This window comes from Coptis chinensis, chromosome 2 (assembly GCF_015680905.1).
Source record: "Coptis chinensis isolate HL-2020 chromosome 2, ASM1568090v1, whole genome shotgun sequence".
In the NCBI taxonomy this organism is placed as follows: Eukaryota; Viridiplantae; Streptophyta; class Magnoliopsida; order Ranunculales; family Ranunculaceae; genus Coptis; species Coptis chinensis.
Window position 1 is genome coordinate 64,025,060 of NC_141457.1, and position 60,948 is coordinate 64,086,007.

Sequence of the window (60,948 nt, forward strand, 5' to 3'; positions counted from 1 at the left end):
TCGGGCCGTCATTCGGGGAGATATCATTTTCCGCGAGGGCCGACCTCAACAAGGTCTGCCTTCCTCACAATGATGCACTCGTCGTCCACGTCAAGATCAGCGACTGGACAGTGAAGCGTGTCTTGATCGACCCGGGGAGCTCCTGCGACATTTTGTTTTACCACACTCTTCAAGAAATGAATTTACCCAAGTCAGTTCTGATAGACCCGATTGCCCCCCTTTATGGTTTCAATGGTTCCAGAGCCGACCCAGTCAGTGATATCATTCTTCCAGTCTCAGTGGGTTCTAAAGAGGACAAAGCAACTGCAATACGCACTTCAGCATCCTGGACATCCAGTCGTCCTATAATGCCATATTAGGACAACGATGGATCCACCAAATGCAAGCTGTACTTTCGACGTTGCATCAAGTTCTCCATTTTCCGGGACCCAGAGGATTGATGGAGCTGAGAAGCAATCAACTGGAAGCATATCATTGTAACCAAATCTTGTCAGCAGGAAAGACCGACAGTACACCATTCCACACAAGTAGCGAACCCATCAGTTATACCATGGCCAAAGACCTGGTTGCGGAGGTCAGAGTCAACACATCCAAGCAGCACGCTGGGGGCTCCAATAAGAAGAGGAAGTCGTCCACCTACACTCTAGACTCCAATCCAGCCGTTGCCGTTCCAATGGATTCGCAGACACGTGTTACACCTCCAGTCTTCCTGCCGACAGTTACTCCAGCTCCTCTGGGTATGCCCACAGAAGCCATTCCAGTTCCTGTCCTCGTCACCACAGTTGCCGATCCAGTCCAGATGAATAGATGCTCTCTCCCTCAGGACGTTGCAGTGCCTCCACGTGAAGCAGCGTCGCCACCCAGGACCGCACCCCAACAGGTCGACAGAGAGCGGGTCAACTTAGGAACTGATAATGACCCTAAGTTTGTATATGTAGGTGCTAACCTTGACCCTACACTCAAGGCCCAACTTTTAAACTTTCTGGCTATGAATAAAGATGTTTTGCACAATCGTATATCGATGTCCCTGGTATAGACCCTAGTATAGCCTGTCATCGGTTAAATGTCAATCCTAATGCTAAGCCAGTTCGCCAGCGACCTCGCCGGTTATCTCTGCGCTTTCAGAAAGCCATTAATGATGAAGTCGACAAACTCAAGCAAGTCGGTTTCATCAAAAAAGTGGAATACCCCGAATGGGTCGCTAACATCGTCGCGGTTCCCAAAAAGAATGGCACAGTTCGCCTCTGCGTCGATTTCACGAATGTCAATCAAGAAACACCGAAAGACAGTTTTCCCCTGCCACACATTGACCGACTTGTCGACCAAACTTGCGGACATGAACTTCTTTCCTTTATGGATGCGTACAGCGGATACAATCAAATCCCACTCACTGAGAAAGATCAAGAGAAGACTTCATTCATTACCGAACAAGGAATTTATTGTTATAATGTCCTCCCGTTCGGCCTTAAGAACGCCGGAGCGACATATCAGCGTCTGGTAACTGACATGTTTCAGGACATGTTAGGAGAGACCATGGAGGTTTACATTTACGACATGGTCATCAAGAGCAAAAAAGCAGTCGACCATATTACTCACCTTGAGCAAGCGTTCTCCAGATTGCGCCACACTCGAATGAAGTTGAACCCAGAGAAATGCCTCTTTGGAGCATCCTCTGGTAAATTCCTCGGATATCAGGTGTCACAGCGAGGGATCGAAGCGAATCCAGACCAAATCAGAGCGTTCTTAGATATGCCTGACCCACAGACAAAGAAGCAGATACAGAAGTTGTTCGGTATGGTCGCTGCACTTAATCGGTTCATATCCCGGGCGTCAGACAAGTGTCGTCCGTTCTTACAACTCTTCAAGAAAGGTGAGCAGTTCTCATGGAACGATCAATGCCATCACGCATTCGCCACTCTCAAAGAGTACCTCACCACGCCTCCCGTTTTAGCCACACCGGTAGATGGAGAGACACTGGGGCTCTACCTGGTAGTATCAGATTTCGCAATCAGCTCAGTTCTCTTCAAAGAGGAGAACCACTCAGAAAAGCCGATCTACTTCACAAGTAAGACGCTCACGCCAACTGAGAAGAATTATTCTTTCCTTGAACGGGCCGTACTTGCTTTGGTGTATTCGGCACGGAAATTCAGGCCTTACTTTCAAGCACATCCGGTCAACATACTGACCGACCTGCCACTGAAGAAACTCCTCCACAAGGAAAACAAAACTACTCGTATGGCCGTCTAGGCCGAGGAGCTCGGTGAACACCACATGGAGTTTGTACCTCGCACCTATCAGAAAGGTCAAGTTGTTGCCGATTTCCTCGCCGATTTCCCTGTTAGCGACCCACACTGGCAGTCAGAAATGGAGCTCGCTGTTGTCAAAGAGCGTGTCAAGTCAGTCTGGTCTCTCTTTGTAGATGGCTCTAGCAATCCCGGCGGGAGTGGCATCGGGGTCGTTTTAGTGTCTCCCGAAGGAGTTATGGTAGAAAAATCAGTTCGACTCGACTTCGCATCTTCCAATAACGAGGCGAATATGAAGCGGCGATCATGGGCCTTCATTGTATGGCTTCATTTCGGTGTGCAAGAGCTCCAAGTCTTTAGTGACTTCGCGAACCGGTTGTTCGCCCGGTTGCTAAGGAGTACACTACTTCGGGAAGGTAACCTTTCGAAGTATCTTCAGGTCGTTCATCATTTATTGCCTTCTTTTAAGAATTCTACCATACACCATTTTTGCGTGATGAGAACCATCACGCGGACGATAACTTACCTAGCCACTCAAACACCGAGTTGTGCTCCACGACAACTCCTCATTGAGGTACTCGATCGACCTGCATACCAGGTCGAACATGCCCTAGTGATAGCCGATCTGTTCCCTCTCTCCGACGATCAGTTGCGCCAGACCTGGATGCAACCCATCATGGATTACATCCAATAGGACACGCTCCCTGTCGAGCGTGCCAAAAGCGAACAAATCCAATATCAAGCACGCGTCGTTATTGCGTGTTGCATGATAAGTTGTTTAGAAAATCTGGTTGGTGGACCGCGACTTGCGATGTATTACTCCGGAGTAGGGACAAATGATATTTGCCGAAATCCATGAGGGAGAATGTGGAAATCATGCCGGGAGGTCGTTCTTTAGCCCACAAGGCAATTTCCCAAGGCTATACGGCCCGATATGCGGACCCGATGCCAAAGCATCGTTCTCAAGTGCTTAAAATGTCAAACATTCGCCCACAACATCATTCAGCCCATACCGGTAACCCGATCAATATAGCAAGCCCATGGCCATTTCACATGTGGGGCATGGATATTATGGGACCATTCGTCCCCGGAAAAGCACCGGTTTTCGGTTAGTCTTAAGCGACTCTTGACTATTTAAGCCAAATTAGTCGAGGCCATTCCTTTAGCACATGTCAAAGAATCGCATGTCCGCAATTTCATCTGGACTCATATCATCACCAGATTTGGGCTGCCACATACACTGGTAATGGACAATGGACCCCAATTCAAAGGCCGAACCGTTAAAGAATTTATAGCTAAGTGGAAGATAGTTCATGCATTTTCTACTCCACAGTACGCTCAGAGTAATGGTCAAGCGGAAACCAGCAACAAAGCCATCTTAGAAAATTTGAAGAAAAAGATTGAAAAGAACAAAAGTCAATGGCCGAACCAGTTGGAGAACATCCTATGGGCCCATCGCACCACAGCTCGGTCTAGTACCGGCGAATCTCCATTCTCTTTGTGTTATGGCACAGAAGCTGTCATTCCCACCGAGCTCACAGTCACTACAACTCAGTCCGAGCTCGTTGAAACCCGGACCTGATTTACGTCTAGCACGAGAGATTGATTTGCTCGAAGAACGGCGTGATCTAGCTACCATCAGAGTCGCATCTTATCAACAAACTCTGAAGAACTCCTACAATAAACGAGTCCATCCTCGATCATTCCAGCCTGGCGATCTGGTACTCAAGAAGACGCAAGATGATTCCAAACTAGCCCTTAATTGGGAAGGTCCCTACATAGTCGAACGTGTTGTGGGCAACGGAGCGTACTGGATAAAAACTCAAGAAGGGAAATTGTTACCTCGCCCATGGAATACTTATCTGCTGAAATGATTTTATCAATAAAACCTTTGTTGTTGTATTATTTTTTTTAAAGCACGATAAGTTTCAGCTTCATTTTTTTTCTGTCTCCTAGTATAAGCTATTCCATTTACTGGCATCCAAACGATTCTCCAGCTCGCATCCGGCGTATAACCAGTCTACTTCCCAGCTCTCACACGCTTAACTCGCCATATGCTCTCATACACAAGAACGCTATCCTCAAGCAAACGCTCTCCGGAGCTCACAGGCTACATAGCCTCTCCAATTCTTGTCACGTCGAGGACCTATATTTCTAGGATCGACTACACGAGAACGCTCTCTGCGAGCAAACTCTCTCCGGAGCTCACATGCTACATAGCCTCTCCAATTCTTGTCACGTCGAGGACCTATATTTCTAGGATCGACTACACGACAACGCTCTCCGCGAGCAAACGCTCTCCGGAGCTCACATGCTACATAGCCTCTCCAATTCTTGTCACGTCGAGGACCTATATTTCTAGGATCGACTACACGAGAACGCTCTCCGGAGCTCACAGGCTACATAGCCTCTCCAATTCTTGTCATGTCGAGGACCTATATTTCTAGGATCAACTACATGAGAACGCTCTCCGCGAGCAGGCAGCTCTCCGGAGCTCATAGGCTACATAGCCTCTCTAATGCTTGTCACGTCGAAGACCTATATTCCTAGGATCGACTACATGAGAACGCTCTCCGCGAGCAGGCAGCTCTCCGGAGCTCATAGGCTACATAGCCTCTCCAATGCTTGTCACGTCGAAGACCTATATTCTTAGGATCGACTAAACGAGAACGCTCTCCGCGAGCCGACAGCTCTCCGGAGCTCACAGGCAACATAGCCTCTCCAATTCCTGTCACGTCCATGACCTATATTTCTAGGGTTGACTACATGGCAGGACGCATATTTCTCGAATCCTAAGCAGAACGCTAGCTACACACAAATTACCGCAACAACATGCATCTGAAACATCACCAATAAAATTATATGACCATTCGCCACAACAACTACACCCACCGATCTGCTGGGATTACCCAGAAAATCTAGATCGGTGCTCATTACAAAAATTAAACAAGTATCGAACTGCCACTTTCGTGGAAACCAGTTCTCTGCAAGAAAAAGGCGAACTGCTCAGGCAAGCCTGAAAACACAGCTCTATTGTTAACTCTCATATAAGAGAGGGAAATGTAAACAGAACTTACAATTCATGGCTGACAGAGCCAAATCAAGATCACCTTATCAAATCTCACTTATGACATGCTTATCTTCTGGTGCTGCGCTAGTCGAAGCAGTATGCCGAGCCGACCTCAGCATCACACGCATCTCATGCCCTCGTTCATCGCTCGCAATCGCTTTCTTCAGCGCATCATACTTCTCATCCAGAGCGGCGTAGGCGATACAGGCTTCGGTATACGCCTTCTTCGCTTTACGTGTCACCTTCTGGCACTTCTTAGCATAAGCAGTCACCACAGCTAATTCCCTTTCTAACTCCGTCACGTCAGTCACTAACGCAGCATTCTCGGCCATCATATTCTGGTACTTGGTAGTCATCACCTCCAGCTTTCTCTTGTCTGCCCCCCACGCAGCTCGCATACACCCTAGCTCGACGTGAGGGTTGTCATCCACCTCAGTGTTTTGGACAACTTCTTTCAATTTATCATACCCTGCAAGAAACTACACGAACAAAGTTAACGAATCAGTTTGCTTTGGTCACCGACATAACAACCTAGCGTGTCGTGCACTTACCAAACAGGCAGCCATATCCATCGTCCCCAGCAACGTCTCCATGTCCTCATCTTTCACCTCTGCCTTATCACCATCGATCACGATCCCTTCCCGAACGGTCGTCGCTATGGGGCGAAAGTGGAAGCTTCTGATCTGAGCGTTTCACCATACGCTTCTTCCCGTCTTCCCCATATAGTAGAATTAAACCCCACATCACCACACGTGGAGGCGAACTCTCACCGGTGGTAGCCGACCTTTGCCTCAGTCGCTACACTCATGGCGGTGGCGATCGATTAATGTCGCCTATCCATTTGCGGCGACCTAAACACAATGCCGCCAGTTGGACGTCCAGCCCTCCTGGAACGCTTATGACCCTTCGCCTCTACAGTCTCAGCTTTTCTCTTTCCGCGATCACCATGCACGTGTGGTTCAAACTCCATCCTCTCCATTATCAGAGGCGACGTTTCTCTCACGCTTTTTTCTCCCCTCATGAATGGACGACACCTTGCCATGATAAATCACTACACCATAACAGGCTATTTGCAACGGCAAAAAAGCGTTGCTAATAATTTTTGCAACGCTTTTTAAGCGTTGCAAATATAGCGTCGGTAAAGTGTTGGAAATATTTGCAACGCTTAAAAAGCGTTGCAAATAGAAATTTCCAACGCTTAAAAAGCGTTGCAAACAGAAATTCAAAGCGTTGCAAACAGAAATTTCCAACGCTTAAAAAGCGTTGCAAACAGAAATTTCCAACGCTTAAAAAGCGTTGCAAACAGAAATTTCACAAACGCTTTTTAAGCGTTGGTAATTTGTTAAAATTTTTACCAACGGTTTTTAACCGTTGCAAATTTAACCGTTGCAAAGTTGTTAGTTAATTTAAAAAAAATAATTTAAAATTCATTTGTAACGGTTATAAACCGTTGCTGATGGGTTGCTAATAAAAAAATAATAATTTCTCATATTTTGTAGCGAGACCAACTAAACCTACAATAACCAATGAATACAAGAATGGTTTAGACAAATATATATATAGCTACAAACTCACTCCAAACTAAAGCAAACAAAATTAAGGACAAAAAGCAAACTTCCCACGAAACAAACCGCCCTTGCTTTCAAAATCTTCCTTTTACTCTAGGAAGTCCTTGGCATCTTCAAACCCAAAAAGCTCAACGCCTTCGCATTCCCCTTCCACGGCCACAGAAACCTGCCCCCCACCCTCAACCCATCGCTTTTAGCAGATAGCATCTCCTTGTGCACTCTCCGATTTGGATTATCAATACAATGAATAACCATTAGAAAATAACAATACAAAGAAAAATTAATTTGGCGTATTATAGATGTATAATTAGCCCACTTAAAAATAACAACCACATCGTTGGTTTGCTTCGGAATAATTTAATGCACTTGACTTGAGGGAAAAATACAATGTTTTGGAGCAAACTTCTAACATTTAATACAAAATTTTCTCTACTAGTAGTTTTAGCATTTTCCAAAGTCTAAACTAATAAACAAACAATTTTTCATATGCATAGCTCGATCAACTAATTAAGGTCGGGGATACCCTACTACTCTCTCTATTTCTTTACCCTAATTGCAACTAATAATAGGGGGTATCCCTTACCAACATGCATTATCAAACATAGAATAATTGCCCGAAAAACGGATGCAATAAGTCCCATATATAAACATTTATCCAAACATTCTAAGTACATCCGCAAATTCAACTCAAGTTCATCAAAATTCTAAAATTCAAAATTTAAAGCAACTTGCTTTCAACATTTAAACTCAAGTAAAAATTGCATCGCCTTATTCTATGAAATTCTACACATGAGACAAACATATAGCAAAGAAATGTAAAATTCGAGATTCAAATACACGAACCGATAAAGTAGTAGAAATTTAATTTGAAAAGCTCTCCACCGACTTGCCATTACAACACCAAAACAATGAGGAATCTCCACTTCAAATTAAATGAATTTTTAGAAGGAAAAAAAGACAATGAACCTGTTTTTTTTTTTTTTTTTATTCAGTCAACATGCTAAAAATAGTTGTTTCAATTTCTGAATAGCCATTAACGAGAACATATAACCGAAAACAACGACATCATTTCACTTGGATAGGAAAAGGAAAGAAGTCTAAATGGGCCGACCTGTTTTTCAGAGACTGTACAAGATACAAATTAGGGAACAAGATCGCTGCCGGTTTGTCACTCCATGCAACATAAAAAGGTGACCAAAAGATCCACTATCACGGTACTCCGGGGATCATTGATGACACCCAAGAAATCATCCTTTATGGTACCAATGCAGAACTGCAAGGGCATAACAAAATGTCGGATGATAATCAAAAGGATTCAATTATAAAAATTGTAAATATATGATATATAGAACAAACCAAAGGAGAAAGTAACTCCTCGAGGGAGCACTTTTCGCCAACAACCATGTTCATGACCACGGATCTTTGAAGGTAACCGGAAGATCAATGTTTGGTTGGATGGAGTCTAAACATTACCAACACTTAAGCTCCATCCTACCGCAATAATTGCCTCCTCGAGTAATTAAATATATGATATATAGTTGGCCTATCGAGCTTAAAGGAAAACCTCCACGGTTTGCAATTTGCGGTTAGATCAAAGGAATTCATATCATGGAGCGTAGGTTTTGCATAATGTTTTAAACTAGTAATAACCCGTGGGGTTCGCCACTCTCACTTTTATGTGATTATATTGAGACGAATATACCTATGGGTAAGGGATATCTAAGCGTGTGTTCTTTATTCACTTATCACAAAAGTTCACTGAAACTTGAACATTCGGTGACCATTATAATATAAAGAGCATATTGGGTGTCGATTACAAGGAACTCACTAAGCGGATAAGTGCCTGCGGCGTGCAAGATTATTCCACCATAAGATTAAAAGGAACTCACTAAGCCGAATCAATTCAAGGCACATAGAATATGTATTAAGGAACTCAACCCACAATCAACATAATTATTATATTATGATTTATGAAACTAATTTTCAAGCTGTAATCTAGCCGACTTAATTACAAATGGATGGATATCTTAGTTTCACTTCTAAATCGTTGATTTCCATTGTGTACACCAAAGTTTGAACTCTGCAAATATTAGAATCGGGCATGTCCATTGCGGGTAGCCAAGTCCGATCGGTATCTATTTTTATAAGGTTACACCATTAGTGAAAAATGACTAACAACAAGATCTGACACAATCAAGACAATTCCCAAGCAACACAATGCAATACATTAAACAAAAACAATACTATATGAAAATATTGAAGAAGGATATGAAAAGTTGGAGAAGTCATCCAACTCTTATGTCACAAAAGATCTTTGAGTGAAAGTTTAATGGTGAGAAGTCCTTTCTACACAATCAAGAAAATTCCCATCTCGGCTAATGTGCTTTAAATAGTCTTATAGTCCTTACGGTGAAAACAGTTTCGGACTTCTAGTTCCATAACTAGCCTCTTAATGTCTTGGGACATACTACTACTCACATAAAACAAGTAAACACAGCTGAGATCTACATAGATTCAAGCAAAAATAATCATGAAATCATAATGTATATGGATAACAACCTTCACTTAATTTATTTTATTGGAACTTTTTTACTGTATCACCAATCCAATACCTAAATGACATGAATAATAGACATAATGAACGTCTAAATAATTAATCTAGTTTCTAAATGGCATGTCAAAAAACAAGTTATAATGATCTAGAGTATTTTCAATAAATTTCTATCATAGGGATCATGTAGAGGCGAGTACAAAAGCAATCAAAAATGTAGAGCAGAGGCCATAGGTTCAGCATGCATTGTATAACTCTAAGTAGGTTTGGACTCATCAGTTGCAATTTCATGCTAAAAGAAAAAGTGTTTGAAGGCATACAATTTCTGTGGCATCGACTCGAGTTCCAATTATCTTCAAACGCACCTCGCTCTCTTTCTGTATCTTAACCTGCAATCAGCCCAAAAGATAAACTCGGTGGCACGATGTACACTACAACGTATTAAAGCGTGTAATGATATCAAAAGTAAGACTTACCGATCCATCGATGTTGTGTAATTAGGAATATCACCGTTTGGAACTCCATATCGTCGGTATCAACTAAAAATGAAAACGTACAAATGGAAACAAAATAAGTATTACACCCACATATATGGTACACATCATCATGCATACAATCTTTGGTATTTATGTATATCCCAGTCCTTATATTAAATAGATTCAAGTTTTCATCACGTTCTTGGGGGTAGCCAAGGATGCGATAAGACTATCTATGCTTGTAGTTGTTTGGAGACTTGAAAATAATGTTGATAGTCAAGGTGAGTAGCGATGATGATTGGAGAGCGAATATCCTCGATAGATAGTCTAACTGTTTCTTCTTCTTTTTTGGTTGCGGACATAACTCATTCTAAACCGCTAAGCTCATCCGTTCTGAGGGAAACTAGCAAGCTAGACATCTACCTCCAATCTTGGTTGTCATCTAATACCAAACTTTATAAAATTATACTTCATGATATTATCTTTCCTTAACATCTTGGACATTTTAACTATAAACATGTTAAACTATTAAAAATGATGATCTTTGTTAAATCACTCACGTGATTAGATACAAATATCTGGATCGTATGACTTAAAAAAACCCATCTGCAAGTATTCAAGATATACATCATCATGCTTATTTTTTCTCGATACATGGAATTCTTTTCATTCACTAGTACCACTAGATCTCATATCTCAATCGAATCATTAAGATCCAAAGAAAACCCACTTAGAAAATCAAAAAGAAAAGAAATCTCGAGAATAAAGCGGAACATACATTAAAATCCCATGCAAGGCCCTTTGTCTCAATTGACTATCTTATTTGTCCCTCATAGTTCTTGACTTCTTAATTTCTGATGTGGGTTATTCACTTGGAGCTTGAGTTTCTGTCTTTGTGAGAAGATAAGATGGCATCAAAGGCTTCCTTAACTTGAGAAACTTCAGTAGCTTTTCCACCTTGCGGCGGGCGGGAACTCATCGATGGCCAAAACCTGCATTAAGAAAAAAAAAAAACTTGTTGGACTAAGATTGATATATAACTTGAAAATGAGATTGTATGTAGCTTAATTGCATGATTTCTTACTTTTACTTGGCGAAGAAACTTTACATAGCTGATGGCTTTCTCTAACATGGTTACCGGATCAACCATGTGCAATTACAAATAATGTCATCAATGAAAATTTGCTAATGGTATGGCTTTCGAGCAAATTATCAAATTTTGTTGTTTTCGGTGGTTTCTTAAAAGTGGCTCAAAATTGAAAACTAACAAATAAGAAAGGGAAGAAACTAACAAATAAGAAAGGGAAGCGAGTCCATGGCGGCGATGTCACCGATGGCGGCCCGAACACCCAAAGACGAGGGGCACCCACAGCAGAACACCGGCACACACCCACCCACCCAAAGAAGCACCGGCCACACACTCCACCTAACAATAAAGAATAAAGCCACCACACTCACACACCACCATCGCAACCGCGATCTTTGCATCACCGATCCACTTCATTACCAGTCCACACCACCACACCACCAAATCCACCACCACACACTTTGCACCACCCGGTCCACCACCACACACTGCACCAACAAATCCACACACTGCAAACCACCAGTCCACCACCATACACTGCAAACCACCCGGTTCACACCTTTGCACCACCGGTCCACATAATTTTGTGGCATACGGCAAAGGGCAAATCGTATCACGAGCCTACCGAGTCTAACCGGCCAATAGATTCTCAAAGTACATACTTCAATGTCGTGTTTTGAGGGTCGGTCATTACAACTTCAATTGATTGCGATCAATGGAATGAATATCCTTACCTTATACCATGCCCGGGACCATAGTTAATATTTGAGATAACTATTGGGCGAGAATATGAACTTGATAGCCTAACAACAAAATTCAGGCGATTTTATCGAATTTATTAACAAATATTACTAGATCGCGAACATATACCAATCAACATATAAATACTTCTTGTTGGTGCCATTTTAGTGCAATCCACGCAAATTAAAGCAAAGGCGAGGCGATTAGCTTTAAAATTGCCGAGCGTACTATTCCAAAACATGTTAATGGGGCGAAACTGTCGGTTACCTTCTTTGTGGTTTATTGCGGCATGAATTAGACCACTAATTTGTACCCCATCCATCAATAGTGCCATAACCATCAACTATGAGACCCGATAACTGCGTCTAAATGAAAGCCATTAGCTTGAATCAATCCCATCCCCACTTTTTCGGTGCCAGAGGAGATAATCTGGTTCAAGTATCTACAAATGCACGCACCGCGAGAATGACATCGGGGGTTTATTTAGCCAAGAAAGTGAGATGTGACATTTCAAATGCAAATTGCCACGGCCGCGACAAGGAGAAACTAGCTCTTGGTAAGGATCAAATTGTTGTCTGTTCAACTTGAAACTATTTATCCATCCAATATTGAGTCATAATGTTAGGCTATGTATCGTTTACATTTGAGTCCGCGGTTTACCACAATTCTAAAATAGTAAAATGGGAACTTTTCAATAAGGCAAACTATGTATCGTTTACATTTACACGAGGTTCCAACATCGGGTAAGAAGGTCCACGGTATTGAAGAGTTTTAGTATCAAACGTTTCACATTTAAGCCATCTGCAATTCCCATGTCTTCTTCTTAGCAAACGCATCCTCAACTGCCTTGAGATTAGTATCCGAAGGAAGACCCACAATGACAAAGTGTTCAAATATGGGCGTGGGTTCTTTATAGTTCAAAAATCCTGCAACAATATTCATACATTTTCAATCATATGCCATTGCAATGCGAATGAAAAATTGAATAACATCAATAATACAACAAAACATTACGTACCAATTGTTTTGAATGATCTTTGATACCATTGCCTTTTCCGATTAACTAAAACTTCGGATTAAAACTTCGACTTTCTATATTGTTCCTCCTTATGACCACCTCTTTGTAATGCTCTTTGCATTTGAGCTTTCCATTTCTGAAAAACTATTACTTCTAAAATTCCCGGATGATGATACACTCTCACTCGAGCGGCGTCGATGATGCCCCAATTTCCCAACCAACTGCTTCACTTGCTACTCTAACTGCTTCACGATATGTGTTGTAATACTTCATATGGTGATGATGGTCTTTCATCTTCCAATGAGAAGCTCGAAACAGTGAATTGCAAAACCCAAACTCAACTAATAAAAAATAACCAAATGGAGCGACCATTGTTTTCAATTTCGAGAAATTGAGAGAGAGAACCAATATTTTAGGGATTGAGGAGTCGCGAAAATTAGGGATCGACCATTCTTCTTCTTCTTCTTCTTCTTTCTTTGATTGAGGAGTCGCGAAAATTAGGGATCTTGAGAATCTTGGTGAGAGAGAGAGAGGAGAAAAAAAAAATATATTTTTATATTTCGATATTTTTGGTTCGATATTTTTGGTTTCTCTCTGTTAGCGAAATTTTTAAGTTTGTAACACTTCTCCAACGTTTTTTAAAGCGTTAGCAATTAATTCGGAAATTCACCCAAATAAAGCGGCTTTACAACATTACCAACGCTTATTTAACGTTGGAAACTTACTAACGCTAAATAAGCGTTGCAAATCAAAAAAGGTGCGTGTTGCAAATATCCTATTATGGTGTAGTGAAAACCTAGCATACAAAAGTACTGTCACATGAGATGCAGTTTTATTCCAAACTCTTCTCAACGAAATAACACTCTCAGAGGAGAAGGAACGTACCTGAACGAGCAGCAACGATGGTGATGCACAGCAAAGGAGCAAAGCGAGAAGAAAGACTTAAGTTTGGGCAAGAAGACGAGCAAATACTTTGTTGGTATTCGATGAGCAGTTTTATGCAATAGGAAATGTCTTTTCCTAAAGCCTCATAATTACCTTGAGGCGCCAAACGCCATCTGCCCGCCATCATTATGTTCCTTGAACCGCTTCGCCTCCCTCCGCACGACGCGCATACGAGGGAACATTGCCGTTAAGCGGCACTAAACCTAACACGATTCGACTTCTTTCCGCGAACCGGGATCCAAATGACACGGTGGCCTGGTTCGTGCACCACCTTAACAACTGCAAACGAATTTAACAACCGGGCGCTCATGCAACTTTACGGTCATGGGCGGGAAGTGGTCACTGCAATGCACCTGCCATGCTTTGTTATACGCAGACACAACTGTGGTCAAGCAAGTGATTCACACATAATACAGCAACAAACAACAAACATGGCATACACGCAAACAACGACCTGTCTTAGCAAGTTGGAACCATAGTAAGTTAGCCGGGTTGCTGAGACTACTCAGGAAATCCAACCCGATTAAGCAATATTCGTCCTCCGCGGGGGTACCCCAAAGCGAGCGGGTACGGATCACTCCACGTCGCGGGCACATACAAATAAAAAGACGAACTGCCCAGGTTACCCCAAGATACCAGTTCTATTGTATCACAGCTTGTAAGCTGACAGCATTACATAACGAATTTACAACTCACTATCTCTTGGCTCGACAATTAGTTCTCCAGGCATGAGCGACTCATCAATCTCAAATCTCTCCCGGTCACCATCACGAAACTCCATCCAAGTCTAAACTTCATCAAAGACATCGGAAAAGGCGGCATCGGTTCAGCGGTAGCACAATATCCGGCATGACCTCTGAAGCAGCAGGAGCGCCACTAATCACTCCCGGTACCTATTCTACCCCGGTGTGAGACGTACAACGTGCATGATCTATCTTCAAAGCGTTGTAATCCGCCTCCAGTTCAACGAAATCTGCATCCAGAACATCATAGGCTTTGGTAGCGTCCTGAGCAACCTTCTTGCGGTTATAAGGTATACTTTCGTTGACCTACCAATTTCCACGATCGCTGCTAGGGCGTTCTCTTCCGCTCCACGTAGTTTTTGCCTCGGATCTTCACCCGGTATCTTTCGGCATCTTGGCGGACTTCGGTAGCGATGAGCTTTCTTGAGATCTTCCGGTTCCTCGCGTTCCATCTTCGAGGCTTCACGGACATTTTCAGCTTCGTCGGGCAAACTTCACCACCGCTTCTCTATCGCCTCCAGCGGCCCGGCAATCTCTTTCAATTTAAAACCCACTTACCAGCTGCAAAAACACCGCGCATGGTTAATCGCCCGCGAATAGCGAGTGTATCACAAAACAGTTACATTAAACAAAGATAGACCGCATACCAAGCATTGCGCAATCTCCATTCGTCTCAAGTTATCGAGCCAACCTTTTATCATCCAAATCCTTACGGTTGCCATCCGGTATCTGTTCTAACAAACAACCCGATATCTTACTTTCGATCACGAAACTTCTGATCCGCCCGGCTTCCGCGGTTAGTTCGCTCCATGCTTTCGTCCGAAACACAAATCGTCGTCCTTCTAGCTCGTCAACCACAACCGCCTTCCCGCTCGCGCCTTGCGCGGAGCTTTTTGTTTTGCCACGGACTGGATTCACGCCCGTCGAGTAGCTAGACCCGCCCCAAAGTGGCCAAGTCCATGACCTACTCAGTCGTGCTCCACTCTGGCGAAAACCATAGCCCGGCCGTTACCACCATCGGAACCGCCCCTGTCTTTGGAGCTTTCCCCAAGCGTGCGGCTTACTTTAGTCACTTTCGAGCAGCGTCTTCCCTCGGAGACATAAGCGGCCTCTTCTCCGACCTGCTCCTAGCTTCGAGGATTGAAAACCATCGTTTCCAACTCCACAGCGCATCGATCGAACCCGCCGGGGCCGGGCTTCGATCCTCCGATACGGTACCACCTCCTCGCGAATTAAGCCTCGTGCGCCATCGCCCGTTGCCTCTCTTCTCGTGTTACCAAATCAAACCGTTAAGCCCTCCATCACCTCTTCCCTTTGTCCGGCCTCGAGCTCGATCTTTTTCGCCTTCCTTTTTTCCGATCGCGGGCCCACCCTTCTCCACAAAGAAATGAATGAGCCGCCGGGCAACCCGGCTTGTTTTTTTCTTCCGCGAATTCAGCCCGGCGAACCTCTCTATCTCCCCGCGATCGGTTAAACTTCTTCACGCGAGAAAACTCTGCGTGTGCGCCAAGACAAAGAGCACATTAGAACAACTATCGATCGTTAAATAAAATAACAAATGAAAAAATTTTCCTACCCACCGGATATGTTACAAATCCTAGTTCGCAATCTACACCCGTTCACCGCGGTAGTTGCCAACTAGCAATAAGCGACCTCTTTGTCGGGCCTCATTGCTTACACCATCGATCCGCGCCGAGCGGCGTCGTCATGGTTTGCAAGCTAAAGTTCATATTCCCTCGATCGCCGTTACCACATAGTGCTCCACTATGTCGGATACCCCTATGTCGTATTCCCCACTCGCGTTCAACAGGTCAAACATCTTAAACAATCGCCAGGTGTTACCCACGAACTGACAAGGAGACTTCTAACAATGGGCCAAGAAGTCACATACCGGTTTGAGCGGTATTTGCATATGCGCTCTTAACCGGCCCTCCGCAGTTATTATTCCACCATTCGGCGGGTTGTACTCCTCACTCCGAACATTTTCACTCAACCGTGGTTCATATATCTCCAGGTCGGGGACATTAATCCCATACGCTACCCTCAATTCGGGGAACGAGTTTGCAGCACGACGGTTTACACTTCTAAGGGGCACATCACTTGATGACGACATCTCCCCTCGACCTGACGTACTAGCCACGCCACCTTCTGACCTAGATCGGGTATTTCCCTCATCTACCCTAGCTTCTTCATCCAACTTCGACCTCAAAGCCCGGCCGCTACTTGCTTCGCCGTCTTCATACTCTCCGCAACTTAATGATATCTCCCGAACTTCCTCTGATCGAGTGTCATCAGAATCAGACATTCTAACAAGTGTTTTTATCAAATACTCAACCTGAAACCCTACAACCTTACAGCGACCTCGTATTTACGAATCGCTTTTCGAAGAGAGGAATGCAAAGCGAAAATGGAAAGATAAAGCGGCCAGGCACTCACGAGGAACCACCGCTTGCGTTTTGCGGAAGAAGCAAACCTGAGAATACCTTTTGGTTGTCCCAAATTTGATTTTGTATAAACCGCTGTTCATTTACCAAGAAGTTATGATTACAGCCTATGCTCTAGCCCGCTGCGTGTTTCAAAGTAATTGTCTTTTCAGCGGTTCCATTATAGCAGCGCCGACGCGTTCTTCATCAACTGCTACGATTCTATCACGTGCACATCACGCCATCACTTCCCTTTCCCGCCAAATTGTCAAACCACATGATTCAAAAGTTGTGCCATACCCGTCGCAACCTCCACCGCAGGTCGATCATGTTCCACACGTTCTTACATTTTTCTCTCATCAGAACATTTCTCCTGGCATAAACACTCTACTGAGAGGGGCCTGTGTAGGGGAGTGATATCTTTATAAAGTTATCAGGCATGCGTGGAGCATAAGCGAACTCACGACATCGACCTCCAAGACCGACCTGTGAGCAATTCCCTTATGAACACACATGTGCGCAGCATAAGCGAACTCAGGACATCGACCTCCAAGACCGATCTGTGAGTAGCTCCTTTCATGTAGGTGGTATGCGAACAAAGATGTCCGCGATCTGAGCGCATGGCCGAGGACGAGCGCCTCAAATAGGATCACCACCGGAGGTAATCATTACCAAAATCTTCTTGGTATTTCCCACCACCGGAAATAAGGGCAACAGCCAACTCCCAATCAGCACATGACTAATAATATAACCAGCCTAACAACTCATTCCACGATCTCCACCTTACGTGTGTAAAAGAGACACCGCGTGTCTCCGGATTGACCTTTCCTTTAGCCTATAAATACCACCTATTTGAACTCGTCAAGCCCGTTCCTCTCCCGAGAAAAAGAGAAAAGAAAGAGGATCGTGGGCGGTTAAGCTCCTGGCGAACTTCGGTCCTTCCAGAGAATCTCAACCTTCTTCCCCCTTTCTTCACAAACCTCACAGAAAACCAAAACGGTAATTTACAATCTCCTCGAAAAGTCGAAAGCATATTGTGCACCTTTCATCAAGTCAGCTAGGAGCTTCCATGGACTTAAAAAACGCGCTAAATTATATTAGTACTTAGCTAAATGCACTCCTGTCTCCAAATTAAAACTAGACAACTTTTAACAGTCACCTCTCTTGTGAAAACAATATCCATGTATTATTAGTACGTCAAGAAAAAATAAGTCGTGTACAAGAAGTCAACAAGGTTCTAGTATACTGTGTACGTATTTGCAAGTGAGGTGAACGTGCTGTTGGAATCTTCATGTGTATTTCAAATACTTGTGTGTTGTTTAGTCCCACATTGATGAACCACCACTAGCTAGTGAGGTATTTGAGGTGAACCTCTAGCATAAGGGCGTGCCCTTAGGGTACAAAGGCTTTTGTGTTAGGAGGGAGGACTCACCCAAAGCCACCACGCCTTGTAGCGCCCAGCCCCGCACCCGAACCGAGGCGAGTCGTAATGGGTAATCGTGGGCTTGGGCTGTTAGTCTAGTGGGTAGTGGATTATCAATAGCCTAAACTTTTTTTTTTTTGAACTAGTTTGGGCCGGAGTTCCACTTTCTGATTGGATTCGTATCGGCTTGAGAGTTCTACTTTGATTTGGTTTTGTGAAACCCGAATTAGAGGTGGTGTCCTTCTCCATCTATGATTCGATCATACCTCTATATAAACACAGGTTGTGTTCATTAGAGGGAATCAATCACGTAACAGAGAGAGAGAGAGACACAAAGAGAGAACTTCGTGTATCTGATCTTCTTCTTTGCTTCTATATTGAGAGAAGACGAAGTCGTCTTTCCTCCATACCAGTGAAAAGAGAAGTTGAAGTCGTGATACACCCTTCTCTTACCTACACGAAACAGATAAGTCTTTGATTGCTTCAATCTTCTTCTCTTCTTTCTTCTGTCGGTAGCCAGAGAGAGTTATATTGTTGTTCTAGAGGGTAGTCTATTCTAGTGCAAAGTTAGGCTGCTTTGTTAACCATTGAATCCTCGGTGAGGAAGACGCATGCTTGTTGCCTTTACGCACCATTGGAAGGGCGAAATCTTTCCTTAAGGACAACCTAATCCGCGCCTTGGTTATTACATTATTCTGTCCTTGTCTTCTATTGTTTTCTTTTATCGCATACAACAATCTTAAGGAAAGATCAAGATGTCTACACTGTTGACACCACGCCCGATCAAAGAAACTAATTGCGAGTCATGGAAGTAACCGTCTATGAGAGATCTTTGCACCTCTACTTGAATGCTCGCAATTTACCTAATGTGTCAAAGATTGAATCCTTCAACGGTTCACACTTCAAGAGATGGAGAGAAAGGGTGTACCACGGCCCTAGATGTACTCAACTATGCAAAGTATCTCACTAATCTGACACAGTGGAGGTTCTAATGATTTGAAAGAAATCAAGGCTGCTTTAGCTCAATGGGAATAAGGTATGTCGTCATGCTATTTTGAGTACCTTGTCGAATGAGATTTTTGATATTTATTGTTCAAATAAGAATGCACATGATATATGGGAGAGTTTGAACAAAAATACATAATAGAGGATCTTTGGTACTTTCGAAAATATGCTATTGGGAATTTTCTAAAGTTCCATATGAGAGAGGATAGAGATGTAACGTCTCAAATCCATGATTTTCATGTCTTTGATTAATGATTTGAAAACCGAGGGTATTAATTTACCCGAATCCTTTGTTCTTTGGATGTTTGATTGAGAAACTCCCCGAGTCTTGGAAACACTATAAAAATAGTATGAAGCATAAAGCGCAAGCGATGACTCTTGAGGATGTGATCATTCACATTCACATAGAGGAAAAAGAACAAGACTTCGGGATGAGGTGTTGTCTAAGGAATTTCATTCTAAAGCCAATATCGTTGAAGGTAATCCCAGCAAATCTAACAAAACCTCTAAGAAGCAGAAGTCCAACAAAAATAAGAATTTCAAGGTCAAAGGCACTTCTTTTAAAAGGAGTGGTACTGGCAATGGAAATTGTTATGTTTGTGGTAAACCTGGACATAGGGCTTTTCAGTGCCGACACAAGAAAGACACTGATGATCCTCCCAATGCTAATCTAGTTGAGGGAGATGATATTGTTGCTGCTGTCGTGTCACAAGTGTTCATAGCCACTGGGAAGAGGAACTGGGTACTAGATTCAAGTGCCACCATACGTCTGTGGTGATGTTGAAGCCTTCTCAGATTACATACTAGTGAAAGATGAAAAGGTCTATATGGGTGACTCGAGGTCTTTCTGTTGAGGGGCAGGGCAAGGTTCTTCGAAGTTAACCGGGGAAAACCCTTTCACTTAGTAATGTTCTTCATGTTCACGAGATTAAATTCGAATCTGATTTCTGTCCCTCTTGGGAAAAGCTGGCGTCAAGGTGACTTTTGAGAGTGACAAGTTTGTTCTGACAAAGAATGAGGGTTTTGTTGGTAAAGGTTATTGTAATAACAGTGGTCTTTTCATGTTGAATGTACTTGACAACATTATTATTAATAAGAATGAATCATACGCTTATTTGCTTGACTCTTTTAATATATGGCATGGTAGACTAGGACATGTGAATGTTCAGTATATGAAAAGGATGAAAGCATGTGGTTTATTGTCTAATATTTCTGATTTTTCTAATGATAAATGTGAGATATGTGCTGAGACTAAAGCCACGAAGAAACCCTGCAGAACTGTGTCTAGAGATAAAACTGGATTACTAACTCTTATTCATACAGATTTGGGTGAATTCAGAAGTACCATGTCTAGAGGGGGGAAGTTTTATTATATTACATTCATAGATGACTTCTCTAGGTACACCATGGTATATTTACTTAGACACAAGCATGAGGCAGGTGAGATGTTTCTCAAGTACAAAGCTGAAGTTGAAAACCAGCTTAACTGTAAGATTAAGAGACTTCGATCTGATAGGGGTGGAGAATATGAGTCTAACCCCTTCGGGACTTTTGTGACAAGAATGGCATTATTCATGAGACTACTCCACCATACTCTCCCCGAGTCTAATGGAGTAGCCGAACGGAAAAAAAACAGAACACTAAAAGAGATGATGAATGCTATGCTTGTAAGTTAAGAGCTTCCACTGAACTTGTGGGGAAGCAATCCTATCTGCTTACCATATCTGAGAATAGGATACCCAACAAGAAAACAGGGAATAAGACACCATATGAGTTATGGAAAGGTCATATACCTACCCGACATACTTAAAAATGTGGGGGTGTCTTGCTAAGGTTCTTGTGAACGAACCTAAAAAAGAAAAAATGGGACCTAGAATTTGTTGATTGTATGTTCATTGGTTATGCTCATAATAGTCTTTGCATATAGATTTTTAGTAGTAAAATCGATAATAACCTTGTCGATGCTAACACTATTATAGAGAGTAAAAATGCTGATTTCTTTGAGAATTTGTTTCCTTTGAAAATTGGCATTGAGAGGTTGGTAGCTCCTAGTAAACAACAATCAACGAGATCCCCGAATTTTCTGAACAAGAAATTCGGAAGAGTAAAAGAGACAGGAAATCCACCAATTTTGGTGATGACTTTTACACATTTCTTCTTGATGATGATCCTATGACGTATAATGAGGCAATCAGTTCTCGAGATGCACCTTTCTGGAAGGATGCTATACACTCAGAGCTAGATTCGATTATAGCTAATCACACATGGGAGATAGTTGATCTACCTCCTGGGGCGAAACCTATACGTTACAAGTGGATCTTCAAAAAGAAATTGAAACTAGATGGTTCCATTGAGAAATACAAGGCTAGACTTGTAGTCAAGGGATTCTCCCAGAAAAAAGGCATTGACTATTTTGATACTTATGCTCCTGTAACTAGGATTTCTTCTATAAGAGTTCTAATGGCTCTAGCTGCTATTCATAATTTATTTATTCATCAAATGGATGTAAAAACTGCATTTTTGAATGGTGATCTTGATGAAGAAATATATATGATGCATGCCCTGAGAGGTCTGATAGTACCGGGGAATGAGCATAAGGTATGCAAGTTAGTTAAGTCTTTATATGGGTTGAAACAAAGCCAAAACAATGGCATGAAAAGTTTGACGTTGTCATGATGTCTAATGGATATCACATAAATGATCTTTGATAAATGTATTTACTTTAAATCTTTTGATGTGAATACATATGTGATTATCTGTCTATATGTGGATGACATGTTAATCATGAGTCCTAGCCTTGATGTTGTGAGAAACACCAAGATGTTTTATCCTCCCAATTTGAAATGAAGGATTTGGGAGAAGGCGATGTGATTCTTGGAATCAAAATCATCGAAAACGTTGATGATGGCTATCACGCTTTCACAAAGAGCATTATGTTGAGAAGTTTTTGAAGAAGTTTAACTTTTATGATAGTAAGCACATTAATCGACACCTTATGAGGCAAATAGTGAATTTCAGAAAAATGCTCAACATGGTGTACTTCGATCTAGATATGCCCAAATTATTGGTAGTCTCATGTACTTGATGAATTGCACTAGACGACATTGCTTATGCAGTTAGCGAGGCTAAGCGGATACACTCATTGTCCTAGTCGGGAACATTGGAGTCGTTAGAGATTAGCCAAGTACTTGAGAGGAATAATGAATTACGGCATAAGGTTTAGACAAACTCCACCCGTGATAGAGGGTTATTGTGATGCAAACCGGATATCGATTCTCATGATATCAAGTCCACTAGTGGTTATATTTTCACCCTAGGTGGAGGTGCGATCGCTTGGAAATCTTCTAAGCGGACCTTGATAGCTCGTTCAACCATGGAGTCAGAGCTTATTGCTTTAGATAAAGCAAGTCTTGGTGAGTGGCTTAGAAACCTCTTGGCGGATCTTCCTATTGGTACAAAACCGCCTCAATTTGTACCTATGCATTGTTGTATTTGTCGGTCGCAATAGCAAAGGCAAAGAGCAAATTGTATAATGGGAAAAGCGGGCATATTAAATGCGAGACTACAGTCTATAAAGCATTTCTTTGGAATCTGGAGTTGTGGCTCTAGATTATGTGAGGTCGAGTTAAATTTGGCCGATCCTCGACAAAACCACTTAACGGGGAGACAAGTGGTTGATACGTCGAGGGGATGGGACTTTTGCCTTAGATAGAGGGGCGACAGGCGGCAACCCCACCTATGTGATTGGAGATCCCATGAATTAGGTTCAAAGGGAAAAACAAGTCACCTCGTCGCTCGGTATGCTATTGTCTTTCTTTGAGGCGCCCCACCCTATGACTAGATAGCATTTTTGTATACTTTGTATAACTTGAATAGCAATGAGAAAAGGGATGAGTTATTTTACTCTTAATGGAATCCATAGTCCTTATTTTTATGAGATAGTGTATTTTAAGCTGCTATGTACACTTGATGGATATCCACCTACGTGAATGTAGAACTGGGTTCGGTTCTTATGGGTATTGAGGCAAATACTCTAGAGCATTCACTTAACACGAGGTAGCCTTGAGGGCCAAAAAAGCAACACCCTTGAGCGAGGCATATAATGAAAGAGCAATGTGGGTGCATGTCCTCTATTTTACTACAAGGGAATGTTGGTTCAAAGATTTTTTAATCCACCACTTTCCGCGTATTATAAGACATGTTACCCTATGGTAGTTCAAGCCGAAAAGCACCGATTATCTTATGCATTGTTTTTTCGATTCTCTCTGGCATTTCGTTAACCCATTTCTTTTGTAATATCCTATTCCAAAATAGTGGGGGACTATAAGTATTTTGAAATAGTGGGGGATTGTTGGAATCTTCATGTGTATTTCAAATACTTGTGTGTTGTTTAGTCCCACATTGATGAACCACCACTAGCTAGTGAGGTATTTGAGGTGAACCTCTAGCATAAGGGCGTGCCCTTAGGGTACAAAGGCTTTTGTGTTAGGAGGGAGGACTCACCCAAAGCCACACCTTGCAGCGCCCGCCCCGCCTTGAGTGGGTAATGGGTCGTGGTCGTGGGCTTGGGCTGTTAGTCTAGTGGGTAGTGGATTATCAATAGCCTAAACTTTTTTTTTTGAACTAGTTTGGTGGAGTTCCACTTCTGACAGGTTGGATTCTCATCGCTTGAGAGTTCTACTTTGATTTGGTTTTGTGAAACCCGAATTAGAGAGGTGTCCTTCTCCATCTATGATTCGATCATACCTCTATATAAACACACTGTGTTCATTAGAGAATCAATCCGAACGTAGAGAGAGAGAGAGACACGTAAGAGAGAACTTCGTGTATCTGATCTTCTTCTGCTGCTTCTATATTGAGAGAGAAGACGAGTCGTCTTTGCCTCCATACACACCAACTGAAAAGAAGTTGAAGTCGTGATACACCCTTCTCTTACCTACACCTAAACGGATAAGTCTTTGATTGCTTCAATCTTCTTCTCTTCTCTTCTTCTGTCGGCCCTTGAGAGAGTTATATTCTTTGTTCTAGAGGGTAGTCTATTCTAGTGCAAAGTTAGGCTGGCTGTTAACCATTGAATCCTGTGAGGAAGGCGCCATTGTTGCCTTTACGCACCATTGGAAGGGCGAAATCTTTCCTTAAGGACAGCCTAATCCGCGCCTTGGTTATTACCTGTTATTCTGTCCTTGTCTTCTATTGTTTTCTTTTATCTGCATACAACACGTGCCACTCTTAATAGAGCGATTATGAAGCCCGTCACCACTCACCAATCAGAAAGTCCTGGTTATTCTTGTGCAGGTTCAAGTGGTTCAACCGAACTTATGAAGAAGGATGAGTGAGATTCATATCCAAAAAATGAACTAAATTTGATACATGGGCAGTGTGGCAGTGATAAAATGACATATATGAGCTTATTAATTAGTTCAATTCCTATGGATACAAGAACTTGAAAGTTTTAAAAGATACTTTTTTTCTTGTATAATTAAGCTCATCCCATGACGATTGCTTATTATTAGCTCAACTTGGCTGTTATAAGTCCTTGAATTGATCCGATCAGCGCAAGCAATGACACCATCAGGCATACAATGCTAAATGTACGAAGAATAATCCACTTTCTTGTCCAAGCACCAACTTTCCCTTGCACAAAGTACATCTCTACTGGAAAATATATAGCCAAGGGCCAAAAGTTCAAAGCACCCAGTACTCCCAAGACTTGGTTGAAATAAGGGAACAGCATTGCAATTCCTGTTGTTGATACAACATAAGCCGTTCTTAAGCACAGGCTTAAAAGATTCACTCTAAAAGCTCGCAAAACAGGGATTGGGATGCTGTAGGATTTATTGATGAAGAAATTGTTGGGGTACTTCTTTGCTAACCATCCTTCAAGAAATGCGAAAACTGGCTGACTGTATACCTACATAACGAAAAACAGAGACATTATATTGAATATTTTAGGACATGGAATGATCCAATTATAAGTACTACAAGGCCAACATATTGGTGAATTTGTATTCGATTCTTTGGAACTTCGAAACTGAAAATGCGCAATCTCTTTTGATTCAGGGAAGTCAGAACTTTTAATCATGGAACAATTGCAACTTATTTAGATATTAGAGTATCTTTAGGAGAGCAACCAAAAAAACACCAAGCAACTACGCGGTTTTGCCAAAACCACGCCATATAGTCTACGCGGTTTTGGCAAAACCGCGCCACTAAAGCCCAACTAACAGGCTCAAGACCACGCGGTTTTGAGAAAACCGCGCCATGTATCGCACATAAACTTTTTTCTTTTTTTTCTTTTCCAATCTCTAGCGCGGTTTTCACCGCGCCATATAAGCCCAAGCCTACGCGGTGTTGGCAAAACCGCGCGGATTTGGCAAAACCGCGTGAGTGATTTGATACAGCACCAAACCTGGAACCAAATATTAGTCGATTTGGTGTTTGGTTTGGTGTTTTTTTGGTGTTTTCATCAACATGTAGTTCTCCTAAAGTTGAGAATTTGGTGTTTGATGCTAGGTTGATATCACTGCTAAAGATGCTCTTACCTGATATCCACCAACAAGATGGAGAACAATGCATGCATTCGCAAAGTCAACAAGCCAGTATGGTTCAAAGAATCCAAAACCGGTCAAAAGGTTTCCCGGTGTCTGGTTCCCAAATGCTGCATACCCAAAGCTTCCACAGCAGAGGTAGAAGAAAGTGGTAATGAATATTGCAATCCTTGATCCCTTCTTCATGGTCTGGTTTTCCGAAGGTGGTGACTTGAGAGTATCCTTCATTTTCAAATGTTTATATTTATATGGTTCAGCTTATGAACGAAATTGCCATAAATAATTGTTTGAAGACGCTCGAATTGTTCAAAGGCATGCACACATCACCTGTATCTCAATAAGAATCAAGGAGTATGGGTAGGCAAAAGCTATGTCTCCAAGAGCTTGCGAGACTATCCACACCTTTTGAGCTCTAGTGGCTGTCAGAACTCCTCCAAGGCTCCCCTTAATCCATCCATTTCCTGTGAGTGGAAGGAAGTTTAATTGGAATAAGATGTTTAACTTAATAGGTGAGATGGCAAATCATAGAAAAGAACGGCCGGAAAAAGAGAATTAATGTGGCAAACTCCATTCATATGGAATTACGGTTAGGATGACAACAACGACCATGTATCCCATTGGACTACTCACAATCAACAAAGTTAATGCTGAAACAATACCAATTACTTTGGCAAGGCCAAGTGCGAATCCAATAGAGGAGTAGGAGAAGGACATGATTGCTGCGACAATTGAGAGCCATTCCATGTCATGTAAGTTGGGTATCTGAGATAAGAAAATTTGAACAGCTCCAAACAACAGCATATAAAAGTTATGTCCATATGCACATGGAGCCTCATGGCCTTCTTTGTGAAAACAGTTGGATCTTTCAATTGCACTACATTTAGAGGAAAACATATGTAATTAGTTAAGAAGGATAAATTTCTATCCAGTTCGATCTTATTCAAATTACAGGTCCATTTCATGAAATTTAAGTACTCTAGTAATTTAATGCTGGACATAATTACTTGAAAAATAACGAACGCACATGTTATGAGGAGATATACCTCAAACAAGTTGAAGTAGTGATTACATAAGCAACACCAGTTCCAAACATGCTCAAGTATTGAAGGAACCCACACACCCATGTCCGCTTAGCACCTGAGCTACCATCGAACTAAATTACCAAGGGAACAAGAAGCTACTGGCTACAGAATACAGAGTACTAAGATAAATCATGTAGAGATATAGCACCTAAGTTGACTCTAACAGCATCCATGTATGTGTAATTTCTTGTTCCAGTTACAGGATGAGGAGACCTGTAACAATCTGCTAGGAGGGATGCAGAGACATAAGTGACAATGGCAAAACCAAGCATACAAATAGGTGCTGCAATCCATCCTAACTGTGCTGTGCTCCATGCAAGAGAAAGAACCCCAGACCCAATAACGGCAGTAATTACATGAGCAATACATGTCCATAAGGTTCCTGCAGATTACATATTTACTTGCCATATCAAGACTAATTCCCTCACAAACTGTATACATAAAAGAATAACTACATAAAAAACTTACCGGTTCTTTTCTGATGCCCGTCATCATCAAAAGCGTCATTAGCCGGTTCTATGGATTTTTGGTTTGCCATTTTTTTTTCCGAATCCAAGTAGCACCGTAGCAGTATGCTTGTGGTACTAGGTGTGTCCAGTATAAAGGGAGGTTGAAACACAATAATTTAAAGGCCAAAGGGTGACTAAAATATATAGATATTGTTTTCTCTGCTTTTTCTCCCTTTTGTATTTTTCTTGAGAAAATGATGGTTGCTTTATGGTCTTCATTGAAAAATGATTTATCTGTAGCACTGATCAAGGATTCAAGGACAAGATACTCATGCTGGGCCTAGCAAAGAATGGCACGGATAGCATTTCGTCGTCAGGTTAGTCTTCACATGCTGAATGTAGTATGAATTTATGATATATCTCAGTGCTTCCATCTTTTATCGCATTGTAAGTTTTTTAGCTGGCAACACTAGGTGGGACATGAACCCCTGGTGCTGGAAGTCCAGAGGGTAGGCACCCCACCCCTCTTGCTAAGTAAGCATCTTCAGTAACCTGGTGTCATCTAAGGAGACTCGAACTGAGATCTATATAGTGCACCTAGCTTGATCAAGTCAGCAAGGAGTTTCCGTGGACTGAAAAATGCGCTAAACTATGTTAGTACTCAGCTAACTCCTATAGTCCTATCTCCAAAACTAGACACTACTTTTAACCGTTACCTTATCACCTCCCTTAACACAGAGGGAGACTTTAGAGCAAGTCCAATGGAGGCTGCTAAACTGGGTTGCTAAAAGGCGCCACATAGGCCTTTTAGCTTGTCCAGCCAAATTTGGCACCCAAAAATAAAAAAACCAATCCAATCGCATTTTCTGTTTTGAAGTGATAAATGAGACGGGTGGCAAAGTTTCTGCCGTCCATCCATTATTTTGTAACTTAAGTTGAAATTTTTTTGGACGGATAGCGCAGTTTCTGCCGTCCGTCGAAATTTAACACACAGACAGCAGAAACTATGTCGTCCGTATCCCAAACTTATTATAGCAGCTGCTAGCGAAAGTCTTAACTTTAGCTGAGTTTTTTACTACTTCCAAATTTAAGACCCTTTTAGTAGCCCTATTGGAATGATATTTTTGTGGTTGGAGTGATATATTTACCTTTAGTAGCCCATATAGTCCCCCATTGGACTTGCTCTTAGGGCATCTCCAATAAGGAGTGTAAAATTACACCTTCACATAGGCGCCACCTAGGTGCCATTAGGATTTTACTACTCTAATTGTAAATTATTGTAGAGTCCATAAATATCCACTCTCTATTGTTCCCAATGAAAAAATGTAAAAAAGTTCAATTTTAAACTCAGAGACGTCCTTCTTTAAATTAAAGTGGGACGACGTCAAGTGACGTCCGAGTTTAAAAATTTTAAATTGTGACTTTAGAAATAGATAGGGACGACACTCCAAGTGACGTCCGAATTTGTTTTTACCCAGACGTTTGTTCGAGTGTCTTCCGGGCTTTTTATTAGCTTATAGCGAGAGGGAGAATTCTCCACCCTCTCTATCAACTGATACTCTATTACCTACGGGTGTAAAATTTCCACTCTTTACAGTTTACACTCCCCATTGGAGATGCACTTAAGAAGTGAGTATATCTTGAAGTGAGTATATCTTGAGGTATGACTCTAGATATAGCGTTGGACTTACATACTAGTATAGGAGGGTTCTCTCCAAGTCAAAAGATGGTTATCTCATTGGGTGGACCGTGGACCATATTAAAAAAAGAAATGGTGAGGAATTGAAGCAAGGAAAGTTTTGTCTTTTTTGGTTTGCAGTTGTAGACTGGTTGAGTATTCTTTTTTCGGAAAAAGATAGATTCCATTAATTGACATCTCCAAGCCTCAACTTCCTTCTCTATCTTAATATTCAAAACACACATGCAGACAGTTACAGAAAACAAAACAACTAAAGTTATTTGTCCTGATGAAATCACTTAATATAGGGATGGCTCATGGATGATAACGTCTACATTTTGTAGTTTTGCACTAACCTACCTTAGAACAAAAACTAGTATCGGGTCAATTATTGGTAACATAAAAAACATATATTTGTGAGTATACTAGGGTTTGCCCGTGCCATACGGCACTGAAGACCCCGACGCACCTTCGGCGCTGCCTAGGGTATAAGAGCGCCACATACAATTGACCATGACTGAAGCCGAAGATGTGTATATGTGCCGTACCGGGGGTACAAGGGGCGGATGCACGTTGGGGGCGCCATAAGCGCGTGTATCTGTGCCGTATCAGGGACGGATGTGCGTCGGGGGGCCAAAGGCGTGCGTATTTGTGTCTTATCAGGGGGCGGATGTGCATCGGGAGCGCCGAAGGTGCGCGTATGCCGTACTGCACGGCCAAATACTACACGGGCAAATACTAATATCCAATAATTAAGGGGTGCAATGGGTCATGCATTACTTAAATACCATTATATATTAACACATGGGCCAATCAAAAAGGTAAGAACGCCTAAAATAGACAACAATATTATTCAGGCCCAATCTCTCTGCCCTGATTACGTCAGTTGTAACACTGAGGTTTTGCACTAAGCTAACGTAGATACAAAATGATCGGCTAGGTTCCCTAGAAAATGATCATGTAATCTCATATTTTGTTCCTTCTCTTAGTCATTCATTAATTTATGAATATTGTAGAAGAGGTTAGGCAAGGAAAAGTATATCCAAGATTTTAATGCAGGTATAGGTCGGCCATAACCTCAATCTATTATAAAAAGAAACACACAACTACATAAAGTGATTTGATCGGTCGATACAAAATAAATGTTGAATGAAACAAAATGAGTTCTATACTCGGGCTGAAGAAGCAACAAATGAAGTCATGCCTTGTATCTTGTAGAGGATGCAACAAGTACATCTATCTTATGGCATATCTTGTAGTGCAATGTTATTTTTGTGTGCGCTGATGCTTAAGTTTGGTGAAGAAGAAGGCTCTAAATGGCTCGTCGTGTTAATCTGTTCTTCGTGACTGTAACATGAAAGCGAGACTTGGACAGACGATGCAGCCATAAGATCTCCGGACACACAACCACTGAAACTGCGATCATCAAGTCCAGCTAATGTGATATTCAATCCACTTGTTCTTCTGAGCTCTCCACTCTCATGGAGAAGAAACGAACCCCTAAGTGATGTGATGTGAAAATATCCCTCGTAAGTAGTGGTTCCACCAGTTGTTGAGTCAAAAAATGTTGCAATTGACACGGCTCCAGTTCCCGATACAATGTATGCTTTCCGGCTACAGTGATGAGGGTAGACTCCCAACACAACTACCTATTTCCCCTACAACCTCTGTTACCTACACCAAAAACTTCACTCTTCGCCATTAATCTTGAGCATAGAGACTGCCTCAAATCAACAAAGAACCACAATATCTCCTCACCAAAGATCGGAAACAAGCATTGAATCCTGCCCAATCCGAAGACCCCGCTGAACTCAAGATCAATAGATTTACTACTCAATTTTCCCAAAACTTCGACCACACAGAGGAACAAGACAGGAGAAAGGGGAATTTCCTGCCTAATACGCTCACAACTCCTAAGAAATCCAGCAGGTGGCGCATTAATAAGATCGAAAATGAGGTTGAACACGCACATCTAATCCATTTCCTACTTCCACCTATGTCTCCTTACGTTGTCTAGAAACTCTCAACTCCTCCTTACGTTGTCTAGAAACTCTCAACTCCCATAATCATATTTTCTATAATGTTGCACTGTTCAAAACAAAATAAAAAAGTTAGACAAAGACAATTTCGGATTAGTATATCAATAACCTTAATAAAAATAAGAAAAAGGGAAAAAAACTTACGAAAGTGCTAAGATCCCAAGTACAAAGAAGTAACACGTGAGTACAGCATTAACCAAATCTTTTGACAAAAACTTGAAGAGCAAAAACAGTGACAACAGCATTGCACTCCCAATCAAAGGGAAGTGCATAGCATGCTCATTTGACATCGTCTCCTGCATGATCAAAACGCGTAAAACTCAGATCGATTAAAAAAAAATACTGATACTTTATCAAATCACAACTGTAGAACATGCTTGTGCTAACAACCTGCGTAACTACGGTAGGAGGTGTTGGTTTGACTGATCGATAACAACCAACATACACCGTCGGGCATGCTTTGTCAAAATCACATTCAGATTCGGATTGACCTTTACAACCAAAGGTGGTAACGCGTCAAACCTGTAAAATTTATCGTATGAGATTCATAATTTCTCTCCTTTCGTAATTATTAACTTCACAAAACAATTAAACAATCGGTATGTTACGCATTCTTGTAAACTACAATTATTATCTCAAACTTTACACACACTCGATACAACCTCAAAAAACATAACAGTTACAAGAAAATGAATTACTCACATCCCATAAAACCTCAACAAAACAATCTATTAAAATTCCCCACAAATTTTACACCAATCAACAGTAAATTATCATTACATAATGAAACCATGATTTACTAAAGAAGATAAATTATAGATACCTGCAAGAGCCAAATTTGCAACACGTTCACTGGAAATCATCCTCCTTCTTCTTTTCTCTATTAAAAAAAACAGTACCCACCTACAAAATCTGATAAAAAAGAGTGCAAAATTAGCAACAGTTTAAATATATGACGTCATTAAATCAATAATCAAACCTAAAATTTTCACATATTATATGATATAAATCAATAGTCTTTTTTTATTTTCAATAAAGAAAAGAAGTCGTACTTGCGAGAGAGTGAAGAAAGATCTATCGCTTTCGGGTAAACACATCCGAAGATGTAGTCAGGTGCCTGTTCATATGTTACGAAAGACAGTAAGTACAGGAACAAAAGTGTCCACTTACGAAAACAAAGCGAAAGAAAATAAACTAAGTGGAAAAAGGGATATTACACATTTGTCGTTGAAGATGTTTATAGCAAAACTTCGGGTATAATGACATTCAAGGTTTGACTTTCTGCATTTGGAGGCGAAGAATCTTTGATCCTGTCGCCCGAAGTGCATCTTGAGAGCGCCACATACAATTGACCATGACTGAAAACTTCCGTGGAGGGTCAATACCAACATACTTCACCGATTGTCCTTGAGACTTATTAATAGTCATTGAATAGGCCAATCGAATCGAAATTGTCTTCTCGTCATATGGAAAGGAAAAAATCGAAGACGACGGTGACAAAGATATCCTTGGAATAAAAGCTTCATTGCCCGCTTTTTCACCGGTTAAAATTCGGAAAAAGAACGTGTGGTTTGCATTGTACCACAACCAATCGGGTTCCATTGCATAGTCCATCTCACGGAGCAATATTCCGCAAACAACATTATAGGACTACCAACTTTAAGGTTAAGACGAAATGGTGGCGGACCCGGTTGGATCAAGTGTGTTTAGGTACTCATTTGGGTATTGATTAATATTACTTGGATTATTTGCTTCTGCATCCTCCATCTTGTCGGCAGCTAGAAAGAGAGTCGTTTCTCCTGGGAACATATTCAAAGCTGTTGCATTAATTTCATTGACATCATCATTGCGTGCCGAAAGAATTGTACGCTCAGTTAAATATCCTGGGGTGACCGGGCAAAGATGACTTTCGGTGAGGGTATGTAGCAGAAATTAGTTCTCGAAGATCTGCACATTGACGAATTGTCGATGGCAGTTCCACCGTCTCACTTGGATCACTTCCAATCTAAACGAAGGAAGACAGAAAAAGATTAATGGATATAAGTTTGAAACAAAGGAGGAGAAAGCAGAATACATAAGTGGTTACCTCGATCAAGAAATTCGCGAAACCCATATTCGCAGAGTTCCCATGTTCTAATCTCATGTTTTGTACCAAAGTTAGAACCCGAATATGATTCCAGAGGAAAGAACACCGCAAAGAAGCACGCACAATTTGTTCTCGCACCCCTTTGGGTATAACTGGAAGGCATTGGCGAAAGTCACCACCAAGAACAACTGTAATTCCACCGAAAGGCTTATTATTGTTGCAAGTATCCCGAAGCGTCCGATCAACTGCCTCAACACAGAACTTATTTTGCATTGGGACCTCATCCCAAATAATAAGTTTAGTTTCCCTGAATAAGTGGGCATGCGGTGAATTCTTATTGAACCCACAAACCGAGGTATCAAGAATGTCTAGTGGGATGCAAAAGGTTGAGTGAGCAGTCCGACCGCCAGCCAATAGCAATGAAGCTATTCCAGATGAAGCAACCATAATAACAATATGTCCCTCAATCCGACACGTAGCAGCAATGGTGTTATAGACAAAAGTCTTGCCTGTCCCTGCTGCCCCATTCAAAAAGAAGAGTGTCCCTTGATTTCGGTAAACAGAATCCAGGACTGCTTTATATGCCGAGTGTTGCTCAACATTTAAATGAACTCTGTTGCCATGTGCTTTTTCAGTTTGTGGATCATATTGAAATTGTCGTTGGTCCCATATAAGTCGGTTACCAACGACTGAGTTCCAATTGGTGGTTGATAGTGGCATAGGAGGAAAATTAATGAGCGGTTTACGACTCTATGAGAATCTCATTTAGAAGAAATAAACCATAATCTTGGACTGAGCTTCGTAGGTTCGGAATGTTGAAGATGGTGCGAAGTTTGTGTGAGAGGTCGTCACAGATACTCTCCCAAAAATCATGCCACAATGTTTGGGGATATAGAGGATTGCATTCTGCGAGAATAACACAGAATAGTCGACGAAGATGATAACCAGTTTGCATGGTTGAGGCCTCTTGCAGACACTGCACCCATTCACTATCATCCTCAAGAAGTCCGCGTGCAATACATGCTTCTTTGAAAGTTGGATGTAAATCAGTACCAGTCCTTTTAAGATCATTAAAGGACTGTGGCCCTTTCACGACGGTTAAAAGCAAGCGTAAGTAAAATCTTTCACCAGAATTAGGACTCGCGAAATACATTCTACCAATAGCAAACCCCTGTGCCCTGAATTTCCAAATTTGGTGTTGCTTTATCCAAACGTAGTGTTCGGCACTTGTTGATATGTGAGCCCCCTTGCACGCGAATCTGAAGCGCAACAATCAAAAAATGCAGTAAGAGTTGACCGTTGCCTCGCTGCCCTAGCCCGTATATCATGCATGGACTCATTAGCATTATACACAACACGATGCATTCCAGGGAGATGAAGGGCTAATCTCACAACTGTTGGAATTTCCTCGTGCAGAGAAATTCCTAACAATCTCACAGCAGCTTCAGGTGGCCCAATATATCTCGCATCCAAATATTGCTTGATCTCATCCAATTCATTCAACACAATTGTTCTCCTGTCATTACCTTTAAATATGTACTTGTGAATGTATTTCACACAAGTAAGCCCTGCACAAACTTCAACATTAATATGGCAAATCAAACATCTTAGAAAGGTAAGGATTGTAAGGAACAACATTTCTATTATCAACTGAATGTTCTCTAACAAAATAAGACTTCCCATTGTCACGGGCGACGGTAGAGAGCATATCCATTTGTATCCATAGTTGTACAATCTGTGAAAGCTTCGGGGATAGTGATATTTACATTGACGATTAACCATGCAAGGAGAGTTTGGATTGTTAAGCCCACATGGGCCATGAACCATACATCTTAGTACAAAGATCTGAAATAGTTCAGGGCTCGATCGATCGGAAATTCCGCAGATACAATGCGATCGACTTGTGCAGGCACTCGGATCTTGTCTGAATGTCGAAGATATATAAGTGCATGCATATGTGGCAGACCACGTTCCTGGAACTCAATGGTGTAAACATGAGCAACTGCCATACCAAGGACGCCACGCTTCTTTATTACTTCCATCAAAGCTCTTCGTTTCAATTCAAATGCACGGGCAACCACCTCCGGGCGATCATAAGCAGTTTGGTTTGTAAACAATGCTTCAAGAATTTCCGTCCACTGCGGGTTTGCAGTCATTGTGAGGAATATGTCTGGATGGTGGTTGTAACGTGTAATTGCCATGGAGTCTTGGAAAATTTCAAACATATGCCTAGGGCTGCCGCCGATCTGAGGATGATGGTAGTACGACTCGCCTTCCAATCTGATTTGGATCGACAGCATCAGCTGACACATCAGTGATACCTTGATATAGTTCTGCACGAAGCTTGTCTTGTTGTTGCCTGTAGTAGCGCATTTTGTTTTGCTCAGTTGATGCCCATCCGTCCACCACAAACTCCTCAAACAACTTTCTCCCTCGCAAAATAGCTGAGTACTCTGTGGTGCGCGCAAACAGTAGATAAGAATAAAAATTCATCTGTGTTAAGCGATCATTAGTGGTGGTAGCGGTTGAAGAGTCCCAACGCCGCAATTCAGGTGTCCATCCAAGCTCCCCATGGGGAAACAATAGGACATAATGTAATGGTAAGTAAGCTGGATGACACTCACTAATTTGCATGAATTCTTGCCCTCCTTTAAGATAAATAACAATGTCTCTCATACTTGCTCGCTCACTGCCATCACCTGGTAAAATGACAGCAACCTCATCTGCTGTTGGTAAGTTGTATCGACGACTGTCTCGTGAAGCAGTGTAATGTAAATAAGCAGGTACATTGAAGTCCTCACCATGCTCAGAAGAAGCTGATCTAAGAACATCATATGCGTGGCGATATGTATCAGAAAAGCGGTTATATTGGAGCATAGTAGCTTGAATGATTTTCAAGACATCCGTGTTGAGCTTAGGATTACGAAGTTGACGGACAGCTAGTGCAGCACTGGGATCATAGATATAAAGTTGAGAATAAGTAGCTTGATATCCCGCGTCAGGAATTAAAGCTCCTGTGCGATGTCGCAGTTCACCGTGAATAGTGAAAGGCCTTGGACCCCGTCCAGCAAATAAGTGTTCTTGTACTCCAAGACTTGTAAATGCAAAAGCTTGATTATATTGTCGCATATATCTCCGAAATGACTTTGACTTCCGATCATTCCCATCGTATAAGGCTTTAAGGGCAGGAGGCAGTGGTTGCAAAGGAGGACGCTTTATCTTTCCTTGTAAACAACATCTCCCAAAAAGAGGACGTGACAGCGATGACTTTGATAATCGTTCATCCATCCAATGAAGTGCCTTACAAAATGGACATTGAACGTCCATTTTCCCCAAGTAGTGTCTTCCTTGTTCAACTGGGCGGTTAGGATTAAGAGTCGTGTGCACATCCCCATTGTAGTCGAGTGCCTCTTCATCGTCATCTTCACTCATGGTATCAGCACGTTCAGAGAACGGTTGTGCAGTATGCTGGAATGATTGCGGTCTACGCAAGAATGAAGTATTAAAAGGATTTAGACTGAGGTGTAAACAATTTATTATTATTGCAAACATTTATGTGAAGAAATTACCTAGAATTTTGGTCAGCTGATATTGACTCAGAACCCATACTTGGTAAATGTGGTATTGCGTCAGTAAAGCTTGATGTAGACGAAATGAGGTTACACGCATTGCAAGGGAGCTTATATGGGTAAGAAAATATTGAAAGTTTGGTACTGAAAAGTAGAAAATATGAAGAGAAAGTTGTAAAGAGCTTTGTGGTGCTATACCTTGCATTTTGGTAAGACGACGTTGATGCAAATGACTCATTTCTGAAAGTTGGAATTCCATTATTTGGTAACGCAACACCAGAGTTAAGAATACATGTGTTGTAGACAGATAATAAGGGTGAGGTGTGAATTGGATTGGAAGGAAAACCAATAAAGTGACATACGAGACTCACCTGTTGCTTACAGGTGCTGAATCAACATGAGTACATTCTTCTGGCAGTGTAAATAACCTAATAGGATTAAGAGTAGAGAGAGACGTTCGAAGAGATTCCGTAGAATTGAGTCGTTTAGTTGATGTGGTATGAGGTGTGATTGGACTATGCTGAGGTGGAAATCTGACAGTCTGAGGTGGAGTTCCTGGAATTGGAGGGTGGACATACACCACAAAACCCGGATAATCGATGGGCCATTGCTTGATGCCCATTCGTTTAATCAATTTTTCCCTTTCCTTCGAGCACGCTGTGCAATAATTCTATTTGTTAGGCGAATGTCTTTGATAGGAGAAGGGGATGGTTGTACCTGATTGGGCAAATTGTCCGCAATTGGCCGAATTGAGATAAGTTGGTGTAATTGGATAAGAGCATAGAGGATACGAAATAGAAATAGAAATTGAAAATAGAGATAAACATAAATATAAACCAAATTTCCAAAGATAAAATCTATATTCTATATAACAAATTAGGAAACTCATCTCTATTTCAATTTCAATATGCAAAGAAACGAAGATAAAGATATGGCAATATTGGTATCGGTGAAGTCCCATATGTAAAGAAAGACCCGAAGATAAGGTATACAAGTGACATAGCAAATAGGTAAAGAATAAGAAAATAGAAAAAGAGGATAATTGGGTAGATAATGAGAGGGAAACATTGTAGGAGTATTAGTACCTGAAAACTATGAGGTTGGTGGAGGGTAAGCCTATCTGGTGGAGGGACAAAGACACGTTTTTTCTTGTTAAGAGGATCAAGAGAATGGTCCAGTGGGCGCTTTCTGTTTTGTAGGTTTGGTCGGTCTGGCCGCTATATAAAGAACGAAGAGAAAGTTAGAGAAGGAGAAAATATAAAAGCAAACTTGATGTGCAATGTCAACAGTAAGTATAATAAATTACATAAGACCGCAATTCAATTACCTGAAAGCCACGAGGTGGTTGAAGGTTGAGTCTATCTTGGAGAGGGATAAAAGTGTTTTTCGGCCGGTTCGAAGGATCAAGAGAAGGGTCCATTGGGCGTTTTCCCTTGTCTAGGGTTGGTCGGTTTGGATGCTATATACATAACCCAACAAACATATAAATCATGAGACCAGTAAGAAATAAGTACCATGTGGATTAACGAACCAATGTAATAGAAACAACAAGAATACACGGAAGCCGGGAGGTGGTTGAAGGTTCAACCTATCTGTTGCGAGAATCGAATATTTAATTTTTTGTTCAAGGATCCTTAAATGGGTCCATTGGCGTTTTCCTTATCCACCATCAAGTTCAATCCTTCATAGAAATTGTACACTCAAAATTTAAAAAACGGAGAAAAGAGAAGGAATGGTTATTAGCTATAAGAAACTATAAGAAACATTGATTTTTGATAGTGCAATCCTTAGAAGATGCAGTAAGATGCCACAGAAAGAATACATGTCCAGCAAGGATACATGTCTACGTAACATAGCTATAATTACATTATGTGAAAGCTAGAATGAGGATAATTTTTCATATAATGCATGAGTATAAAAAAAAATTGAATAATTTTCATATAATGCATGAGTATAAAAAAAATTGAATAATAAATGTATGTTGTTGTGTTTTTTATACGATTGAAACTACAAATACATTGAATAATAAATGTACGCCATTGTGATTACTATAGAAACTACAAATACACATTGCCTAAAGTCCTCAACATAGAACGTTCTTATGTTATCTACTATAGAAACTACAAAAAAATTGGGAACAGCGTTTATACTACGATATACAATATCAATCAAAATCATCCTTAACAGAAATATAGGATTGGTTGGGCATTAAACTATTATGCTTCTAATAATAACATTTGCATAGGCAAGTGTTATAAACGTGAAACTCATTACCATCAAATCAAGTAAATACTAATCCACATCTATTCTATAAAATAAAAAACATACCTGAAACTGATTCCTCGCAGACACCGTCTTTCCAAACTCCTTAGTATTATAAGCGTAAGTACTACTCGAACCCATATCATAAAACACGACAATATAGATCAGTAAGAACATATTGAACGCCGAAACTCATTACCATCAAATCAAGTAAAATAAAAAACATACCTGAAATTGATTCCTCGCAGACACCATCTTTCCAAACTCCTTAGTATTATAAGCGTAAGTACTACTTTCGAACCCATATCATAAAACACGACAATATATAGATCGGTAAAGAACATATTGAACACCCAAATTAAGCAAAGTATATTGAAAACGCCTAATTAACAAGCTAGGATATACACGCAAATACATGTAAAGATGAGTCAACTTGCAATCATAGGTAGACATACAGAGAAATATGTCAAATGATTTTGCCAATCACACCACGCACTAACCGGACAAGTGTAAGGCTTAAGTTGTAACCGACCAAACCAGATAAGTGGGGAAGGTTTTTGTCCGAGACGGCGGTACAGTGCTGAAAAATAAGTACCAGCTACTCGACACTTTGACACATCCTCATGTCTATTCGAACAATTACTACCTGTTCGATGCGGATTATATCATACCCCCGCGTGATCATTCCTTAGCAATGTAAGTGTGCTCCTTATTGATTAAAAAATGGTGAGGGAAAGAACGTGAGCAATGTAAGTGTGCTCCTTATTGATTAAAAAAATGGTGAGGGAAAGAACGTGACAACTGTATCGCTATCAGTTATTTACACTATGAATATCTGAGACCACCACCTAAGTATATGTTTAAGCATTGTTAGGATTTTCTTTTTTCCAAGTTCTCTTCCAACTTACTTTTCTCTTAGATAGATTAGTAACTATTTCTTATTTCTAACATGGTCACCAAACTGGAGCAGACCTCGGTTCTTTTGGATTCACAAAAGTGAGTTTTTTTTCTTTCTTCAATACAGAGTACCATATTTATTTCTAACATGGTCACCAAACTGGAGCAGACCTCGGTTCTTTTGGATTCACAAAAGTGAGCTTTTTTTCTTTCTTCAATACAGAGTACCATATAATCATTTGAGAAAGCTACTTTTACACACAAATAATAACTTACCTTTAGTCTTTGAATGTCGTTAGTAATTTGATCTCAGTGAAAGGCGACTTTGCTTTCAATCTCGGTAATTTGGAGTGTTCCACAAACACAAAAACAGAATTGGAGTGATGAGGGGTTTGTTTGGAGAAAAGAAGAGGAGGAGGCGTGGGTTATCGCGATACTATGGGCCGGTCTTTGGCAAGTAAAGAGACATACCACTTAATAGTCTTAGATCCTGCCATGTCATAAGCAGGGTGAAACTGTGAGAATGTGTTTGCGACCGTCGGATGGATGGAGACCCTTCCCTAATTTGTTATATAGACTAGGGTTTGCCCGTGCCGTACGGCACAGATACGGGCGCCTTCGGCGCGAAGGTGTCTTTAAGTAAAAAAACATATCAACACCAAGCTAAAGGCAACGTTCAAAAACAATGGAAATTATATTTAGTTGCGGTCAGATCATGAAAAAAAAATCATATAGAATTTGACGTTGACAAAAATAAATGTATGTTGGTGTTTTTTGTACTTGGGCATAGGCAACCTGTTTTTCTTGAATATTGAATCCTTTCGTAAACCTAGAGAACATAAAAAAAAACAGAAGAAAAGGAATCACATCATCTTTACATAGTTTGCCAATTCCATAATAACCTATATTTTCAGTTACTTCCTTTGATCTGCGAGTCGGGGTTGAACACAGCTGGCAGGTTTTCATCCATGTAACTATGTAAGTATTTAACTTTAGTTGCTGAGGCTCTTGGCAATTTTGACGGAGTACAGAATCACCCGAAAGCAAAGATTTACTGATTTGCCAAGGCAAAAATGGAGACAGAGTAGTCATAAAAAGACGAAGATCTAATGAATTTACAATGGCTTAGATTGGCTTCACTGCTTGACATATAAATCTCTCGAAACAGATGAAATAAAGACTATGTACAGATAAAAGTAGGAGTAACTGAAAATAGGAGTTCAACCATTTTTAATAGCAGTCATCATCCACTAATCAAGTCTTTGACTTTAAACAATTAACATAGTCAAGAACAGTCACAGATAACAATAAATGATCACTAACCAAAACAGAAAATCCATACTGAATCGTCGAAGAATGCCATTTTAGGCAACCGGAGAGCGAAGAACATGATCCTGTGAGGTATCAACTGCTGCAGGTGGCATGAATTGCCACATGGCAACCTCTCGGGTAGCCGATGAATGGTATCACTTGTTGCCGTGCTTGAGCTTGAGGAGCAAATGCAGTTGGAATGGCAGAAGGGTAAGGCATGAAGCTTGGCTGAGAACTCATGGCTTTAACTTGCTGTTCCAGCTTCTCTTTCTCTGCTTTCAGCCTTTGTTTCTCATAACGAAGCTCATTTTTCTCGGACTACATAAACAAAGTGCCATCCAATTAGAAAACAGCCAAGCAAATAAGAAGATTTGGACATCGTAACATGTTACTAAAAACTGATCATGTTCAAAACATAACAAAACAAACAGGCTAATGATCACCTACAAGACTTTCCAAATGATTTGATCATTGGCAAATTTCTAAGCTATCAATCATTGGAAAAAGACTTTCCCAATCATTTGTTCATCCACAGGTACACTTCTCTATTTCAAAGGAGATTCAATTAGATAGCCAAAACAAATGGATACAAGTAGTACAGTACCAAATCATTATAAACTTGTCATTCTTTTAAATATTATATTTCAAACCAGGACGATTATTAAGTACGTCAACCTTCTAAGTTGAACTTCCACCCACTCTTTCCCAAGTTCTCATGATAAAACTTTCCCCTAGGCATCAAAACATCTTTATCAGGTTATAGGTGTGTTAGGTATAGGTGTCATAGAGATTCTATATTGACGACACCATCTTATGCAGTCATAATGATGCTGGAAGACCTTCAGGGGCAAGTACATTTCATTCCGCTGGATTTTTTTCCGTCATCACACTATTAATTATTGGCACAGAAGATATAAGGAGTAGCTTATTCACCTTGATGATGATGAGATCAAATAGTATCTTGGCTGCAACCGAGGAGCTATAACAGCAAAGAAAACTCCAAGAGGAGACTTTGCTGATGGGAACTCATCCATGACCTCAAGGAGACTTCTCTGACTTGCAACTATCCAATGTACATATTCATCCTGCACAAAGAACGGTAAGTTAGCTTCAATGTGTAAAAAGTAAACTATCTCACCAATTGGTTGTCAAGTATCAAAATGCAAACCTTCCCAGCAGGAGATGCAAGATTTCTTAATCGATCAGCTTCACTTGAATCGGATGCATGGGCAGCTAGAGCCAAGAGAGCGGACTGAACAAAAAAAGATTGTTATTACAAGTAAAGAATCTCTACAATAAAATTTTTAGAAATAAATATGAAAAAGGTAGCATGAAAACGAAAACTGAAAGAAAAATAACCTTTGTAGGAGAATTGAAAAGATCAGCATATCAGCATATCGGATCAGTGATGTTCTCAAAGTGCAAGGAGATGGGAAGGGAGGAGCCAAGGAGCTTCCAGCATGTGGTCTTCCATCTTCATTACCAACATGGATTGAAAAGTAAGTATCTGGCGAGTAGCCTAGCAAACTTTTTGGCTCCTCCACATACTCAATACTATTTTCAGCATAAACACCAACATGGTCTCCTGTTTCATACACGAGAATATAGGGTGAAAACATTATCCAATTCAAAGACTCTTACTATCGTCTTTGTCTTTCCCGAAATGGGGACTTATAAAACCAAAGCAAATAAACCATGCAACTACCTAATGAACACAGAGGGAACTATTCCTTCGCCTTTTAATAAAGAATACCTTGTGTTTGCTGCACAAAGCAATATACGGCAAAAGCAAATAAACCATGCAACTGCCAAAAGTGTTACTTGTCATCCGCCAAAATGATGAACCCAACCAACTTTTAAAAAAAATATGGAAACAACCCCATTTGCTCAAACACTTTGTAAGTCCATTTCACCCTAAAACAATCGAAACCCTACTCTCCTACTCAAACTACATAACTCCAAATCTTTCCCCATTAATAAAAACCAAACGAAGTTTAACAAATGCATGTATTAAAGTACTCCAAGTTTAAAAAATACCAAAAAATCCAAAGGAACTAACACTTTACATTATGCCGCTGTATTTAGATACAATCAACTTGCAATATAGTAGCGGAATTTTGTCTGACCTTGTAGTCTTTGCCGAATTTGTGAATATCCTTCTTGTGCAAAGGTTTGAATATCCTTGTAGTCTTTGCTTCCAATCTCAAATCAAAGGCGACGCTTGAACTGGGAGAGAAACAGTTACAGCTGCCATTCAAAGAGACATCACAACAATCAAACACTTGAACCACATCTTAATAATATATAGTAGCCGAACCACCGGAAAATAATTCTATGTGACTATAGCATTTTTTTTGTCAGCCCACCGAAAAAAAAAAAAATTATAAAATTCTGTTTTACGATCCAAAGAATTGTTATAAAGTAAAAACTATAAATACCGTCAGATGCAAGAAAATACAAACCATAAAGCGATATATTGTGTTTTGCGAGGTGAACCAAGTGAAATTAGAAAATGGTCTTCATAACAATGTAAAGTCTGTTATCTTTTATTCACTGCCTACGTGTATTCTAAATGGTCAGTATATTCTTAACTGCAAACCTTGGCCACCATTTGTATGTTGAGAAATAATCCTGAGAAGATGTTGGCTCTGTTTTCAAAAATATTCCGAGTTTTTTTTAAGACAAAGACCTTGCAAATAAAACAAGTTTTGAAGGGGGCAAACGGAATGCTGCTATAAAGAAGAAATCATAAACGGAATGTCATAATCTAGCAGTCCCATATAGACATTCATCATATAGTTAGTAAAATGTTTTGTAATTGTAAAAACAAAGTAAAAAGGACATAAATCAAATGTCATAATCCAAATTCCCGAGACATTGGATACTTATGGAAAATAAAATAATAAAGGTTTTCCTAAAACAGATTTTGGTATTAAACAAGTTTTTGTAAGCAAAAAAAAAAGTAGCAAAATGAAAACAACATAAAAAATAATTGCCATAATCCAGCGTTCCCAAAGACATTTATCACTTTAAAAACTCGAAAAAAAAATGAAAGGTTTTACTGTTATTGTAAGAAAACAATATAAGTCAGATATCTATTGGGACTGAATTTGAAAGGAAACAAATCACTTGGTATCCAAAAACCAAGCCAATATCTTCAGAATATTGACCCTAATTTATGTTTGAGTACAAAACATGCTTTTTACTGCAAAACATTCATTGAGAACTCCGTAATCTCAAAACGTGTTTTTTACGTGTATTTACCTCAAATTGTACAACTTCCAGAACTCAGTAATCTGAAATCTAATACGTAGTTTGGTAAAACACTTGCACTGAAAATTAACAACTCTGATCATATTATTACTCATAATTAATTATTACCAACAGTAAATTATACTTTGAAATGGACTACATAATAGAAAGTTATAATGAAGAAGGAAAAAACTATAAGGTCCTAAAGCAGTGTATTTGTTGTGAGTCAAATTTAAATAAGTACACACCTTGTGCGTTGGGCATCTTCCCAATATTTAATAACCAACACGGAACTGACCTTTTTTCAATTTAATTTCACACATTCACATTCTCCTACTCCGTTTTTTAATCAGGAGACAGATGATTTTTTTATATCGCTTAATCTAAGTTCAATCAATGGTAATACTGACCTTGTAGTGCTGAATATCCTTCCTGTGGAGTGCTGAATATCCTTGTAGTCAACAGTTAACATCACAATCATCAAAGGAAGGGCTACTAAGGCAAGTCTCCAACAAAAGTAAATTGAGAATGCAAGTCCTGACATAAACACAGATGTGTGCATTAAAAATATAGGCACCTGCAAGACAAGAAGATCAGATGCTCCATTAGCTTTATTTAATGGGGGAATGTCCTTAAATTATATCATATAGTGAAGTGACTAAAATTACTTATTCATTGTTAATTCCATCATATTGTTATACGGCATGGGTCTGCTGCCAGCCCGTAGAACATGATTGATAAAAAAAAAACAATTAATAGTGTGCAACTATTATCTCGATATATATAAATCTATAACATAAATGAGGGCTCCAAGTACTTTAACTTTTTCTCTTAGGAAGTGTATGTTAATACTGTTTTGTTGCAATCTTTGAATAGCATCCAAAGGTCCCTCTACTTCTTATCATCACAGCGAAGGACTTTTGCTATTATTATTTGCATCAAAAGTAGCATACTGAAGAATCCTTGTTGGCTCTTCACTAAAAAAAAACATTCTAGTAGGCACAATTCGCTAAAACTTTCCAGCGAGTTGAGTGTTTGGGTTCAGAAACTGGTTGAATCTTATCGATTATAATTTGTTCAATAACTTCTCAAGCATAGAAACATTACCATATGAAGAAAGAAAACTTTTTTTTTCTAAGTTATGAGGAAAGAAAGAAAACAATTTCTAATGGACACTATATATAATGGTTAACCATGAACTCAGATTTTAAAAATCTTACACATTCTCTTTATACTCATATGTTGTCTCATTGTGTCGTATTATTGTAATGGACAGACATAGAACAAATTAAATAAATATAATGATGTTGTAGATGAGGATGATTAATAATAGCACCTTTTCACTTAGAACCTCTTGTATGAGTTAAGTATCCTTGGATATCTTTTGTGATGATCTCTCAAGTAGTAGCTTCTTGTGAATCGAAAAACGCAACCTCTTGTCTAAGCACGGCTTCCAAATACTTGTAACGAATCCGAAGCACTTGTCTTTCACTTGTCCTACTCCAACAATATCCTTCTGCAAATAATGATCATTGCCATTGACTGGGGAAAACAGAAGTACCTTACCTTGGTAAATGAGCAACGAATTCATTGACACATATCCATGGAAAGTATAAATTGGAGTAATAATATAACAATGCAAATAGAGTACCTTTAGGAGCATCCGTTTCAAAGTAGCGGTAATTAAAATGTAGCGTCGGTCCAAAAAGATTATTCGGATGCAAAACCTGAAAAGTAGATATAAAATGCATATCAGTTGATGCATTTGTTATAATAAAAATCTAGAGCAAAAGTGTCATTAAGTAACTAAACATATCAACACCAAGCTAAAGCCAACGTTCAAAAACAATGGAAATTATATTTAGTTGCGGTCAGATCATAAAAAAAAATCATATAGAATTTGACGTTGACAAAAATAAATGTAGGTTGGTGGTTTTTGTATTTGGGCATAGCCTACCTGTTTTCTTTAATATTGAATCTGTCAAAATCAACTAAGTGGGAAAAGGGAAATTACACTTTTGTTGTTGAAGAGGTTTATAGCAAAACTTCTGGGTATACCACATTTGCGGTTTGACTTTCTGCATTTGGAGGTAGAAGAATGCTGATCCGGTCCGCCGAAGTGCATCTTGAGAGGGCCACATACAATTGACCATGACTGAAAACTTCCGTGCGGAGGTCAATACCAACATACTTCACTGATTGTCCTTGAGACTTATTAATAGTCATTGAATAGGCCAATCGAACTGGAAATTGTCTTCTCATCATATGGAAAGGAAAATCGGAAGACGACGGTGACAAAGATATCCTTGGAATAAAAGCTTCATTGCCCTGTTTTTCACCAGTTAAAATTCTGGACAAAAGAACGTGTGGTTTGCATTGTACCACTACCAATCGGGTTCCATTGCATAGTCCATCTCTGGGAGCAATATTTCGCAACAACATTATAGGACTACCAACTTTCGTGTTCAGCGAAATGGTGGCGAACCAGTTGGATCAAGTGTGTTTAGGTACTCATTTGGGTATTGATTAATATTGGTTGGATTATTTGCTTCTGCATCCTCCATCTTGTCGGCAGCTAGAAAGATAGTAGTTTCTCCTGGGAACATATTCAAAGTTGTTGCATTAATTTCATTGACATCATCATTGCGTGCCGAAAGAATTGTACGCTCAGTTAAATATCCTGGGGTGACCGTGGCAGCATGATTCAGATGAGGGTATGTAGCAGAAATTAGTTCTCGAAGATCTGCACATTGACGAATTGTCGATGGCAGTTCCACCGTCTCACTTGGATCACTTCCAATCTAAACGAAGGAAGACATAAAAAGATTAATGGATATAAGTTTGAAACAAAGGAGGAGAAAGCAGAATACATAAGTGGTTACCTCTATCAAGAAATTTGCGAAACCTATATTTGCAGAGTTCCCATGTTCTAATCTCATGTTTTGTACCAAAGTTAGAACCCGAATATGATTCCAGAGGAAAGAACACCGCAAAGAAGCACGCACAATTTGTTCACACACCCCTTTGGGTATAACTGAAAGGCATTGGCGAAAGTCACCACCAAGAACAATCAGAATTCCACCGAAGGCTTATTATTGTTGCAAGTATCCCGGCATCCGATCAACTGCCTCAACACGTAACTTGTTTTGCATTGGGACCTCATCCCAAATAATAAGTTTAGTTTCCACTGAATAAGTGGGCATGCGGTGAATTCTTATTGAACCCACAAACCGAGGTATCAAGAATGTCCGATGGGATGCAAAAGGTTGAGTGAAGCGATCCGACCGCCAGCCAATAGCAACGCAGCTATTCCAGATGAAGCCACCATAATAACAATATGTCCCTCAATCCGACACGTAGCAGCAATGGTGTTATAGACAAAAGTCTTGCCTGTCCCTGCTGCCCCATTCAAAAAGAAGAGTGTCCCTTGATTTCGGTAAACAGAATCCAGGACTGCTTTATATGTCGAGTGTTGCTCAACATTTAAATGAACTCTGTTGCCATGTGCTTTTTCAGTTTGTGGATCATATTGAAATTGTCGTTGGTCCCATATAAGTCGGTTACCAACGACTGAGTTCCAATTGGTGGTTGATAGTGGCATAGGAGGAAAATTAATTAGCAGTTTACCTGACTCTATGAGAATCTCATTTAGAAGAAATAAACCATAATCTTGGACCTGAGCTTCGGTAGGTTCTGGAATGTTGAAGATGGTGCGAAGTTTGTGTGAGAGGTCGTCACAGATACTCTCCCAAAAATCATGCCACAATGTTTGGGGATATAGAGGATTGCATTCTGCGAGAATAACACAGAATAGTCGACGAAGATGATAACCAGTTTGCATGGTTGAGGCCTCTTGCAGACACTGCACCCATTCACTATCATCCTCAAGAAGTCCGCATGCAATACATGCTTCTTTGAAAGTTGGATGTAAATCGGTACCGATCCTTTTCAGATCATTAAAGGATCGTGGCCCTTTCAATGACGGTTAGAAGCAAAGCGTAAAGTAAAATCTTTCACCGAATTAGGACTCATGAAATACATTCTACCAATAGCAAACCCCTCGCCCTGAATTTCCAAATTTGGTGTTGCTTTATCCAAACGTAGTGTTCTGGCACTTGTTGATATGTGAGCCCCCTTGCACGCGAATTTGAAGCGCAACAATCAAAAAATGCAGTAAGAGTTGACCGTTGCCTCGCTGCCCTAGCCCGTATATCATGCATGGACTCATTAGCATTATACGCAACACGATGCATTCCAGGGAGATGAATGGCTAATCTCACAACTGTTGGAATTTCCTCGTGTAGAGAAATTCCTAACAATCTCACAGCAGCTTCAGGTGGCCCAATATATCTCGCATCCAAATATTGCTTGATCTCATCCAATTCATTCAACACAATTGTTGTCCTATCATTACCTTTAAATATGTACTTGTGAATGTATTTCACACAAGTAAGCCCTGCACAAACTTCAACATTAATATGGCAGTCAAACATCTTAGAAAGGTAAGGATTGTAAGGAACAACATTTCTATTATCAACTGAATGTTCTCTAACAAAATAAGACTTCCCATTGTCACGGCGACGGTAGAGTGCATATCCATTTGTATCCATAGTTGTACAATCTGTGAAAGCTCGGGGATAGTGATATTTACATTGACGATTAACCATGCAAGGAGAGTTTGGATTGTTAAGCCCACATGGGCCATGAACCATACATCTTAGTACAGTACGAAATAATTCAGGCTCAATGTCAGGATCAGGAAATTCCGCAGATACAATGCGATCGACTTGTGCAAGCACTCGGATCTTGTCTGAATGTCAAAGATATATAAGTGCATGCATATGTGGCAGACCACGCTTCTGGAACTCAATGGTGTAAACATGAGCAACTGCCATACCAAGGACGCCACGCTTCTTTATTACTTCCATCAAAGCTCTTCGTTTCAATTCAAATGCACGGGCAACCACCTCCGGGCGATCATAAGCAGTTTGGTTTGTAAACAATGCTTCAAGAATTTCCGTCCAATCGGGGTTGCGCGTCATTGTGAGGAATATGTCCGGATGGTGGTTGTAACGATAAATTGCCATGGAGTCTTGAAAAATTTCAAACATATGCCTAGGGCTGCCCGATCTGAGGATGATGGTAGTAATGACTCGCCTTCCAATCTGATTTGGATCGACAAAGATCGGTGACACATCGCTGATACCTTGATATAGTTCTCGCACGAAGCTTGTCTTGTTGTTGCCTATAGTAAGCGCATTTTGTTTTGCTTCGGTTGATGCCCATCCGTCCCACCACAAACTCCTCAAACAACTTTCTCCCTCGCAAAATAGCCGAAGTACTTTCGTGGTGCGCGCAAAACGATGAGATAAGAATAAAAATTCATCCGTGTTAGGCGATCATTAGTGGTGGTAGCGGTTGAAGAGTCCCAACGCGGCAATTCAGTGTCCATCCAAGCTCCCCATGGGGAAACAATAGGACATAATGTAATGGTAAGTAAGCTTTGGATGACACTCACTAATTTGCATGAATTCTTGCCCTCCTTTAAGATAAATAACAATGTCTCTCATACTTGCTCGCTCACCGCCATCACCTGGTAAAATGACAGCAACCTCATCTGCTGTTGGTAAGTTGTACCGACGACTGTCTCGTGAAGCAGTGTAATGTAAATAAGCAGGTATATTGAAGTCCTCACCATGCTCAGAAGAAGCTAATCTAAGAACATCATATATGGCGATATGTATCGTAAAAGCGGTTATATTGGAGCATAGTAGCTTGAATGATTTTCAAGACATCCGTGTTGAGCTTAGGATTACGAAGTTGACGGACAGCTAGTGCAGCACTGGGATCATAGATATAAAGTTGAGAATAAGTAGCTTGATATCCTGCGTCAGGAATTAAAGCTCCTGTGCGATGTCGCAGTTCACCGTGAATAGTGAAAGGCCTTGGACCCCGTCCAGCAAATAAGTGTTCTTGTACTCCAAGACTTGTAAATGCAAAAGCTTGATTATATTGTCGCATATATCTCCGAAATGACTTTGACTTCCGATCATTCCCATCATTATAAGGCTTTAAGGGGCAGGAGGCAAGGTTGCAAAGGAGGACACTTTATCTTTCCTTGTAAACAACATCTCCCAAAAAGAGGGCGTGGATGATGACTTTGATAATCGTTCATCCATCCAATGAAGTGCCTTACAAAATGGACATTGAACGTCCATTTTCCCCAAGTAGTGTCTTCCTTGTTCAACTGGGCGGTTAGGATTAAGAGTCGTGTGCACATCCCCATTGTAGTCGAGTGCCTCTTCATTGTCATCTTCACTCATGGTATCGACGACGTTCGTTCGAACGGTTGTGCAAGATATCTTTGGAATGATCTTGGTCTACGCAAGAATGAAGTATTAAAAGGATTTAGACCGAGGTGTAAACAATTTATTATTATTGCAAACATTTATGTGAAGAAATTACCTAGCACTTTGTTCAAATTGATATTGACTCGGAACCCGGACTTGGTAAATGTGGTATTAGTCAATAAAGCTTGATGTAGACGAAATGAGGTTACACGCATTGCAAGGGAGCTTATATGGGTAAGAAAATATTGAAAGTTTGGTACTGAAAAGTAGAAAATATGAAGAGAAAGTTGTAAAGAGCTTTGTGGTGCTATACCTTGCATTTTGGTAAGACGACGTTGATGCAAATGACTCATTTCTGAAAGTTGGAATTGCATTATTTGGTAACGCACCACCAGAGTTAAGAATACATGTGTTGTAGACAGATAATAAGGGTGAGGTGTGAATTGGATTGGAAGGAAAACCAATAAAGTGAAATACGAGACTCACCTGTTGCTTACAGGTGCTGAATCAACATGAGTACATTCTTCTGGCAGTGTAAATAACCTAATAGGATTAAGAGCAGAGAGAGACGTTCGAAGAGATTCCGTAGAATTGAGTCGTTTAGTTGATGTGGTATGAGGTGTGATTGGACTATCTTTGAGGTGGAAGTCCGACACCGAGGTGGAGTTCCCGAATTGGAGGGTGGACATACACCACAAAACCCGGGACAATCGATGGGCCATTGCTTGATGCCCATTCTCCGTTTATTCAATTTTTCTCTTTCCCTTTGAGCACGCCAGGCAATAATTCTATTTGTTAGGCTAATGTCTTTGATAGGAGAAAGGGATGGTTGTACTGATTGGGCAAATTGTCCACAATTGGCCGAATTGAGATAAGTTGGTGTAATTGGATAAGAGCATAGAGGATACGAAATAGAAATAGAAATTGAAAATAGAGATAAACATAAACATAAACCAAATTTCCAAAGATAAAATCTATATTCTATATAACAAATTAGGAAACTCATCTCTATTTCAATTTCAATATGCAAAGAAACGAAGATAAAGATATGGCAATATTTGTATCGGTGAAGTCCCATATGTAAAGAAAGACCCGAAGATAAGGTATACAAGTGACATAGCAAATAGGTAAAGAATAAGAAAATAGAAAAAGAGGATAATTGGGTAGATAATGAGAGGGAAACATTGTAGGAGTATTAGTACCTGAAAACTATGAGGTTGGTGGAGGGTAAGCCTATCTTGTGAAGGGACAGAGACACGTTTTTTCTTGTTAAGAGGATCAAGAGAATGGTCCAGTGGGCGCTTTCTGTTTTGTAGGTTTGGTCGGTCTGGCCTCTATATAAAGAACGAAGAGAAAGTTAGAGAAGGAGAAAATATAAAAGCAAACTTGATGTGCAATGTCAACAGTAAGTATAATAAATTACATAAGACCGCAATTCAATTACCTGAAAGCCACGAGGTGGTTGAAGGTTGAGTCTATCTTGGAGAGGGATAAAAGTGTTTTTCGGCCGGTTCGAAGGATCAAGAGAAGGGTCCATTGGGCGTTTTCCCTTGTCTAGGGTTGGTCGGTTTGGATGCTATATACATAACCCAGCAAACATATAAATCATGAGACCAGTAAGAAATAAGTACCATGTGGATTAACGAACCAATGTAATAGAAACAACAAGAATACACGAAGCCGGAGGTGGTTGAAGGTTCAACCTATCTCATTGCGAGGAATCGAATATTTAATTTTTTTTTTGTTGAAGGATCCTTAAATGGGTCCATTGGCCGTTTTCCCTTGTCCACCATCAAGTTCAATCCTTCATAGAAATTGTACACTCAAAATTTAAAAACGGAGAAAAAAGAAGGAATGGTTATTAGCTATAAGAAACTATAAGAAACATTGATTTTTGATAGTGCAATCCTTAGAAGATGCAGTAAGATGCCACAGAAAGAATACATGTCCAGCAAGGATACATGTCTACGTAACATAGCTATAATTAGATTATGTGAAAGCTAGAATGAGGATAATTTTTCATATAATGCATGAGTATAAAAAAAAATTGAATAATTTTCATATAATGCATGAGTATAAAAAAAATTGAATAATAAATGTATGTTGTTGTGTTTTTTATACGATTGAAACTACAAATACATTGAATAATAAATGTACGCCATTGTGATTTTCGGTTATTATTTTTGTTATTTACTATAGAAACTACAAATACATGTTGCCTAAAGTCCTCAACATAGAACGTTCTTATGTTATCTACTATAGAAACTACAAAAAAATTGGGAACAACGTTTATACTACGATATACAATATCAATCAAAATCATCCTTAACAGAAATATAGGATTGGTTGGGCATTAAACTATTATGCTTCTAATAATAACATTTGCATAGGCAAGTGTTATAAACGTGAAACTCATTACCATCAAATCAATAAAATAAAAAACATACCTGAAACTGATTCCTCGCTGACACCGTCTTTCCAAACTCCTTAGTATTATAAGCGTAAGTACTACTCGAACCCATATCATAAAACACGACAATATAGATCAGTAAGAACATATTGAACGCCGAAACTCATTACCATCAAATTAAGTAAAATAAAAACATACCGAACCGATTCCTCATGAGACACCGCCTTTTCCAAACTCCTTAGTATTATAAGCGTAAGTACTACTTGAACCCATATCATAAAAACACGACAATATAGATCAATAAGAACATATTGAACACCCAAATTAAGCAAAGTATATTGAAAACGCCTAATTAACAAGCTAGGATATACACGCAATACATGTAAAGATGAGTCAACTTGCAATCATAGGTAGACATACGAGAAATATGTCAAATGATTTTGCCAATCACACCACGCACCAACCGGACAAGTGTAAGGCTTAAGTTGTAGCCCGACCAAACCGGATAAGTGAATCGGTAATGTGGGGAAGGTTTTGTCCGAGACGGCCTATAGCCCCAGCGATCGATCTTTGAAAAATAAGTACCGTGCTACTGACACTTTGACACATCCTCATTCATATAGCTACAGAACAATTACTACTGTTCGTGTTGGTGACATGCTGCTGCTCCTCATGTCTATTCATATAGTTACAGAACAATTACTACTGTTCGTGTTGGTGACATGTTTGATCAGAGTCGAAAGGCCGAATTTTTTTCTTACCTTTAGTGCTGAATGTCGTTGTTGCTTTCAATCTCAGTAATTTGATCTCAGTGAAGGCGCACTTTGCTTTCAATCTCAATCTCAGTAATTTGGAGTGTTCCACAAACACAAAAAACATAATTGGAGTGATGAGGGGTTTGTTTGGAGAAAAGAAAAGGAGGAAGCGTGGGTTATCGCGATACTATGGGCCGGTCTGTGGCAAGTAAAGAGACATACCACTTAATAGCCTTAGATCCCGCCATGTCATAAGCAGGGTGAAACTGTGAGAATGTGTTTGTCACCGTAGGATGGATGGAGACCCTTCCCTAATTTGTTATATAGATCGGCAAAGAGAATAAACCTGTTCTTCCTGATATTTTGGAATATAACAGGATTTCGATATGCTGAAAAACTAGTATATACTGGCGATACTTCATACTGTATGACGGCATTTGTTAATGTCCCTTACAGCCTTACGTACACCAATGTTTGGGAGCTGAATATGGATTAAAGATTGATCTGGTTAACAGCTTAAGACTGAAGAAGAAACAAGTTCATGTGTCGGTAGTCGGTGCTCAGTAGCTAGCAGGGGTAATCTACAAAGAAAATAATACTCCACCTTTGGACCTATCTTCAACAGTACTATACCGTCCTATACTGCTGAGATTTATTTTCTTGTTTACGCGTTATTTTATAATTTTGGAAGGCTGGAGGGCACATGATTCTAAAACTTAAGATAGATCTAAAATGTGATGTATATTTTGTATACAGTTTGAGGTTGGACGACTCAGTCACACAAGCTGCAAAAGCGAATCACTTCTACTCATATAAGAGCACGCGCCAAGCAAACCACGCCTCATACATCTTTATAATGTGTCTGTGGCTTTGTGCTCCAAGGAGATACATTTTTAAATCCAGGATGGACATGTCATTTATAAATTTTTTATATTTTTTATAACGAATATGAATTACATTACCAAGAATTTATAAACCAACAAGTGCATAGTTCAGTTTGTTGACTTCAAGTGGTGGTTGATTTCGTTTCTTACCTGAGGCCTGAGGGTATTCATTCTCGTTGGCACAGATATTCTACTTTCCATGTCCCTGTAGTACATATTTTAGATTGGATTATATTGGGTTCGACCGAAAATAAATTAAGGATGCACACAAATTACATGCTCTTCATCTTCTTCTCTAAGTCAACAAATTTTCCAGTACTAAAAATGAGTCTGAAGAATGCAAATCCGGACTGGAGTCCACCTTTTGGTTTGGTCAGTTCCAATATTACACCATGAATATACAAGATGCCCTTCGAATCTCTGAAACTGAGACATGAAAATATTCTGATCAGTCGAAAATGAGTAGAAGTCCCGTCGTAAGACAAAATAAAATTAACATGAAGCACACTAGTTAAACTTATTACACACTGTCACAATTCCCAGGGGTGATTGACAAACTCAAATGACATCACAATATCACCATGAATGACGCTCAATCACCAATATTCAAGAGAAACTCCAGTGATGTTCTAGGAAGTCTCTTCACTTTCAGCCACTTCAGAAAATAGGTTAGAGACGTTAGAATTTCATCCAATTGAGAAAATTGTTTATTGGGACCAGTCAGTAACATGACCTCCTTAAAAATGAAAACTCCATTTATAAAACTAATAATGTTAGGGACTGCAAGACCTCTAATAGTGCTCATAATTCAACAAAAGAGTAAAAAAGAATGGTGAGTTTAATTGGTGCAGACACAATTACACAACGAGACCAGATATATCACGCTAGATTTCTCAAATTTCTTCCTTTCTTTTTATTATATTGGAAGCGAAACATCTTTGATTAACTTATTTCTGTCCGTCTTCCTCAGTGATAGTTGAGGTAAGCTATATCACAAGAATGTATTTCTGGATCTTTTTGTTAGAATACAATAACAATATCGCAATGCACGCAGAAAATTTTCGAGGCCACTCTAGTTATGTGATTTAAAGATATCAGTACTACCATATAGTGAGGTTAACTCTAGCTATTCATGAAAAGTAGGTTGTTATGATCGCTAACTTGAGGGAAGAAGCTAGGACGATGTCAAAAAAATCAAACATAGTCAAGATCAATCCCAGACTAGATCATGTATATTCCGTATCAGTACTTCTCACATAACATGTTACGATCAACAATAATCGATGCTCGATATTGGGTTAATTCGAGGAAACCCAAACCTCCGGTATGGTTTATCGAGGAACCAATGACCTCCTATCCACACAATTGTGCAAACGCTTGAACAATTTTCATTCATATTTGTCTTGTGAGACTCAATTAAAATATATAGAAGCTACCCACGCATATAAATACCATAAGAACCACCTACTTCTCAACTACACCATAACATAAACTACCCACACACAATATCCACTACTGATAGCTAGTTACACAAAATGCCTAGATAATAGGAACTACATGCTAACCTACACAAATCCAGCAAATACCTCTATGAACACACGTACATATCATAACATGATGTATATGAAGAACATAAAGCATTAAACACACTCAATCAGCATATACAAGTGAGACACAATTAAGGATCATGAGTAAACCTTATATTTACCATGGCCAGGGACATCAGGTTTATAATAGATGAACTTCTTACCTGAAGAGAGTCTTAGCAAATATATATTTTGTGATCAGCAACAGTGCTTCCTACATTTAAGTAGTTCACATCAACGACGACATCTCCAAAATTCTCTGGTGGTATTAAAGACATCATGTCAAAATTTTCATCCCAGTAGAATGGTGCTATCGTATTCCAAAATAGTGGACGAAAAGCAAAATAAAATAAACCTTCATAAATTGTCCTTGCATAATCCACGTATTCTGGTATAAGATCTTTATATATGATTCCTTCCGGACTAGCATCCAGGACCACCAGGACTCCTGTCTCCAGGAAGAATTTTTTTCACAGCTGAGAAATGATTAACATAGTAATCGAACTGTTATGCAAAGGAATAAAGTTATGGATTGCACTACTGGAGCTGTACCAGTTTAAGCACATCTCCTATAATTGTTTTGGTACTTAATGACAAATTGTGACACTTGATGCTGATAATCACAACTATTGTATTATTTCATCACTTTCTATTGATAAATTTCAACAAATATGTAAACAGGTCTTGAAAAATTACAGAAGCCAAAATTAGTTGGCCCAGTAGGCGATATCAAGTGGACTAAATTAAGACTATACAACTCATCAAAATTGCTTTAGATTGAAAGAAGACGTGATTCAAGAAAGAAAAAGTAAAGCCAATAAGTTGAATTATTAAAATCAAGTTGGTCTGAATCATGGATTAACGGCAAAATTATGGTTAAATTAGCAACACACAATCCCGCTTCAAACAGATAATACCGATTTGACTAAGTCAACTACAACCTTAATAGTCTAAGAGATATGCATTCTCCTGTTTTAATTATTTTTTCCACTTTAATCCAATACATCACTTAAATAATAAGATCCTATGTGGACCTAGATTACTCCTTAACAATAGTTAAGAGCTTAAAATAGTGGAAGAAATATAAATGGAATCAGGAGCTAGCAGTAAGTAGTACCAGGCGCTATCCAAGCTTTGGTAGCATTACTAGGTAAAGGAGCAAGCCACAAGATGTTTCGAAGATTCATCATATCATCATATGCCACATTAGATCCTGAGAAAAAAAAATGTTGTTTAAGCAATGTATTCACTTTCACCAGCTTCAACGGGGTGGAGCAGGAGATTCAAAAGAAAAAAGAGTAACATGGCTTACCTATTTGACAATAACCCATGTTATATGGGAACACATCCTTCTCATAGGCTGGGTATTCTTTAGCATGGAATCTGTGAAAAATGTTACTAATCTGTCAGAAAGAAGCCCTTAAATATATATATATATATATATATATATATATATATATATATACAGCAAAACAGCTGCATTAACAGAGAATCACAATGTACAAGATGTCAATGCTCCCTGAACGGACAATTAAACTACCCCCTTAACAAGGCACTAAGGTAAGTAGAGAGACACAAATACCAATATGTCGAGATGACATTGTTAGATAAGAGTCTCATATCTCTTACCTCTCATTTTAGTCCCCCTGAAGCCCACCCCCAAAGATTAATTCATATCTCATATCTCTTACCTCTCTTTTTAGTTTGTCGGGTATTAGTTAAACGAGGTCAAACTGTGTGTATAAATTCCTCAGAAGTAGGAATTTGTATAAACAAATTCTCCCTTCCCATTTATTACAATGACATGAATGATCACTCTCAAGAATATACTTGCCAACAGGTAAGACACATAGAGAAAAAGCCAATTCTATGTGCTATCAAGGAACTCTCCATATCTAAGACTTCCCATGAACCATTCACATAGAGCTTTAGAGAACTCGTGGTCCCGAAATAAGTGGTAAATGTTCCCTCCACATGATCCATTAATTTACCATTATCCTCTCTATTTTGCTAAGATTGTCGAAGTATTCTCCAAAGTAAAAGCATCCACATAAAGAAGCACACATAGATGCCTAGATGGTACTTCATCTGAATCATTTTTCAAGGCCAATTACCAATTTCAAGTTTGCTTATGAAGGATTTGTACCATAATTTTGTACACAATTATCTCATCTAGTTACAGTTCACAGAAACTACTAACTTGGACAATCATCCTATCAGTGAAACCTTTTCAAAATGAGGTAACCTAGGTAGGAACAAAAATGGCTGGACACATTAACTGGACGTAAAATAAAGTATAGTTTTCTCTTCACCATTTAGCAACTTAATTACTTAGTCCCAGTAAGTCAAGTAGTAAGTATGAAGTCATTGACATTTGACATAGTATTGAATTAGACAGATCAGCAAAAAGTTTTCTTTAGTGTCTTATAGTGAATCTAATACCATGAATGAGTTGAAAGAAAAATTGTCAACTTACAATATGCCGACCCTCCCAGAGTCCGTTGCAAGGAAAAGATGACCATGAAATAAGTCGAAACGATTTAGTGATACATATAGGCCAACAGCAGGGCCACGAGCAGCAATCAATTCAAATAAAAAAGCAAAGTAGGAATTCAGTTCCTGTGCAGTGGCAAGTTAAGGTTATATATCAATAAAAGTGAAAATGGAAAAGAAGCAAGAAAAAAATTAAGACAAACCTGACTTATGAATCGTCTTCCATATGGAGTTCTTGTTAGTTCACAGCGATGCTGTTTGGATCCTTCAACATCCGGTACCTTTGACATTCCCAAAAATTGTAGTCTTTAGCTACTAAAGCTACATGTCGTGTTATTCATTATCGGTTTCCTTAAAATTCATCAATAATACCATGTTCCTAATTTCCCATTCGAAACATATGTTATGATCAAAACCTTATTGTATGAACAAGTAAGTAATTAAATAAATAAAAACTTACAGGCAACACAGTAGGGTCGAGGGCCCGCTGTATCGCGCCAGGATCAGCACCAGAATCAAGAGAAAGACGAGCCAGGCCCATAACAGAAGGTGGTGGCCACCAAATGAGGTCATTATTATTATTATTAGAATGAATCTCAACCGTCGATCTTCTACCATCATCATTTGGAGAGAAGGGGACGAGGAATTTGAGACAGGCTTTGAGGGAGTGTGCTACGTTGGAGTTGACTTTTGAAGCTTGGTCTTTAGTTCCGAGAATTGAGAGGAGGTCTTTTGGTGTTGCGGGTTGTTGTTTGTGGACAAGGAAGGATGTGACTGAGAAGGAGAGAGAGATGAGGAACATGAGTTCTATTAGTGTGGCTGATGGATTTCCCATATCCACCAAACTCCTTATTGTAGATTTGTATCATAATAAGCCAGGATTTCATTTGATTGCGTTCATTCTCAAATCTCAATCTAATTTTATTTTATAATAATTTAGCAGTATGAGACACTTTCAAAAAATATATGGTGGCGTTTGAACGTTTGATAGGCGTAGCAAAGTAGATGCCCGTTTTACTTGTGAACTTAGCTAAAATATAATATAGCACCCCAACCACAAAAATGTCATTCCAATGGGGCTGCTAGCTCTTAAATTTGGAAGGAATTAAAAACCCAGCTAAAGTTAAGACCATCGCTAGCAGCTGCCATAATAAGTTATGGGAGACGGACGGTATAGTTTCTGCTGTCTGTTGGTTATTTATGTACAGACGGCAGAAACTATGCCGTTTGTCTCCCGTTTAATTAAATGGACGGACGGCAGACACTGTGCCATCCGTACCTTTCAGGCCAAGAAATGAGGCTCAGCCCCTTGGTTCTAACTCGGTTGAGTATAAACTCCCTCCCATCAACCCATATCACATAACTTCCCTATTATTTAAGTCTCGTTAAATAACCTCTCTGTTTTCCAAAAAAGAGATAAAATCTGGTCTGCTTTTATTTTCCATTTTATCTTATTTCTTTTTTTACCCTTTTGGGATTGAAAATTTCCCGACTATATGTAAATGTATTTTTACATAGTCATATATATGTGTAAAACTATATTTGCATAGTCATTGGAGCTATAAAAACTTAAATTTACATAGTAACTTTTGGGATTGAAAATTTTTCGACACCTGACAGAATATATGTAAATGTATTTTTACATAGTCATATATATGTAAAACTATATTTATATAGTCATTGGAATTATGAAAACTTAAATTTACATAGTAACTTTTAGGATTGAAAATTTTCCGACAACACCAGACAGAATATAAATTTAAATTTTCCTATGAAAAAAAATTTAATATGAAAATTTAAATTTAAACAAGTTAAGAAGACTATATAATTTTATATTGTCATATGTAAATACAAATTTACATAGGATGACGTCTGCCCGGTTTTTACAGGGGTATTTTGGTCTGTTTTGGCTTTGATGTTATGTTTTAAATAATAGGGATGTTTTATTCATTTGTTCACTTACAGGGGGTTTTTGTGCAACCATTTAAGTACCAGGGAGATTAA

The 60,948-nt window shown here is 39.8% G+C and overlaps 4 protein-coding genes and 5 long non-coding RNA genes across 11 annotated transcripts; all 9 read right to left on the reverse strand.

The window, feature by feature from the left end:
- Positions 1 to 24,673: 24,673 nt before the first annotated feature.
- LOC147517124 (putative amino acid permease 7) lies at positions 24,674 to 27,921 on the reverse strand. Its single transcript, XM_086589511.1, has 7 exons — positions 27,392 to 27,921; positions 27,072 to 27,305; positions 26,885 to 26,978; positions 26,501 to 26,715; positions 26,169 to 26,302; positions 25,836 to 26,063; positions 24,674 to 25,204 (listed from the first exon to the last, which is right to left on the reverse strand). The coding sequence occupies exons 1-7, from the start codon at positions 27,459 to 27,461 to the stop codon at positions 24,803 to 24,805; spliced, it is 1,377 nt and encodes a 458-aa protein (XP_086445637.1). The 5' UTR covers positions 27,462 to 27,921; the 3' UTR covers positions 24,674 to 24,802.
- A 2,193-nt stretch (positions 27,922 to 30,114) lies between these two features.
- Positions 30,115 to 31,603, reverse strand: LOC147517125 (uncharacterized). The gene is made up of 3 exons (XR_015211352.1): positions 31,492 to 31,603; positions 31,234 to 31,385; positions 30,115 to 31,138 (listed from the first exon to the last, which is right to left on the reverse strand). It is a non-coding gene; the product is annotated as an uncharacterized LOC147517125 (long non-coding RNA).
- Positions 31,604 to 31,726: 123 nt separating this feature from the next.
- Positions 31,727 to 32,357, reverse strand: LOC147517126 (uncharacterized). Its single transcript, XR_015211353.1, has 3 exons — positions 32,307 to 32,357; positions 32,142 to 32,206; positions 31,727 to 32,001 (listed from the first exon to the last, which is right to left on the reverse strand). It is a non-coding gene; the product is annotated as an uncharacterized LOC147517126 (long non-coding RNA).
- Positions 32,358 to 34,378: 2,021 nt separating this feature from the next.
- LOC147517127 (uncharacterized) lies at positions 34,379 to 35,376 on the reverse strand. The gene is made up of 2 exons (XM_086593485.1): positions 35,142 to 35,376; positions 34,379 to 34,743 (listed from the first exon to the last, which is right to left on the reverse strand). Exons 1-2 carry the CDS (start codon positions 35,374 to 35,376, stop codon positions 34,379 to 34,381), a joined length of 600 nt encoding a protein of 199 aa, XP_086449611.1.
- Positions 35,377 to 35,404: 28 nt separating this feature from the next.
- On the reverse strand, positions 35,405 to 38,205 carry LOC147517128 (uncharacterized). The gene is made up of 6 exons (XM_086593486.1): positions 38,072 to 38,205; positions 37,830 to 37,961; positions 37,116 to 37,461; positions 36,943 to 36,984; positions 36,745 to 36,813; positions 35,405 to 36,659 (listed from the first exon to the last, which is right to left on the reverse strand). Exons 3-6 carry the CDS (start codon positions 37,364 to 37,366, stop codon positions 35,405 to 35,407), a joined length of 1,617 nt encoding a protein of 538 aa, XP_086449612.1. The 5' UTR covers positions 37,367 to 37,461; positions 37,830 to 37,961; positions 38,072 to 38,205.
- Positions 38,206 to 38,397: 192 nt separating this feature from the next.
- Positions 38,398 to 54,065, reverse strand: LOC147517129 (uncharacterized). Its single transcript, XR_015213808.1, has 5 exons — positions 53,988 to 54,065; positions 53,264 to 53,324; positions 39,235 to 39,295; positions 39,073 to 39,133; positions 38,398 to 38,425 (listed from the first exon to the last, which is right to left on the reverse strand). It is a non-coding gene; the product is annotated as an uncharacterized LOC147517129 (long non-coding RNA).
- On the reverse strand, positions 41,089 to 42,742 carry LOC147517130 (uncharacterized). The gene is made up of 4 exons (XR_015213806.1): positions 42,574 to 42,742; positions 42,383 to 42,466; positions 42,148 to 42,299; positions 41,089 to 41,532 (listed from the first exon to the last, which is right to left on the reverse strand). It is a non-coding gene; the product is annotated as an uncharacterized LOC147517130 (long non-coding RNA).
- LOC147517131 (uncharacterized) lies at positions 46,118 to 52,394 on the reverse strand. The gene is made up of 3 exons (XR_015213807.1): positions 52,261 to 52,394; positions 52,019 to 52,150; positions 46,118 to 46,193 (listed from the first exon to the last, which is right to left on the reverse strand). It is a non-coding gene; the product is annotated as an uncharacterized LOC147517131 (long non-coding RNA).
- Positions 54,066 to 54,871: 806 nt separating the features above from the next.
- On the reverse strand, positions 54,872 to 59,923 carry LOC147517132 (T-box protein). 3 transcript variants are annotated; one of them, XR_015211354.1, is made up of 8 exons: positions 59,405 to 59,923; positions 59,148 to 59,225; positions 58,928 to 59,070; positions 57,764 to 57,834; positions 57,569 to 57,664; positions 56,807 to 56,927; positions 56,616 to 56,710; positions 54,872 to 55,291 (listed from the first exon to the last, which is right to left on the reverse strand). XR_015211354.1 is itself a non-coding variant. In XM_086589512.1 (8 exons), the coding sequence occupies exons 1-7, from the start codon at positions 59,777 to 59,779 to the stop codon at positions 56,628 to 56,630; spliced, it is 939 nt and encodes a 312-aa protein (XP_086445638.1). In that variant the 5' UTR covers positions 59,780 to 59,919; the 3' UTR covers positions 54,872 to 55,291; positions 56,616 to 56,627. The 3 variants fall into 3 exon arrangements, 2 of the variants coding, with proteins under 2 accessions (XP_086445638.1, XP_086445640.1); XM_086589512.1 differs by having other exon boundaries at positions 56,807 to 56,899; positions 59,405 to 59,919; XM_086589514.1 differs by having other exon boundaries at positions 55,265 to 55,520; positions 56,807 to 56,899; positions 59,405 to 59,922.
- Positions 59,924 to 60,948: the final 1,025 nt, after the last annotated feature.

Excerpts from the sequence above, each read along its gene's own strand:
- LOC147517124 (XM_086589511.1), bottom strand. The coding sequence starts at position 27,461 with ATGGCAAACCAAAAATCCATAGAACCGGCTAATGACGCTTTTGATGAT. Across the intron at positions 26,064-26,168 it reads TGATTCTTATTGAGATACAG|GATACTCTCAAGTCACCACC; the intron begins GTGATGTGTGCA and ends TTGAAAATGAAG. Across the intron at positions 25,205-25,835 it reads ATCTTGTTGGTGGATATCAG|GTATACAGTCAGCCAGTTTT; the intron begins GTAAGAGCATCT and ends TTCGTTATGTAG.
- LOC147517127 (XM_086593485.1), bottom strand. The coding sequence starts at position 35,376 with ATGGCAATTACACGTTACAACCACCATCCAGACATATTCCTCACAATG. Across the intron at positions 34,744-35,141 it reads CATTGAGTTCCAGGAACGTG|GGCTTACTTGTGTGAAATAC; the intron begins GTCTGCCACATA and ends AAGTTTGTGCAG.
- LOC147517128 (XM_086593486.1), bottom strand. The coding sequence starts at position 37,366 with ATGGGCATCAAGCAATGGCCCATCGATTATCCGGGTTTTGTGGTGTAT. Across the intron at positions 36,985-37,115 it reads TCAGCACCTGTAAGCAACAG|AAATGAGTCATTTGCATCAA; the intron begins GTGAGTCTCGTA and ends TCCAACTTTCAG. Across the intron at positions 36,814-36,942 it reads TCGTCTTACCAAAATGCAAG|CTTTACTGACGCAATACCAC; the intron begins GTATAGCACCAC and ends GTCTACATCAAG.
- LOC147517132 (XM_086589512.1), bottom strand. The coding sequence starts at position 59,779 with ATGGGAAATCCATCAGCCACACTAATAGAACTCATGTTCCTCATCTCT. Across the intron at positions 57,665-57,763 it reads CATGGGTTATTGTCAAATAG|GATCTAATGTGGCATATGAT; the intron begins GTAAGCCATGTT and ends TTTTTTTCTCAG. Across the intron at positions 56,711-56,806 it reads TGCAAGGACAATTTATGAAG|AGAATTTTGGAGATGTCGTC; the intron begins GTTTATTTTATT and ends TAATACCACCAG.